The following is a 72089-nucleotide window of genomic DNA, read 5'->3' as shown; positions in this document are numbered from 1 at the left end:
TTTCATCGCTTTCAATATGTCCTGCCACTCCCTTCTGGCTTGCAGAGTTTCTACTGAAAGATCAGCTGTTAACCTTATGGGGATTCCCTTGTATGTTATTTGTTGCTTTTCCCTTGCTGCTTTTAATATATTTTCTTTGTATTTAATTTTTGATAGTTTGATTAATATGTGTCTTGGCATGTTTTGCTGTGGGTTTATCCTGTATGGTACTCTCTGTGCTTCCTGGACTTGATTGACTATTTCCTTTCTCATATTAGGTAAGTTTTCGACTATTATCTCTTCACATATTTTCTCAGACACTTTCTTTTTCTCTTCTTCTGGGACCCCTATAATTCGAATGTTGGTGCATTTAGTGTTGCCCCAGAGGTCTCTGAGACTGTCCTCAATTCTTTTCATTCTTTTTTCTTTATTCTGCTCCTTGGCAGTTATTTCCACCATTTTATCTTCCAGCTCACTTATCCATTCTTCTGCCTCAGTTATTCTGCTATTGATTCCTTCTAGAGTATTTGTAATTTCAGTAATTGTGTTGTTCATCGCTGTTTGTTTGCCCTTTAGTTCTTCTAGATCCTTGTTAAATGTTTCTTGTATTTTCTCCATTCTGTTTCTGAGATTTTGGATCATCTTTATCATTACTCTGAATTCTTTTTCAGGTAGGTTGCCTATTTCGTCTATATTTATTTGGTCTTGTAGGTTTTTACCTTGCTCCTTCATCTGTAACATATTTTTTTGTCATTTCATTTTTTTTTTTGCTGGGTGGTGATGTACTCCTGTCTTACTGGTTGTTTGGCCTGAGACGTCCAGCACTGGAGTTTCCAGGCAGTTGGACAGAGCTGGGTCTTGGTCCTGAGATGAGGACCAACCGGAGGCCTCTGTCCGATTGATATTCCCTGGGGTCTGAGGTTCTCTGTTGCTCCAGCAGTTTGGACTCGGAGCTCCCACGACGGGAGCTCCGGCCTGACCCCTGGCCTGGGAACCAAGATCCCACAAGCTGGCAATTTTCAAGCACATTGAAGAAGAGAAAACATGTGGCAGGCGAAGTAATGGTCCCCCAAAGACGTGGACATCCAAATCCCTGGAACCGCCTGGCTGGTGCACGGCAATGGGGACCCGGAGCCGCCGGAGGGGCAGGGCGGTGGCCTGAGGTGCACAGGGCGGCCTGGTGTCCTCGGGGTCAGAGCCGGGCCATCTGCACCACCCGTGCCGCCCGCGTGCCAGGGACTCCCCCTGGGCTTGACAGGCATCTGCACCCCGGAGTCACATCCAAGGCGCCGGATTTATGTCATTGACCCTGGTTTTATGTCTGAGGCCCCAAACTTACATCTGAGGCTCTGGTTTTATGTCAGTGGCCCAGTTTTATTTCTCCCTCTTTGAATTTTTAAGTCTTCCTATCATTCTGATCATTTCCTTCTGAACTTCCTCCATCTCTCTAAAAGAATTCAGTGCAACGTCTAGGGGAGTAAAGCTGGAAGCTAGTGCAGAGGAATCCAGTCTTTCCTCCCACAGCACACATCCACATTGTCCAGTTATTGTGCTGCCCTAGACACACACCACCAGCACCTGCTGGAAAGACTCTCTATAATGGTAATATATTTAAAAGCCATGAAATTATGGGAAGACACCAAGAGGAATTTACATCCAAGAATTTCCAGGCTCTCTAGCCCAGCTTCTAATTTGTACACAATTATTTTATCCTTAAACAAAGGTCATTTAAAAGTTCTTAATTTTAGTCATTTTGTAAAGAATGGTACTATGCGCTGAGGAAGATATTTGGGATAAATTGTTCCAAAATTGATTGAATCATGCAACTGAACTCACCATATAGTTTTTCAAGTATTTGAAATGCAACTTCAAAATTCCAACACATTTCTCATTAGCAAAAATGAACACTTTTCTGAGAGCTTCAGATTGTTGTAAAATCACTACTAATTAAAATATACATACAGGGCTTCCCTGGTGGCGCAGTGGTTGAGAGTCCGCCTGCCGATACAGGGAACACGGGTTCGTGCCCCGGTCTGGGAGGATCCCACATGCCGCGGAGCGGCTGGGCCCGTGAGCCATGGCCGCTGAGCCTGCGCGTCCAGAGCCTGTGCTCCGCAACGGGAGAGACCAATAGTGAGAGGTCCGCGTACCGCAAAAAAAAAAACAAAAAACTATATATATATATATATATATATACATATATAAACTTAAAAATCAATAAAAAGAAGATAAATACAAGCTTTGTACCAGTTTAAAACGTCACAGCTATGGTGACACCCCTTTTTAGCAGACAGAGTTTTAAAATTTAAATAAAACATTGTCTGACAAAATTACATGGTACAGTTCTCAGCTAACAAAAATATTTTTTTGAATGTGTACCTTCCTTGGAATATTGCCTGCCCCCAGTTCCTTGAAGAACACATTTTAAAACTATAAAAGAAAATAAGTTTTCCAAGTTTATTAATATATCTGAAAAATGTATTAATCTGATGAATTGAAAGACCAAAGCATTTTACAGGAATTTTATAGAAGTTTTCAAAATCTATTTGTTTGTTTGTTTGTTTAAGAGAGTTATTTAGGAAACTACTATGTGCTAGGTATTAGCAGTTCAACAATATACCAGAAAGATCTGCAGTCTCTATTTTCATGGAGTCTATCTCTTCAAAGTTATTAAATTTATTTTCATATTCAAATTTATCAAATTTATTAAAGTGCCTTTTCTTCTACAACTTTGCTTAAGGAAGATGGAATCAGATGTAAATGAAGTGATGCCACCAGCCTCTAGAAAGCAAGAATCTTTTCCATTCTTTGGTATCTTTTCCATTCTCTGGGCCAAATGGACTATGTCAGTAACATTTGTGGAATGTTGACTATGAGGAATCAGAGCTGAAAAGTTGGCAGGAAGCTAAGAAGTCATCTCAGGAAAAATTTATTATCCCCCACTTGCTTCCTCTGATCAATCAATATTTACTTTCTTCAGTCAGTGGGAATTTGGGGAAGGTATTCCAGTTTCTACAGGTGTGTGGCAGCACCTGGCATTACCTGGCACTGATGGCCCTGTGGGATCCCCCATATTTACAGCTGGCTTGCCAACAACTTCATAAAACACACGCTGTGCTCTTGGCCTGGACAGCTACTTTTAGTTCCCTGTGTACACCATGCTCTCCCATACTTCCTTTCCTTTGCCCGAAATGCCCTTCCTCTCCTCCTTCACCTGGAGTCCTCCTACTTAGGTTTTGGCGTGCAGGTCAAACACTGCTTCCTCTGGGAAGTCTTCACTGGCCCCCAGGCTGGCTCGTCTGCTTAGTGGCGTTGTAGAACAACTGTGAGAAAAGATAGACCAGGAAATGGATCTGGGTTCTAGCTTTTACCAGGTGTGGAGTTGTGTAAACTTTCTAAACATTCGTTTTCCCCATCGATAAAATACAAAGGCATTCCAGGGCTGTTTTGAGGATAAAATACAATGGTGACAGTAAAGACCCCAAACAGAGATCTTGGCACACAGACAGCACTCAGTAAATACTGCCTTCTATACTCTCCTCTCCTGTCACACCTGGGAATGGCATGAACTCAGAATCTCATGCTAGATCAACCGTAGTCCTTATTTTGAAAATCACTAGGATTATAATAATATAAAGTTGCAAATTAAGAACAGTGTTTTTAATCAAAGCTCATTAAAGAGTTTCCAGTTACTCACAAAGATCCTTTGGGTGAAGAATGACTATAAAATAATTAGCATGATCTTTTACTTGAAGTGCATGCGTGCAATAGTTTCAAAGATCCTGATCAAAAGCCTCAGCACTGTGTGTTCCAGGCCTATAAATTTTACATAGAGGTCATTGCTATATTCTTAGCAATCACATCTGCTCTTGTACCTATTTTACAAACTCAGAGCTAGGCCAAGAATGCAGTACATCGATAGCAAAGATGTCCAAAAGACTATGACATTATACGAGCAATAATTATAATTATTATATGCAATAAGAATTTGCTTTTTTTTTTTCCAAGTCTTTCACCCATTTCTTAAGCATATTACAAACATTCAGTCTTCCTCATGGCATCTTCTGTGGCAAGTCAGCGGTGCTGGGATGACTGTTGTCCCAATTTCCAGGGCTGTGTGCAGAAGTCCTCCCACATCAGTGTAGCAGAGCAAAGCTGGGTGTGTTTTTTGAATAGGAGGAGCCAGATGAGGAATATGAGTCCTCCTAAAGAGGCCAGAAAGTTTCATTTTTCCCGTCTAATTTTCACTCTGTTTTGAGATATTTGGGAATCCTTAATGCCTTACTCAGCCACTCACTCAGCAACTATTGGTTAGAAGCACAGAATCTGGGCTCAGATTCCTGCTATACCACTTACAGCTGTGAGGCCTCAGGTGAGTTACTTCCTGTATGGTTTAGCTTCTCCATCTGTAAAATTGGAATACCGATAGCACCTACATCATAACACTATGGGGAGCAGTGCCCAGCACATAATTAACGTTACTCATTATTGGGAACTATTAGCGTTGACTTTTATTCCTATCCTAGACACTGAGATGCAATGGTAAACAAAGGCACTCAATAAATACTTACTGGATGAATAATGCAAAACCATAATAGAATGAAGCTATAAATATCATTTTGGATACCCAGGTGGCTTCCATCAATGGCTGATGTCAGAGAACAAAAATTTAAACATTCATATGGTTAAGTCTCAGCAACATGCTCATTCGCCCAAGAGCAGAAACAGAAAGATATAATGAAACTATCCACCTGACGTCACAAAAGACAGACCAATGAGAATAAGCCAAGTAGCTCTGTGCACAAGTATTCTGTTTTTAACTTGGCTGTAGTATGATGTTGTAAATAAGCTTATAAATCTTGTTTAATTTTTAGCCACATACATTGACTCTCCAATGAGGTCATGTTTGGAAATATATGTATCAACATTTAAACAACTCAAAACCATAAGAAAATCTTAAGTACTTCAGCCAAACTCTGTCTCAATATTGAAATAAGTGAGATGTGAAAATTAGGGGAAGGCGTATGCTCAGTTGGATCATTGTTTTATGCTACCCTTTATATATGAGTACAGAGTAACGGCATTTCAGGATATTATCATTAAAACTGTTTGCAGTTATAAAACAGTTCTAACCATGGCCAAACTTCCAGCACTGCTTAAAATTACTCAATTTTAAATTACTTAAAATTACTCAATATTTATATCTGCCTACAAGCACATAATCATCTTCAGTCTCGATTTTAAATACTGATATTTTCTTTTAAAGTTCTCCAAAATGTATGTTCTGTGAGAAGGAGAATTCTAAAAACATTATCTAAAGCTGCAGAAGAGCTAGAGGTCTTAAGGAAGGTGTGGAAAGAGTGACTGCAAGCAATTGATACAAATCAAAAATGGTGCAGTGGGCCGAAGAACAGAGATGGCTGGAAGAAGACAACATACTCCTTCCAATTATTGAGAGCAGGAGAATGTGTATCCCCGTGACCAGGAGTGCTTGCTTTTTTTAAATTTCCCCAGAGATGATGAAATATTAGGAACCAGGCATACTTAGAAAGTTGGCCTTTTGGAGATCACCATAGTTGTAAGGGTTGTTGTTGTTTTTAAACAACTAATGAAAACAGATTATTACTGACAAGAGGGAATAGAAAGCCAGAAAGAATGGGGAAGCCATCCTTCAAAATCCAGTAATGGGAAGCTGTCTTCAGTAGCTGTGCACCCTGAAACCACAACTGGTCCCTGAGGAATCACACACACACTCTCAAAAGTAACGATCGATAAAGGACAGAATTAACTGTTATTCAAAAGTACCTATTCAAAAGGCAGGTATTATGTTTCCTTAAAATTTGCCCTATTTATGGGAGATTGGGATTGACATATATACACCAATATGTATAAAAAAGATAACTAATGAGAACCTGCTGTATAAAAAAATAAAATAAAATACAAAAAAAATTTTTGCCCTATTTAAATAGTGAATTACATTTAAATAGAGAATCCTTTAATATTTTTGCTTATTGTGAGTTTTAGTTTTGGCAAAGCAGGTAAACTGGAAGAGCAGTGTTTATACTCCTTGGTTCCACTTACCGGTTCTGTCTTGAACCCAAACAAGCAGCAGTTTATTTGGGTTCAAGATAGAATACACTTTGTCATTTTATTGTTCTCCACATCAGGTTTTTTTCCAGGAGGAAATGAATCCCAAATATACATGTATATCCAAAATATAATTTTAAAAGTATTAATAGATATTATGTCTTAACATACTTATACTGATCTTCTCTAGGTGTTGCAACAAATTACTGTAAACTTCATGGCTTAAAACAACGCAAATTTATGATCTTACAGTTCTGGAGATTAAAAGTTTGACCCGAATATCACTGAGCTAAAATCAAAGTGTCAGCAGGACTGCATTACTTTCTGGAAACTCTAGGACAGAATGCATGTCTTTGCCTTTTCCAGCTTCTAGAGGCTGCCTGCATTCCTTGGCTTGTGGCTCCCTTCCTCCATCTTTAAAGCTGGAGGAGATTCTTCTTTATATCTCTCTAAACTAATAAACAATAATTTTATCTTCCTCTGACTCTCTTCTTCTGCCTCTCTCCATTTTTAAGGACCCTTTTGATTATATTGGGCCTACCTGGATAATCCACAGTAATCTCCCCATCTCAAGATCAACTGATTAACAACCTTAATTCCATCTACAACTTTAATCCTCCTTTCTCATGTGTATAGTCTGCTCTGGCTGCCATAACAGAACACCACAGACAGGGTGGCTTAAACAACAAAAATTTATTTTTCTCACAGTTCTGGAGGTTTAAGGCTAGGAAGTCCAAGATCAAGGTGCCGGCAGGATTAGTGTCTAGTGAGGCCTCTCTCCTTGGTTTGCAGACAGGTGCCTTCTCCCTGAGTCTTCACATGACCTTTCCTCCATGTGTGCAGAGAGAGAGAGAGAAAGCTCTGTTATCTCTTTCTCTTCTTATAAGTACACTATTCCCATGGGACTAGGGTCATACCCTCATGGCCTCACTTAATCCTCATTACCTTCTCAAAGGCTCGATCTCCAATGATGTCACACTGACAGTTAGGGCTTACCAAAGAAAACTGTTCCTCTACTTCCAGTACTACTTCTACCAAAAGGATGGGGTTTTTCCCTTATGAACAACCAATTCTTCAACTCTCCAGACACTAACTAGGTGTCTGCAACTGAATTCAATTCTGACACTAGCTCCTGGAGGCAGTGCAGACTCCATAGGTTAAGAGCTCAGTCCCACAAGACAGCTCCCACTTTAGACACCAGTCATAAGTCCCAAGCTGTCACCTGTACTTCGGACCAACCTGCTATAAGTTGGGGGTTCCTACCACACCCTCCCCAGGTTCAATTTGCTATAAAGGCTCACAGAATTCAGGGAGACACTTAAGTTTGCCAGTTCATTATAAAGGATAGTATAAAAGATACAGATGATCAGCCAGATGAAAAGGCAATAGGGTGAGGTCTAGAAGGGTCCCAAGCACAGAAGCTTCTGTTCTTTGGAGGTTAGGGTGCACCAACCTCCCTGCATATGGATGCATTCACCGACCCAGAAGCTCTCCAAAGCCTATAGTTGGGCGATTTTTACAGAGGCTTTGTCACATATAGGCATCATAATTTATTAACTCACTCTCCAGCCACTCTCCCCTCCGCTGAGGTCAGGGGGCAGCCTGAAAGTTCACACCTTGGTCTTGCCAGTGACCAGCCCTTATGCTGACACCATCTAGGGGCCCCTAGTCACCAGTCATCTCATTAGCATAAAAAAGACATTCTTATCACGATGGGGATTCCCAGGGTCTTAGAAGCTCTTGTGTCAGAAACTGGGGACTAAGACCAAGGACATATTTCTTATTTTATCACAATATCACAAGTTCCAACATATGAATTTTAGGGGGAGGGAGACACAGTTCAGTCCATAACATCATGTCATCTAACATATTCACAGGCTCTGGGAATTAGGACGTGGACATATCTGGTAGAGCCATTATTCTGCCTGCCACAGGGCTGTGCTTTGAATCGCAGCCCCCCATAATATGCTCTTGAGGGCAAATAAGGGGGCAATGGTGGGTGATCACAGATAGGACTGGGAAGAGGAATGACGCTGTGTGGGACAGTGGCTCTTTGGCCTTTTTCCCCAAAGTGGTTGTCATTGATGCTTGCGCCGCTTCCAAACAGAGGACCGACTTCCCTTCCTCTCTGGCACTGGTTCAGGGGAAGATCAACGCGAGCACTTAGAGTAAAAGGTGGAGGCGGCAGTGTTGTCGGGCCCTCTAGACCTTGGGGCTGTGATGGTTGCAACACTGAGATGACTCGTGGGCACCCAGGGGTTAATCTGAATACTGTTAAATGGTGTGTGCTGAGCAGATCCTGGGGAAGGGCCTGGGGGTCAAGCACTCTGTACTGGGTTTTAAAATCCAAGTTTGGAGAGCCCACGATGCATGAAAAAGACAAGAAATGAGCGCAGTACACTCTTTGTTATAAAGGAGTGTGCATCTGAAAAGTCCAGGGAGAAGCTGATTCCCAGAGCAGGCAAAACCTCCCATGTGCATATTTCCCTTTTATCGTTCAGGAAGGTCACTGGGTTAATCAGGCTCATTATTCATCATTTGTGTGTCAGGACACACAAGGATGTGGCCATCTTGATAAAAGGCCTTACTGTTCTCGAGAGGAAATAATTAGCTCAGGGAGTAAGAAATTTGCGGATCCCAAGCCTAAGAGCAGACAGCAAGTATCTGAAAAACGAAAATATGCAGCTTCCTCCATGTCAGCTCTACTAGACCACCTCTTACTGCTGGCCAGAGGCTTGGCAGTAAATTTTTACCCAGAATTAGCCACCATTCTCATATCACCCGAAAGATCCAACAATGAGAGTCTAAAAGAAAGGAGATTATGACAACAAGGAAATACTTTCTTGTCCTTCTCCTATCCCACTGAACACACACACACACATACAAATGTCTTATTAAAGAACAAATTAGTAAGCTGTACTGATATAAAAGCATTTATGCTCTTCCTGTTATGTTGGTTCCTAAAGGAAAAGAGAAAACCAAACACCTATACATTAACTAAGATCTAGTCTTGGCCATGTCCTGAGCACAACATCCATGCATCAAGATAAGAATTGAGGCAATGCCCACTGGAATACAAAAAAGTCTATTCGACTCTGAAACCTTTCCTATGGCCATGGCAGACATTGCTAATCAATCATAGCATTATTTCCTATGAACCCAGAGGAAACTTTACAGTCTTAGGGCAAGATTCTAGGTAGCCACTATCAAGCATTCAGGGTTGGCGTCAAAAATGATATCTATTTGCCTTCTTGACCTGTAATATTTCTCATTTCTCCCTCTCTACCATCTTCTTCCTCACTTCCTCAAAACATACATAGACCTTAGTCTCAATAGCAAATATTTATGGAGGACCTATTTTGTGCCAAGCACCATTTAAGGCAATAGGAAATACAGAGAGAGCAAGAACTAGTATGATTTTTAGTCTAATGTAAGTGAGTTGCACTTAATGAGGGAGACAATAAACGATCATTAAACACACAAACAAGATAATTCCAGGTACTGATACATGCTTTATAGAAAATAAAACAGGGTAGTACGATGGAGAGGGACTGGGGGTGGGGGAATGGACATTGGTAGGGTAGTCAGGGAAGTGCTATCTGAGCAGTAGAGTCAGAGCTAATGAATGGTTAGATGTGTCAAGCATCCCACAAAGAGGGGAGAAGTATTTCAGCAGAGGAAGCAGGAAGTACAATGTCCTGAGGCAGGAATGAGATTGAGACATCCAGGGAGCACAAGAAGACAGGTGGGGCTGCAGCATACTGAGCCGGGGAGAATGGAATCAAATAAGGTTGGAAAGAGACAGATGGTGGAGGGCTTCGAAGTAATGACAAGGAAATTGCCCATTTTACCAGTATGATGAGAGGATATTGGAGAATTTAAGTAGAAGAAGTTGCCATAGTCTGAGTTACTTTTGCCTACTTGGAAAAAGATTCTCATTTGATCCACCTTTGCCAATCGTCTTTCTCTGCGTCTACCCACATTCACCACCGTCCTTTGGGAGTGGATCTGCGCCCACCACACCATTTCCTCTCGCAGGCTTCCTCCTTAGCCACTTGATAGAACACTCCATTTCCTGCACTCTCCTGAAACCCTGTGCACACATCTCTCTTTGACCCTCTCCAAGCACTTTTACTTACTCAAGAATTTGTACTGAGGCACCATTTTGCCCCAAACTCTATACTTGTCCCTGGGGATACCGTGGTAAGCAAGATAGGCAGTCCCTGCCCTCATGGGACATAAAGGCTAATAGTCAAACCAGTGCTAATGAGGAAGTTGAAGGTCTATGAGAGCAGGGCTTGTGGGTGATGCAGCGGGGGCAGCCCAGCCAGCCTGGGGAGGCCTGAGTGAGGTAGCGAACAGGGTGGGTAGGGGAAGCATGGCCACCTGAGACCGAAAGACAGCAGGAGTTAGCCAGGCCGAGAAAAGGAGGAGAACTACATTCCAGGTGGTGGAAACTGGAGGTGAGAAAGAGCACAGCAAGGGGTATGAGCTGAAATGGTCCCGGGATGGGTCAGTGAGACCAGAAGTGAACTTCCTCCCCATGATTAAAGTGCTCACTGGGTCCATAGCCAACTTCCTCTTCTTCTTCTTTTATTTCTTCTTCCTTTACAACTTTTTTTCTTAATAACATATTGGGTTTAAAAAATAAATAAATAAAATGTGAATGCTCATTGTGAAAATTGATAAAAAATATCTAAAGGAAATTAAAACTAAAATCAGCTCCCTGTTAAAACATGCGTCTACTTCCCTTCGTTTTTCCTATGCCATCTCTCTGCCTCTGCCTCTTTTGGAGGAAAGGGCATTCAGTTTTGTGTCCTATTTTATTTTTGGAGGGGGGAGTTTTTGCCTTAATATGTCAATGTGAACTTTTTGTCCATGAAAACACAAATTTCTCATACTTTATTAAGCAATCCTCTGTTGATGGATGCAAGTTTTTTTCCTTAGTTTGTAGTGCTAGATATAATTATGATTATCCTTGTGCATAAATCTTTGTTTACATCATGGATTATTCTGAGATATACTCCTGGAAGTAGAATTCCAGGAGGTAAAAGCAAGTAGGTAAAAGCAAGTGAGATTTTCTAAAGCTCTTCATGCAGGTCACCAAGTTGCCCTCCAGAAAGGTTCTGCTAATTACACTCCAGCAGAAACAAATGAATGTTTTGTGCCATCCCACACCCTTGCTAGCATGGAGGATTGTTGTTTTATTAATTATTGAAACTTCATGGGTTCAAGAAAAATAATTCATTGCTTTAATTTACATTAGTTTGAGTCACAATTTTAAATTTTGGGGGGGAGGGTCTACTTATATTTCTCACATAAAATTTTCAAACATGTCATTTGTCCACTTATTTCACTGGTTTATTAGTGTGTTTTCCTTAGTGATTTAAAAAGTCCTTAATTAAATTGAATCTGTGCACCTTTAGATTTTATAGTCAAATAGTCCTCTCTCAAAGTTGTCAGCGAAAAACCTTTGACTTGTCTGTAATTTTTATATAGTCATATTTTTAAACACACATTTTTTTTCAGTCTATGCTACTCTAATTATAAAAATAACAACACAAATGGTACCTTCAGAAACCTGCATGGTCTTCTAACCCTCTAGAAGCTAGGGAGTCACTTCACTCCCTAAACAGAACCCACGGGTGTCAGGCCATTATTAATCCTATCACTCTCTCAGGCAGTTAGGGCTCCACTGTCTCATGAAGTCTCACCATTTCCACTTGGCTCCCCTCCAGTGTTTTTCCACAGGAAATCTGAATGACTGTTTAAAAATCTGCTTTAAATGCTTCAATGGCTTCCTGGGGCAAATCAGAACAAATTCCCAATTCCTCAACGTGGTCTACGCTGCCTTCTCCCAGGCTGGCCTAAGTTTTCTGGCTTAGCTGACCTCCATAATCCCCTCTTCCCATCTTTTTTTTTTTTTTTTTTCTTTTTTACAAACTCTTTTTTAAACATAAAATTCCTGAAAAAAATTTAATTGAATTAATAAATGAAATTTGACTCAAAGGCCTCAAGTTTCAGCAAGAGCAACAGCTACATTTTATGCACCAAGAAACCCCACCATTATTTCTACCTGAATATTTCTGCATCCCAAAAGCCCTCCAATCCATCCTCTTTCTAAATCTGCATTCCTGCCCTTTGGTCTAATCTGCCGTCTCTTGCGAACACTTCACATTGGTCTTCCTTCATCTACTCTGACCCTTCTCAGCACATTCTGCTAAAGACAGCCAGGGAGCATTTTCCTCAATATCCCGTGGTTGCTTGCACATAGGATAAAGACCAAAACCTTTGACAGCACCTACAAGGCTTGGCATGGCCTGGGGCCCGACTAGCTCCCTTCACGTCCCACCAAGTTCTCTCATTCTTATGGTTCTTGCGAGTGCCAGCTGCAAGGACCTACCTCTAACTGCTCACACACACCTTACTTCCTTAGCCCAGCGTTTCTGTCCATGATCTCCTTCCTCAGCTCAAAAGCTCTTTGTTCACTAGGGAAGCCATTCTTGATCCATACAAGACAATGCAACCTCCCCCCTTCCATTATCCACACGCGCAGCACCACGTGCTTTCCCTTCACAGCTCTTATTACATTTGCAAATATGTAGTTTTTTCATATATACTTGTATAATGCCTTCCCAACCAGTCTAAAAACTGTAAAGATAGTACTATGTCTGTTTTGTTCCCTAATATATATCATTAGTGCCTAAATAATACCTGGCATGTAGTAGGCATTTAATAAATATTTGACAAATGAATGGAATCTCCAACAGAGATTAATAAGATGGATGCTACAGGTGTTTTGGTTTTGTTTTTTTAAATTTAAGCCTACTCAAGCCAAAATTTCCAAAGAATTGAATTCTAGGGAAAGGGGAAATTAGGTTGGGTTTCCCTCTTCAGATAAAAGGATAAAAAATCAGCCCAAACTTACCCATACACTTATTTCCTGTACATCTTGTACACTAATCACATTGTACACAAATTGCTTGTACACTAATCACATTTCCCCCCAGACAACTGAAAGCAATTCAATAAGCTCTTACTTTAAATGACCTAAGCCTGCTCATGCGTTTTTGTTTTGCAAATAACACAATTTTTACAAGAAATAGTCTAGATACTTAAAACTCCTCAAACTTAGGAGGGGAAATAATTTGGGATAAAAAGCAAGGAAAGACACAATATTTCTGTTTGTAAAATTGATTTATTCACAATTTGGTATTTTAAAATTGTATTTGGAATTTTAATTTTTATGTATTTCCCTGGCCGGCATTCTATTTTTCTTAAAGAGGGAGGCAAAGGAGAGGAAGCCTGAGTAAGTTTGAATTTAAGAGATTTACCTGCTGCTACAGTCAGTAAAATTTAACTTTTAATCCCTGAGATTTAGTAACAAGTCAGAAATATTTTCATATATTCAAATGTAAAAAGCATATTTTAAGAACAAAAAACTAAAGAATAAAACCACTGCAGTTAATTAATCTCCCCACATATGGCAATATAAGTCCCTCTGTCTTAAATTAACTGAGGGGTGTGTACAAAATGCATTTTAGTTATTAAATAAGCCAAAAGAGACTAAGATGCTCTAGTTCTCAGTTTTTTTGTAGTTTCTCTCCCCTTTTAAAAAATATTCCTGGAAACCGATACAATTTATTCAAATAATAGAAATGCCCACTGCTAGCTCAAATTTTCTCCCCTTTCTAAATTTTTGGCTGTGATGTACAATTAGGGATTTTCTTTTACTGTCCAAGACCAAAGTTCTTTATCTGATTGCAACCTGAGGCCCAAACTGCTTTTGCAAGGTCACTTTGGAGCAAGTCACTTCAGTTTCCTCAAATATCAAATGAGGGTAATTATAGCTCACAGGGATGTAGAAGGCCGGACTGATGTTCATACAACACCATGAGATCTGGGAAGCTTTCTTCATAAGGAGCAATGCCCTGGAACACGTGAGAGTTATTATATATCCTGCTGCTCCCTATTATAGATGGCTGCTTAATACTCCTAAAATGTCAGCTTTCCTCGGAGGAATGAATATTAATTCATTAGTTTGCTCATTAAACTTCCTCGAGATGCAAAGGAATGGCAATTATGTCCCTTCCCCCCCATATACATGAAATGTAGCGCAGATATTAAGGATATGACCACAGTAAAACACTAAGAGAAAGTCAAAACAAATAAACCAAATCCTTTGCAGTAAGATGCAGTTTTCTTATGTATGTGTAACACACTGGCAAGTCATTTTTCATTTTGGAAGGTGTTAAGCATCACTAATGACAAGGGTTTATTTGCCTAATGGCCCAAAGGAAACGCAGTGTAATTCAAGCTTTTTTAAAACAACAATGAAAAGTCACAAATACCCTTTCTTCAAATCTCTCTCTCAACGCTCTCTTTCCAAAACAGAAAATAAACTGATTTCCCTTTTCTCTAAAAGACCAATACCAATGCCAGCTAGGAACATCTGCCAGTGCTCGTTTGAAGGCAACTTTGAGGTTCCAAGAATATTTATTTGTGTAGTTATTTATTCCAAAAGGGAAGAGCACAGAAATTCAAATAGAATGTAACATACATCAATTTAAGAAAGAGCTTTGAGACGATCTGGTGATAGAGAATGAGTGGGGAACTCTCATCTGCTCTGCCAGATCTGGACGATATTTTAAATTTAAATTGCTGCTTTAGCATCAACTTTCAACTTATACATAATGTACATCTCTTAAAAATTTATATCTAAATATATTGGGTTTCTCGGTTGGTTGGTATTTTTTCACCGGGTAAGAACTCTGAGAAGCGAGAGAAGCAATTATGAAAGTCTATGACCTGGGCTATGATAAAACCAAGTCTGGGATTGGGAACCCCTACAGTACGCCCTTGTTTTAGCAAATCCCACTTCTGCTGCAGGAAGCCACAATAAGTAATTCCTTGACTGTTGGTGGCAGGAGGGGTGTAAATAAAAACGTGAGGTAGTTCTTTCCACAAGTGGGAAATATTTGTCGACATAATATCCCTGCACATGTCTGACAAATTTCCAGAGCATCTGCTTGTTGTCATCTGTGAGTAAACTCTTAGCTTGGTATTAACTGAACTTGACAAATCATGAGCTAGTTGCAGTTCACAGGCCTTATTTTCTGATCCAGCCATGACTAGAGGAGCCACTAAAACTCCCAAAAATGTGAACCAAAGAGACCACCAAGTAGGAGAACTGCAAAAGCATAAGCATTAAAAAGCCTATGGGGGAGGTGGTGAGAGCACAGAAGAGTAATTTACCAGGACTTGGGTACAGGAAAGAATGAAGACTGGTGGGAAATAATTTAGACTCTGCTCCAACAGCTTAACTATCAACTTGGTTAAAAAAAGTGTTTTTTTGAAGTTCTAGCAAGATACTAGATCTATACGATAGAGAACATAGCAGAGGCTCTAAAAAGGAAAATTAACACAGAAATACTAAAGGTAGAAGAACAGAATATCCTGAGAAAAGAAAGAGTTACCTATTAAAACTTTAGTCTTTCTGACTTGGAATTTGTACATTTATATTGAACTAATAAAAGAAAATCAGTGATTGCTGAAAAATGTTTGTATTCTAAACTCTCTCCAGGCTACCAGACCAAGACTAATACCAGAAATAGATCAGGAGTAAAATTATAGTTAGAAAAGGGGAGAAAAGTAAGGTAGGACATTAAAATTTTATTCTGAAATTATCTCTGGCCACGACAATAAAATTTAACAAATATTCACTGAACAGTCTTACTCCTGTCATCAGCTGTACAATACATACAGTATCATAGAACTGGCCACTAGGATTAAAATCCACTAGAACATATTTCATGTTAAGTGGCGAGAGCAGCATCCCACAGAAATTTTTACATACATATATACACAGTCCACATTCAACCATTTTCACATATTTTCAGTACACACAGTTGCAGCATATTACAGTCACGTGTCTAAGTTGTTGCTCGATAGAAACCCAAGCCACTGCCTAGACATAACTGTAGCAGTTGAGCTGAGTATAGTTACAATTCATTTTATCTATGTCCATAGCAGAGAGATGTACAAGCCCCTAAGAAACAGAGTTCACAAATACTATTTTTTTTTAATGCTACCACAGCATTATGTTGGGCAATATTAAAACCTTTACCAACCTAATCAGTTTTTTGTTTAAAGTCTTCTGCTTACCAGAATATTCTTGATGAAAAAAATTACAAAAATGAATGCTCTCTTGAAAATAATTCACACTTTGAAGATTCCAATATGGCCCAATGCTACTGATGCCTAAAGTGTTTCCTAACATTCTGATGGAGTCCTTCCACATGACTCCAAACCACCTAGTAAGTTTAAAAGTGGCTTAAGTGCCTTGCACCCAAATTGTAAAAATCCCTGGCCATCCTTACTAGAGCCAGGCACATATAAAAGGAATGCACTTTGGTTCATACCAAATGCCCTGGGATTAATCACACTATAAAATTAAATGGTTTGAGGTAAATTTTTACAAATACAGTTGATTTTTGTCTAGTGTTAGCATAACAAAAAAAAATATCGTTTAAAAAATCAGTCTGATGTTAAGATACAACAAAGACCATCTTTAACCCCTTAAACATAGGAATTCCCTGTGTAACTAACCAGTGGTTACCTTTCTCGGTGCCTGACGATGACGCGCGCCTTATGGTTTCTATTAAGGCCTGTAAGTAACTGGATGTTTAAGACAGATGTATCTTTGCAGAGGTGGGTTCCATCTAGTATTCAAAGAGTTAAAGAGGCCAAAAAATGCATGCCCTACAACATGGCATTCAGAACAAAAGGCACATTGTTATCACTAAGGGCACAATTTCTCCTCTACTGTTAATCTACACTGTCTTCCATCACTGTTGTTCCACTGTTGTAGCAATACACTTAAGTGGTAATGCACGCTCTGGGGGTGCAAGAAACGGAGCCAGATGAGACCGCAACCGAAGACAAGACCACACTGTGCTCTTCCTAAATCTGAAAACAGCTCAGACATCCCTAGACAATGGTAACCTGTGAGACCAAGGACTGTTTCCAAGCCAACTCCTAGTAGCCTATCGGAGCCCTTCATTTGTGTTTTAAAATCACAAGGATGCAACAGTTTTGTTGGGTTTTTTTGACATTATAGCTAAGCTAGAATTAAAAAGCAGCTCTATCACTAAACACTGAACATGGCGGCTCTTGTGAATAAGGGAAATTTCCCTGTATTTAGGGGGTGTGGTGTTGGGGGAGCCCCAATAGTGCTGCACATTATAGTTTGGCTTAAAAGTTTCCGGTTACATTTGTGAATAGAGATAGTCACAAATGCACTGTTGGCATCTTAAGGACCAGTTTTGTGTGGTGAGGGAGAAGACAAGCAGTATTAGCCCATTTATAAATTTTCACACGGATAATCATTTTATAGGGATATTCATATTAATGGCAGGCTCAGGTTCATATATTTAAAACTAAAAGTGAAAATCTCTCAAGAGTGGATACGATGGAAGAGGAACACTGGAAGGGGAAAACAGCCTTAATGTTTTGTTTATTTTAATGACTTAAAGACGCTAACCATCTTAGGAGGCTTGTGGTTTTACAAAGCCGCTTCTTATGCCTTTAAGCCAGAATTTTAATAATAAATACACAATCTTTAAATTCTATAAGCCACTGATTGGGGGGTATCATCACATGAGCATCATTTAAAATGCAACTTACTAACATTATTGCACTTCCACAGATTACACAGAAATGTGTACAACAGGCTAAAGAATTTGACTAGGGGAAAGAAGCTATAATTTCTAGAAACAGAAGTATAAATTAATTTATCAGTGACACCCTTAAATAGTAAAGCAAATATCAACACCACTATCTTATTAATAAGCTAATCTTATTACTGATTTTTTTGGCAAATATCTGTAATAGTTCCTGAGCATTTTTCTCCACCATCAACTGACAAAGCCTCAAGATAAGTGAAGTGTTTTGTTCAAAACTACCTTTTTTTTCTTAAAAGAGAAACTGTAGGATTAATATTAAAAGAACTTAACCGGAAACTTTCTTGGCCTCGCTGGGGACCATGCTTTAAGTACTCGTAAATCAATTTACAGGCAATCAATACAATAATATCTGTGCATATAAAAGAGTATTTATCCTAATTTATACTACCCAAAACCTATTGTCCAAACAGGCAGAAATCTTTCTATATTAAATTGCACATACTAAAAAATTTTTTCCACGTGCCTTGAAATTGATATATACCACTGCTCATACATTAGTGATAAAATACTGAAATTTTCACTGTGAAAATAATTATTATTCAGAGGAGAAAATATTCTTTTACCTAACTCTCAGTTACTTTTCCAGGTAAAGTGTCATTCCCACAAAAACAATCAGTGCAATCTAAACGAAAGTAAAATAAAACAGAGGAATGTAATGTCTGTGGTTCTTCTAATGATGCATAGAGCAAATCAAACCATTTCACTTGAGGCTGAACTTTTCCTCCTTCGAATCTGTTGTTAAAATTGGCCTTGCTGAACAAGCACAATGACGTCTGTTCACGAAGAGGATTTTCAACTCTCTCTTTTTAAAGAGTTGATGCTCTCCCAGGCTAAGAGAACCTTACTGTGGCACGTGAAAAGTGTGAACTCAGTCTAATCTGCTAAACCGTCTTTGGAACTATGGAAATCCCCACCTTAAGTAGCTAGGCTGTTCTTTTTTAAAGTGGAATATGAAAAGATGGTCATAATCACAGCTAAAATGTCTCTCTTCTGTATCAGGAGTCTGGGATATATATTTGAAGGAAGAAAAAGGAATTAAATGCAAGCAACAGATGTGTGGTGAAAGAAGAACAGCAGGGAGAAGAGCAAAGAGAGGGGAGGAACAGTTCATGTAATACATTTCTAAATTTAGGTGCAAAACCAATTTTGTTAAACAAGGCTTCTTTGCAAAACAGCTCGCTGATCACATTGGAGAATCTGGAGGAACACACGTTTCCATTCATCCACCAGGTCTGCTTGGCCGGCCGTTAGAATGTCAGAATGCTAACTGGGCATTTCAACTGTGGGGATTTTATTTTGTCTCTGAGCACTATTTTAGGGAAAAATCTCTAAGGTGCAGTTTTTCTTAGAATATCATTTTCATCCTGACCATTCTCCTCCCACCATCACTACCACCTGGGTAACTTATGGAAAACGGAAGCAGGACAGGTTGCACCTGTGCATGAACCTGAAGCGTGGAGAGAGAAGGGGGGGCCTTCAGAGGCAATCACCTTGGGGAGAATATACTATGAACCATGAACACATAGTGAACGTCTTTGACACCAATCTGTAGATGCGCGGCAGTCATGACGTAATCAATGGCCTGCCACTGATGTTTATTACTCTGCCACACTAAATACAGTAAGGCTCATCGTACTTTTAGAACACAAAAAGTTTCAGAAAGTATAAAAACTTAAAGCATTGTCCCCATGTATTTTATAAAAACAAAACAAACAACCTTCTTACATTAAAATAAGTGCCAAAAAGATACAAATGAGTCGAGTTATTGAGCAAATAAAAACAGGTCTGAGCTACTCCTTTTCAACCCAGTAAGGCTCAGCAATGTCGTATCTTTCAGAATTACCAGCATCGGGGGACTGAGCTCAGCTAACAAGTTTTGGCAACACTGTCCTCTGCTGAATATTCCCATTGGCATCTGTCATCTGTGCCAAATTAGTCCTCAGTTTGGAGGCTGAGCTGGAAGGTGGAGGTAACTTGGAAATGGATGTGATAGCACCAGTGCTCTCTGTGATCCTTTTCACTGACGTCTTCTCCCCCGTCGGAGGCTTTGGCAGCCGCCTCCTCAGCCAGGGATGCCGCAAAGCCTGGCCAGGGGTCATGCGAACCGCAGGATCCCATTCTAAACACTGTTTTAAGAAGTCAAGGAAAAGGGGATCGTCACACCCCTTCAGTGCATTCCCCCACTCTCTGCTCTCTGGTGGGCCCCTCAGTTTCCCTCTCCGGGAACGGCCTCCGTTGAGAACCACGGAGCCGTCTGAGAGAGTCGTGACAGTGCAGTAACGGGGATAACCCTTGGAGCTCACAAAATTTTTGGCTCGCTTGGACGCATCCAGCAGTTTCTGGGAGGGCATGCCCAGCAGTTCAATCATACAGGCCAGCTGGTCCCCTTCATCCTCCCCAGGCAACAGGGGGTAACCAGTCAGGAGCTCTGCTAGGATGCAGCCCAGGCTCCACATGTCGATGGGCATGCCGTACCTGGCGCCGAGGATCACTTCCGGGGCCCGGTAAAAACGGGACTGGATGTACGTGTAGACCCGCTGATGCTCGTAACAACTGGAGCCAAAATCAATCACTTTAATCCCGCTTCTACCCTGCTGCTTCAGTAAAATGTTCTCGGGCTTCAAGTCACAGTGAATTATCCTGTTTTTGTGCAAAGCATCCAGGCACTGCAGGATGGAGTGGGCGAACTTGCGAACCAAAGGCAGGCTGAAGCCCTGGAACTTGTTCTTCTTGATGAGCTCGTAGAGGTTCATGCTGAGCAGCTCGAACGTCATGCAGATGTGGTTGCGGAAGGTGAAGTTCTCCAGCATGTGGATGACGTTCATGGTGTTGTCCTTGTCCTGCTTCCGCAGGTGCTCCAGGATGCGGATCTCCTCGGCCGCCTGCCGGTGGAAACGCTTCTCGTTCCTCACCATCTTCAGGGCCACGTGCTGGTGGACTTTGTGGTCATAGGCCTTGACCACCTGCCCAAAGCTCCCCTTCCCAATGACCTTGAGGACCTCGTACCTGTAAGCCACGTGATCGTGAGGCACCTGCACGTAGGATCCCTGGTCATCGTCGTAGCCACCGTTGTTCGGCCCGCCTGTCACGCCCTGGCGCTTCTTTGCGTTTGGACCCAAGAAGTATATTTCAGGGTAGCTGAAAATCTCATGGTGTTCGAAGCTGCTTAGTTTTTGCATGTATTGCTTCATCGCTTGCTCGGGTGTCATGGGGATGGCTTTCACCTTCCCCACGCCTTCCAGAGACTTCAGAGAGGTGGAGCTCCCCTGCCGCCTGTGGATGCTCTCCAGCTGCCGCTCCGGCACCACCGGCAACCCCGTTTTGCCCACCGTTGTAAGCCCATTTGGTTGTGTTGTGAGCACTGTCCGCTTGTTACTGTTATCCTCAAACAGCTGCTGAACCTGGATCTGTCCATGGCTGTGGCTGCCGACGTGTAGGTGGTCATTCATTGTGTGCTTACTGCCGCCAATCTGTAATTCAGAAAGGGAACATCAAGAGAATGGAAGAGGTCTGGCTGTTCAAAAGGGATATTTTATAAATCGGCGCCCACCCTCACCTTTACAAAATCCAATTTGGTTTGAATTTACAGCCAGAATCAGGTTTCTTAAATGGAAAGAGTTGTGCACGCAGGAGGGACCTCACGAACACCCCGGCAGGGAGAGCGGACGTGACGTGGACAGCCTCAGACAGAAGTAAAGGCAGAAGAGGTTGGGGGGCTGGGGAAGGCGATCAAAGTTGGGATCCGGAAGAAAAAGACCCCCACAGCTGCTACACGTAACAAAGAGTTTGCTGTACGTGTTTTCAGGGTTCTTAGAGTAAGTCCTCAGTGGAGGCAGAGACCATGCTTCTTGCTCGTCATTCTCTACCTAAGATTCAGCACAGGGCCTGGGATATCACAGAGGTGCAATGCAGCCCATACTTGATATCAAGATGAAAGAGGACACAGAAAAAGCATGAACACGTCGGCACTCTACTGGCTCTCCCGCCCCCAGACCATAACATTTTTCACACTTCACTTAGTAGCTTCTCTATTATCGTGAGGGCAGGGACCAGGCCGGTCTTGTTTACTACTCCTTCTCCAGTGTTTAGCTCTATTCTGAGAACACTACTGTCTTCATTCTCGGCCTTCTCCACTACCTGAAAATCGAACTAATTACACCTAGGAAAGTGCATGATCCAGAAGCAAAGAAAACTGTACTTTTAGGCTGGAAAGATTCCCATGTAGACATGCACTCTGTAGCATCTTGTAAACCCCAAACCTATTTTTAAGTTTCTGGGCTTCACTGGCTGTGATGACCATTTAAGGCCATTCAGCCCCACAAGCCAACCGCCACCCTCTTTTGGGCCTTCCTTTGGTCAATGGCTTGGCTCTCTCAAGACATGTGTTTCTCCAGGCTGCTGGGATACTCAGCTTTCTGACAAGGAATACAAAGTAGCAATTTCTATTTCGGGCACACATGCCATCCACAAACATTCCTGTCTGAACAAAACTGACGGCATAGGCCAAGGGGCCCCAGCCTTCCTACTGAGAATCTACTGGGGATTTCTTACAAGCATTGTTATGGCCAAGAGGTGAGGGGTAGAAGAGGACTTGCAGCCAGGATCCCCTCCCAGTGAGGAAGTCTTGCCAGCCTCAGACAATCACTCACAAGTCTTAAAAGCATCCCACTAGATGATTTTTACATGAAAGCTTAAAGATCAACTTGCCTCTCACAATCCAACTCATTCCTTCAGCCAGTGTCAGCTGAGGTCTAACCACACATGTGGCAGAGTCCCTGCCCTTCAGGAGCTTACAATCAACTAGCTGAAGTCCTCTACTATCAGTACTTTTCCCATCAACTCCTCCGAAATCCTACCTCTCGGGCTTTACGTGTCACTAAATGGCGTAGAAGTGCTCTGTGTATGTAATATAATTCAGGAAGTGGTTTGGGACTACCTAGATTATAAAATGAAATTCCAAGTCCTTCTTACTAGGAGACCAAGACCTTCAAATTTTCCTTAACTGACACACAGCAGGCACAGGGACTATCTGAGGCCTGCACTTTCTCTCTGCAATCTTCTAAAACAAAGTAGAATATAGTATAGTACCTGGGCCTTTCTGAAGTATGACTTCATTGAGAGATTTTATTTCTCAGATTTCTGGAAGACTTCTAGTTGAACCCTTTTATTAAACTCACAGGTGATATTCCACGCTAAGTGAACTTATCTTCTGTCAGGTAGCTGGACAGGTTATTTTATCCTCGTTCTATGCCCAAAGCAAAGCAGTTCATATAAAGGCATTAGGAAGCCCTGGGTATATACAAAGTAGTACAGGCTTGTCCATGGATTTTTGTTCCCAAGCCTCAGTCTCTGAACCTCTCCTCCTCTCCACTACGGTCTTTCAAGCACCCGGGCATAAAAGGACCTGAAATTAGCAATATATGTCTCCTAGAGAACCATTCTCTTCAGGGCAGCTTGGAGAGATTTCAGAAGAAAAACCGACATTACCAGCATACATGCTACAAAAAGCATGAGGCTTCACTGGGGACAAAATTAACGTTGGGGCTTTAGGAACTCCTAAAAAGAGGACAAAGTAAAACGTTCTGAGCTTCAGAAACCAACTTATTTTTGCAAGAGCAATTTTAATGTTCTGCATAATTCAAAATATCATCAAAAAAAAGCTGAGTGACTAGAACTAAAGAGAGTTTGCCAATTAACTGGATCACCTCCTGTCTTTCCAACTACCTTCTCTTGGTCTCCTCCACAACAGCAACGAAGAAGGCTTCCAGAGTTCCCCAGGGTTCAAGCCTCAAGTGGCTGGAGGCTTCTCACTCCCATGACTCTCCCTGGTCGACTATGACCACAGCCAGGGCTCCAGCAACCCCCCAGGGGCTGACATCCGCCCCATGTACACCTCTAGCTAAAAGGAGCCCGATCTATGTCTCCCGAGCTCAAGACCCCCTGTATCCAACTCCAGATCAGCTACCTTTCCCACAAGCAACTCAAACTCAACTCACGCTTTTTCTACCAAAACCATTTCCTCCTCCCACAACCCTCAATTTCTGGTCAACAAAAGGCTTCACCCCCGAATAATCACTCTGTCTCCACGTCTCCCACACCTTCCCAAGTCACCGCGGAGCCCCGTCATTCCTATCTACCCCACTCCCCTCCATCCACGCTGCCTCACCTCACACTCCTGCTGTCTCTCACTGCGACAACCGAAGCAGCCTCTTAACATGTCCCCTTGCTTCTAAGTCTAGAATTCCTCAAGTCTCTTCTCTCCACGGTGCTTCTGGAGTTACCACTGAAAAGTGTCACTCTGACACTGCCCTTGCTTTTGCTTAAGGCCCACACAGGCACCCCATTTCCACAGATAATATGAGACCTCACAGGCAAGAACATGAGGTTCTCAAATGCAGAGCCTATATGACCCGAGTCCTTCCAGTGTCACCCACCACTGTCATATTCTCTCCGAGAATAAGCTGGATTCCCCAAGACCCATGGAGACACCACGCTCTTTTACACTCTGTTTTTGGGGAGGTTATGTTTCATAATGGTTAGGCGTCCAGGGACTTTCAATTAGATGCATGGGAAATGAATCCCAGCTCCACCACTTACTAACTGTGTCACCTTGGTCAATTTACTTAATCTCTCTAAACCTCAGTGTCCTTATCTGTAAAAAGAAGGTAACAAAGCGACCTCATTAGGGCCATTAGGAGGATTAAATAAGGTAAAAGATATAGAGTGCTTAGTATAGTATTGAGTAAAGGAGAGCTAAAGTTATTGCCCTTTCCAAATGCTGCTTGGAATCTCCTTCCTAACCAGGACTACATGGTAAACTCATACTCACCCTTCAATGCACAGTTCAACTCTCACCTCTTCTGTGAAATGGTCCCTTTCCCTTCCAGGGTGCTCATAGAGCACTGATATATTAAAACACTTATTTCGTTTTACATACCTGTTTTCACACCTGATGTACCCACCTGGCTGTGAACAATTCCAGGGTGGGGTCACCTCTTATCTTTTTAAGTCCTTATTGACATAAACCCAACATACAGGAAGTACTCAGTCAATTTCTGTTGAGTGGAAGAACTAATTCTCACATCTCTGAGTTATTCTTAAGAACTACCTTTGTACCTTCATAAGAAAACATGAAGTTAACACCCAGGGAATTGGGACTTGTCTCCAGTGACCCAAGTCACAAGATGTTAGGCTTGCATTGCATCGGCAGAGACTTGGAAGCAAATGACAGCCCATTAAAGAGTACTTGCAGAAGAGATCAACTAAACACCTAAAAGTGACATGTGGAATCTTAAAAACTTTCCAGGTGTTAGGGAGATTCATTTTAGAGGCTCTAGTAAAGGAGGATTTTGAGTCTTAAACACTGTGGGACTCTACAATCACAACCCAGGTCGGAAGCGCAATTGACTGATCTATAAAAAGGGAGGAAGAAAGCCCTAGAAATGCCAAAACATTTCCACAAGACATATGCCAGGACAACACCATAAACTTAAGAATGTTTAAAACCTCTCACTCACTTTTACCTATTTGCCAATGCCTACCCAGCACAGTGCCTCTCAAATTTAAAAATACTGAATGAATGTAATTGTTAGATACCTACAACGTATGGGTTGAAGCAGAGAGACCTCCAAAAGCCCTCCTTGACCATGACACATTTTAGCATTAAAAATTATGTAAGAACAATAGTCTAGTCAATTTAGTAGTTTTAATCTCTTCCAGAAATAAAAGGGAAAACAGCACATACTTCACTGTGCTAACATTTCTGGGAGTTTTAAAACTTTGCTGAAGTCATCTTAGAAATGCTGTATAGTGTTATGGGAATAGAACTGAGTCCAAAAAGATCGGAATTCTAGCTCCTCCTCAAACACACTGACGGTCTGTGTGGCCCTGAATCAAATGTCTTTTTCTTCTATCAAACATTACTGTTTTTTAAATGGGAATATTCATTCTTCTTTGACTCCTATTATCTTATAAAGGTAAAACCGGTAATTGGAGAGTGCTTTAAATGTTAAACAGTTATGAAAGTGATACAATACTAATATTTCACAATTTAAAAAATAAGCACATTAATATCTCCCATACAACATTAAAAAGAAAAAAAAACTAATAGGAATCAAAATAGTTATTGGGTACACTTTTAGGACAGAGATAAAATGACTAAGTATAATATATCCATGGAGATAGGGTTCAAAAGGGCAATGCACTAGATAAATTCCGAAGTTTATAATCCCTATAGTCATATGTTTATCTACCTACTGCATCATTTACAAGAGAAAATATGGGCAAACACAACGAGATTATTTTCCTCTCCGTAATGCCCTTCCCCCCACCCATTCAAAAATAGCTATTCCTAGTTGTAACTGCTGTGAAATTAAAAACTAAAAGCTTACAAAAACCTGAAAGACATATGGACACATGGATCTGCTAAGGTTCTTGCATTTATAACAAAACTAATACAATTTCCTAGAATTAGCAGTCAAGCAGTGTGTTAAAGCTGGACTCAGGAGGGCCTGGGCTTTAGCTCCAGCCTTGATAGGAGTTGGCTCAGGAGTCTTGACCAAACCAGTTCACTTGTCTGACTCTTTCCTCATCTGTAAAATGAAGGAGTAGAACCAGATAAACTCTGTGGTCCTTTTACTTGCCTGTTTGAGGAAGTCTGCAATGCTGTGCAAATAAAATCAAAACTAAAGAACAACCAAAACCCAAATTCACACTTTCAAAACCAAGCTTCTAATGATCAACAGTTTACTGAAGTTTAGGTAAGTTAAACACAGGTAAATCTGGTAGATACCACAGCAAAATACAAGCACCATCATTAGGAGTCCCGAGAAGCACCCACACATCTTCTCATTTCTGCTCCACCACAGGCTATTCCTCTAGTATCATTTTCTGTCATCTCATTACATATTTCAGTTGCAAAGAGGCTCTGATCAAGCAAAGCCCACCCTTATATAACTGGAAGCCGGATGCAAACCAAGTAGTATTTCTTTTCCAGGTCATACCAATTCATGTGATTACATTCACACATGGAAAAAAACTGGATGTTATATTTTCCAAATTGTCAGATGATTCCAAACCAAACTGAAACACCTAAACCCAATGGCAATTTCTCAACTAAAACATCACTGTGACAAGAACATTCAACTCTAACACACAGAATCAACAGCCTACTGATGCTCTTCCATTAACCACAGCGCAACAGATTGGTTAACTTCTGTGCAGTGAATTCTTAGCCCCTGGGTCTAGATGTGTCACGAGAGACAGAAAGAGGAGGAGAGAGAGAAAGAAAATATAAGAAGAAAACATGTTCCTGGGGAACTGTGCACAGATGTCCAGGTCTAAGAGAAAATATTCCACTCTAGCCATCCGCTTATAAATTCTCCCCATAAACAAGTTTCCCCATAACACATGACCCTCAGAGCTGCTCCTCTGAAGGCTAGAAATGGCCTTTTCTGCAAGAACTTAACTTTCACTTGGCAACCAAAGCCATATCCTTAGCAAGCACCCCTCATACAGAACCATCTTAGGCAGTTCCTCTGGAAGATCGGATCGTAAACAAGACATTGGAAGCCATCAACTCCTCCAGGGCACATCTCCCCTAGGCTGTCAGCCACCATCCAAGGGCTATCTCTGGGAGGCGAGAAAACGTACGTACTGAAATCAAGCCCAGCTTGCTGATCTCTGCAGCCACCAGTCCCGCGCCGAGCTCCCAGTTCCCTCTTGGCCCTCTGAGGGACCACGGCACCTGTCAGGTGCCCATCCCTTCCCACCTCCTTCCGAGGCAAAGCTGGCCCTTTTCTTTTCAATAATATCCAACTGCAGAATCCTACAGGGGTGCCGCGTTGTTTTGACTGCCGCTGCGGCTCTTATTTTTGTTAATGTTAATTACAATTTCTGCTGTGCTCAAACCTGTAGCACTCGTAAAACATGCTTCCACACGCGGAGGACAACTGTCGGTGCTCCCTGCTGGGTAGAGCCAGGCCCGGGATGCTCTTTGGGGCATCGATTTTCCGGGCAGGACGGCCTGGCTGTCCCCTAACACATATCTGTTTCTATAAATACCCACTACCCAACGTGGTGGTGGAGGGGCAGGGATGTTTATCGGGTCAGGGAAAAGGAGCTCGAGGAAGCAAGGACGGAATAAAAAGGGGGGGGTGGTGGGGAGCGAAGAGAGAAGGAAAGCGACCAGGAGGAAGTTCCGAGGAAGAGGAGCGCAGGGGTGGGCGGGCTCCGGAGGGGAAGTGAGGGGCCCACGCCACGAATCCTCCTTTGTGGCTGCAGCTTTGGGCTCGCTCAAGTTCCAGAGGGCGGCGTCCCGGAGAGGCCACTGGCGTGGAGACACTCGCACTTCGATCTCTCTACCCTCTCCCGGCCGCATTATCCCCCAAGTCCGGGTGCCTGTGCCCCGGACCCCTCCCGCCCCTCTCCCCCCGCCGCCCGCGGCCTGGGTCTTACCGTGTGGGCTGCGGTGGCAGCGTTGCTGGCCCGGAGCGGCGGCAGGGCGATGGGGGAGGGCGGGCCGGTCCCCACTCCGCTCCGGGGAGCCCCCGCACCGAGCCCCGGGGAAGCCTGAAGCTGGCGAACGGCGCTGTCCCCTCCTCGGCCTGGCAGCCACGCGCGGGAGGAGACAAAAGAGGGTCAAGGGGGAGAAAGTCACCCGGACCCGGTGGCCCCGCCCCACCCCTCCAGGCTGCCGAGCCCGCTCTCCCCGGGGCAGAGCCGGGGACCGTGAACGCGGGCGTCCCGGAGCGGCAGGAGGCCGGGGACGCAGACACCCGGCACTCCCGCGGGGCGGGGCTCAGGCGGCTGCAAAGTTAAGTCGGGCCCCTGGCGCGCAAGCGAGTTCGCGACCCGTTGGTGGAGCCGGGCCGGGCGCGGGCCGGCGGCTCACGTTGCGGGAGGCCGCAGGCCTGGAGTTGGGCTGGAATGCCGACCCGGGCGCCGCCGCCTCGCCAAGTCCCGGGCGGCGGAGGCCCGGGACGGCCCCCGGCCGGCTCGGAGGAGCCTCGGAGCTCGCGTGTAACAATGAGCGGAGCCGAGGCGAGGGCGCGCCGTCCGCCCGGGGGACCCCGCGCCGCCCCGCCGCGGCGCAGACTTTGTTCGAGGTCCCGCTGGTAGCGGGAGCCCGCGCCACGAGGGCTGGCCCGGGGGCCGCGGGGCTGCGCGCCCGGGGCGGCGCGAGGCCCGGGCCTCCTTACCGGTCGGGTAGGCGGCGGGAGCGGCGGCCGAAGGTTTCCTGGTTAACATGGCCGCTGGAGAGGAAAATGCATCTCAGGGCTGCCGTCTCCGTCTCCGTCTCCGCCGCCGCCGCCGCCGCCCGTCCTGCTGCTACTTCTCGCGGCCGCCACCGCCGCGCCTCCTGGTCGCCCCTCTCGCGGATCTCCGGCGCCTCCTCGCCGCCTCCCGTCAGCTACAGCCAGACACACACAGTCCGCTGCATCCCCTCGGCCCGGGCCCGCCGCCGCGAGCCCCCCGCTCTCCTCGCCGCCGCCGCCGTCCTCCTCTTCCTCGGGCGGCCGCAGCACCCTCCGGCCCGTGCACATGCCTCGCCCTCCCCGGCGCGCCGCGGGCCTCCCCGATTCCCTCACATAGGGCGCGGGGGAGCTGGCTGCGCCGCCTCGGCCGACTGGTTCGGGAGCCTCCTCCCGGGCCCGCGCACGCGCGCCCCCGCGCACACTCGCCAGGCGCCCGCGCACCGCGCGGCCGGGAAGGGCAGCCCCGCCCCCGCTCCCTCTGCCGCCGGGCAGGCCCCGCCCCCGGACTCCCCACCCCACCCCAGGCCCGGCCACAGACTCCCGCGCACACCCTCCCCGACCCAGCCGCCCACCGGAGTCCCTCCCACCCACTCCTCCCCAGCACGCACCCCAGTCGTCGGCATAGCCACCCCTCCACTCCCCCGAAAACTCTGCAGCCTCCGCTCGCCCTTGGTCTCCCCCTCCGGCCTTCTGCACGGTTGCCCCTGCTAACGGCCTTCTCCCCTCCCCGGCCTCGCCCGCCCCTGCAGCACCCCACCCCTTCCCTGCAGCGCAACCTACCATTGCTTCCCTCCCACCGAAATCGCTGCAGAGACCCCCCTCCCCTTCCGAGCACACCCCCAACCATATATGCATTTTCAGCTTTCCGAACCTGATGGCTGCTCACAGACAATACTGCCCCCCCACCGCCTTCCGGGTCCCAGTGGCTTAAGCACCTCCTCTCCCAAATTGATCAGGTAAATAACTTAGTTGTGCCGGGGGTCACCTCGGTAAGGAAAGTCCAGCCCGTTGGAGGGCCGCGCCTTAGCTTGGGGACCCCGAGTGTGGGCCAAGGAGGGGGCTGCCCTCCCACCTCCACCTCCACCACACACAGCCCCTCCCTGATTTACTGACACCAAGTGACCGCTCTCCAGTCTCTAGGACAAGGGGATGCAGAGAGGCGCGTGTGGATGGTTGCCGGGGAAGCAGTTGGCTGTGGGTTGCTAGGCAAAAATAAACATCACAGACGCCTCCCATTTCCTTACAACTCCGAGCCTTTCCCCTGCGCGGCCACTGGGAGAGGTACACCTTCCCGAGCGACACCTTTAATTCCTCTCCTCCCCAGACACAAGTCTCTTTCCCCTTCCCATCCAAGACACGGAGAATTTCCCTGTCCTTTGAATTTGCCATATACAGCCTCTCTTTCCCTTGCAGACTGAAGAACTACTGCCCATCTCACACCCGCGTCCTGTCGTCTGTGGCACATGTCTTTGTCCAAAGGTCACAGGTTTTGTGACTTCAACGGGAGTGGGGCGAGGGGAAGCCCGGCAATTCCGGATGACAGAACCGAAAGTTTGCCTTGCACTTTCTTCTCCAGACGTGCCTGGTTTCTGAAGTTCTCCTGCGAACCTGGGTCCATTATGATCTGTCCTGTGTATCTGCCGCCCCTGGCTGGACCAAGTGTGCAGGCCTGAGCTAGTGCAGACTCAAATCAGAATGGGGACCGTCGCCTCTACCGTTTGCAAATTGTCATAGCAACCTCCCAGCAAGATCACCTTCAGCTAAATACAAATGCCCCAAAATGAGTGTTTCAGAGTTACAGTGTGGCCCTCTCAAGAGTCTCCAGGGCTCCTACAGGGGCATCAAGGACTGAGGGTGTTGGCAGAGGGAACAGGTGGCAAAGAGTAGAACTGTGCATAGTAATATGTCCCTCTAAAAAATCCTTCTCCCAATAAAGTAGAAACACAGTGAAACAATCAATCCAATAATAAACCTTTACAAAGAAGAGTGATGACCTGATCTGGTCCCAGCAAGAGATACTCCCCCTTGCTTGTCATCAGAGACGATCACATTCAAATTCACGTGGGGAAACACATTCAGTGTTCAGAATTAACTAAAAGAAAAGGGATTACTTAGCAGCAGAGTTGAAGCTAGAACTCATTTTCTGACTCAGTTTAATCTCACTCTGCTCTGTGTTACCTTGGCTTTTAAGAAACATCACACCTCTTTTCCTTCCTTCCCTTTCAAACAATTATTTTCATACTGTCTTCCTTTTCTTAATGAGTGTTCCATACAACTGATGTTTAGATGAAAAATGTGAAGCCAAAAATTCAATTTTAATATAACGGGACCCAGCTTTCGCTCAAATTATTCTTACCTTACTTCAACAGAAGCTAAATACTCTCCTGCTTTTTCATGAATAAGAAAAATGCTAACTACTGGAAGTCATAGTGTGTGAAATCCAAATTAGAAATATTAATTTCCACATTAAATATGAGGAAAAGGAACACTGACTTTTTTGTAAACAAAGGGACACAATGAATCATTAACTTTAATCAAAGAAAAACTGCTTGTTTAGAGAACTTATCCTAATATGTTGTTTTATGACACGATAAGTACAATTTCAATTTTTTATCTTTTGGTTTCTTACCTTGAGGAAAATTTGCATTTAGTCTAATATCTTTAGCTATTTTAATTATAAATGGTACACCTTTCAAAATTATATTCTTGCTGACCTCTAAATTAGTATTTACAATTGCTCGGATTTCTCTCATTTTATTAAATATTGATGGCCTCAACCTGTATTAATGTCAAATAGAAAAATGTACAAATGCACTCCCTGAACTTTCAAGGAGAATAAACTGGGTGAATTCTAGTAGCTATTACCCTCAAACTCTATTATTCTAATGCATCATTATCAATTATACTACATTAATCTCTGTATAAAACCCTTTCACTAATACTATCATGTTTAATCGTCATGACTCATAACCAGATCAGAGTTGTGTTGCTGTTAACAGTAACCTCAGGGGGCTCCATTCAGTTAGTAAGAGTCTGGTCTTTGGTTCTTGCCCATTGTAAAAACTCCATCTGTTCTGAATATTTATAAAATCCAGCTTCAAATGACAAGTAGGCAGGATGTAGCAGGATGAGAAAGAAAGAAACTTTGGGGAATTCAGAATGGAGTCTTGTGGAAGGAAGTCGATTCTTCACTGAGAAAAGTACTGATCACAGAGAAAATTGGAAATGAACAAGAAAATTGCTGGTTTCAAAACATATTCACTCATTTAATCTCTTTATCCCAGGAACATTTACAAAGAATTCAGTGTGTGCTGGGCCTAGGGGAGAGGATGAATCATCAGATGTCGTGGGTGAGGCTTCAGCTGGGTAATCTGTTAGGACCTCATTCTTTTATTCAATGAAGCAATAAACTGTAAGCACCTAACATATTTTTGACACTATTCGTACGGGGGCTGCACATTTAAATAAATAATCCCTGGCTCTGGTAATGGTTATTAAGAATCACAATCCAGTGGGAGAGGCAAGACCCTTAATGATGTGATGGGGCAGAAATCAAGGCATGCAGGAGGCACGATGGTGGCACACAGGAGGGAGTGATGAGCTCTACTTAAGTGGTGACTGGCCTCAAAAGAGCTGTGATGTTAAAGAGACTTGGGAGTTTGCCAGTCAGACAAGCCAGGCTAGGACGTTCTAGGCAGAAGGATAGGATGTGCAGAGGCACCAAGGAGAAGAAAGCCTAGTGTACTCTGGGAGAAGTGTAAGCAATTCAGAATAGAGGAAGCTCGAAGTGGCAGGGGGAGGGTTGGTACTGCAATCTTTATAAGGTTAGGGATACGGATGATATTTGGGATAAGAATTATCTGAAACTTCACCAGCTGTGGAAATGTGAAAACAAAGTACAAAGTCTTTTAAAACAACTAAGGTAAATTACTAAGGAACTGCCTCATTTTGGGTAACAGACTTGTAAGTTGGGCCTAATGCCCCTTAGAAGGATCCCATTTACTGATGGTATCTTCCATGTATCCATCACCAAGGTCCAGAACCACCTAGAGAAGAACATCAAGACCATATGGCCTGAAGTCTAGGAATGTAACTCCTCAGATGTAGGGGGCATGGATGCCATACCCAAATGGCCACTGGTATTTGCCTTTGCCTCTGTGGCCACTGCTGGTATGGAAATCAGGAAGAAATGTCTGTCAGATCACCACTAGAGAGCTGGTGATCACAAGTGTCAGAGTAGGTTGGTGGTGTTCTGGTCAGGGTACTTACAGAGCCAGTTTCCTTAATCCTGGGGGCGGTGGGTAGGGAAGAGATGCATTTGTCCCCTAGGTGAGCTAGGTATCTGGAAAGGCTGGGGATACTGTCCAGCATTTCTTGGGGGTAGTTCATCTGCTTTTTCCAGCTGCATGCTAAGGACAGAAAAGTAGTAAGCAGAGAAAAGAGAAGGCTATATCCTGGATGTGGGGAGTACTGTGTTGAAGAGCCCAGTGGGACCTGTGCCTCTGACACCACCAGGACAAACGCCAGCAGAGCAGTGCCTGGTGTGTCCAGGAGCTTCAAAGGGATAAGGAGGGCCATCACTAGGTAGGGCCCCCAGCAGCAGGCTCCCAGGCCAAGGCCTGCCACACCACTGGCTCAAATCACACAGTCAGCCCCCGGGAGACAGGCCCACCAGGCTGCACTGTGAGCAACCAGCCAGGAGCGAGCTGATTCCAGGGCACCGGCCATCATACTGGACCCTGAACCTGCCGGGGAGTGAATGAGTAAAAATAGTACAGCAACTCTAAGAGCAACTCTATTAGGAAGTTTGCTGTAAGAGAAACAATGTGCGATTTTGCAAACCAGATAACAGCAGGGGACAGGACCTGTGGTTCCAGGTCTTGGGATCTTTGGTGACACTCTAACCAAAAGTAATGCCATCTAGAAGCTAGGAAGGGGCCAGTGGGAAGGAGAGGTCTGTTCTATGAGCATCATGAGAGCTGCACTGGCCATTGCTTCTGGCTTACCTAAGCACAGACTCAATAAAAAACATACGAAATGGAACATTATTTTAGCCAAAGATGGGCTAAGAGCAAACATCCACATTCAAACTTATAAACAATGAAAATGCTTATAAACAGTGAAAAGGGACTCCACTTCTACAAAAGACCTACAAGAGGACCTGTTTTCCTTAACCGAAAGAAATCCGAAGAGGATTTTCATTTTTACAAAAAAGGCGAAAAGCAAAAATAGCATTCAGCCTTTGTTTTGCAGTGAGTCCCATATAGAGGCATCACACACACACACACACACACACACACACACACACACACACACACACACACACACACACACACACACACACACACACACACACACACACACACACACACACACGAGCAGTGAGAGTGGCGCCACCAAGCCCTTTCCCCTGGAACTGCAGCTCCGCATCAAGCCACCTTAGCTTTGAACTTGTCTGTGAGTGTCTGTGAGTTATCTCCATTTATTCTGTGCATTTGTTAGCAAGATGAGTCCTAAGGTAATTGCTTCTTTACTTGACACCATTCCAGCTTATGAAAGGTTTCAAAGGAATGCTGTACTTTCAAATAGTGGGGGAAAACTATACATGTACGTATATAATCAATTATCAAGCTCTTACTACATGTCAGGCATTGATCTTGGTATTTGGAACAAAGCAAATAAAGTCCTTGCTCCATGGATCTTGTCTTCTAGCGCAAGGAGAATGACAAGTGATGAACAATACATATATCACAGGTCAGAGGGTGATAAGTAAGTACTATATGGAAAATGACATGATGTAAGAGGATAGGGAGAGATGGGAGATGGTACTATGTTACTTAGGGTCATCAGTGAAGGCCTCTCTGATAAGGTAACATTTTAGCAGACTCGAAAGAAGTAAAAAGCACGCGGAAATCTCCAGGCAAAGGGCCCAGCAGATGCAAAGGCTCTGAAGTGGAAACATTTGGGGCACAGCAAGAGGGCAGGTGGCTGCAGCAGTGACGTGGGCAAGAGCTGGGAAGTCACAGGGATAAGGTCAGAGGGACAGCTAAGACCACGTTAAGGAATTTGAATTTTACTCTGAGTGAGTTGGGAAACCAAGGCTTAGATGCTTCAAAAGGTACCAAACCAAGAGTGGAAGGTTACAACCAACCCTGCACACCCTTTATTTTTTTTACAATCTCAATGTATATGCATTTTTACACCTTTCCTAATTCGCATTGAGCTAAGCACTGTGGAAGGCAAAGCTGACCAAATACAAGCCATGGTCTCTATTCTGTGAGTCTCATTTGGGAGAAAACTCACACTCCAGGAAACCTTTCAAACCCACAGTAAAGAGCATGTGTTGCATGTTTTCCTTTTGCCCCTCAGATCCACCCTTCCCCACCCTGCTCTGGGCTACACGGGACTTTATAGATGGCATCAATGGGCTCCCAGGCCCACGGGCTTCCAAGTGGATTTAGCTAATGGAAGTTTCCGGTAAGAGACCCAAGGCTCCAGGACAATGAGATCAAGCTCTTGATTTCCCTGGCTTTCCCCATGCCAGCCTGCCACAGACCAGCCAGGTCCCTTGACCTCAGCTCTTATCAGACAGTCTTTTCCTACAGCTACAGCTTGGAGTTCTGGACACCATTCAGTCCCCTTGCCCCTTCAAGCCTACAGGTGGTAAGGGTTTCCTGCAGTTGCAAGCTCCATGGCCCTTCATTTTCCCTTGCTGATTTCTCTTCTCCCCACCCATACTCTTGTACGTAGTCTATTAAACTCTGATTGTGCCATGTTTGTTTTGCCGGATCCTAACCAATACAGAGGATAACATATATATATATATATAAGTCCTATATAGTGTAGGTTATGGGATCTAGATACTATATAACTCTAGAGGGCTAGGAGAATCTGTGTTTGTTGGAAGAGTCAGAATGGGATTCCTAGAGAAGATAGAATTTGATCTGGGCCCCAGAAAATGGGCGGGCTTCTCTTAGGCAGAAGAAAAAGCACTCCCAGGCCAAGGGAACGATTCGAGAGAAGGCAGAGAAGCGGGAATCAGTACTTCAGAAGCAGCAGCCCCAAGAGTAGAGACTGGAACTGAGGAGGACAGAAAACAAGAGGCGGGCGGCAGAGTAGGTGCACCCACCCGGGTCGCGGATTACAGTGGAAGCCGGACAGGAGAGTTTCCACTTGGTGTGGATGGAAACACCGGACCACTGGAGCTCTCCGAGCAGTGAGTGACCTGAGAAAAGTGCTAAGCAAGGAATGTAGATCAATTTGGCTGCAGAATGTTAGAGAGACTGGAGTGGGGGAAGAAACAGAAACTGAAACAACCAGTTTGGAGGTGGTTTCCAGAAGTAGCTGAGGGGGGTGCCACGGAGAGGCAGGGGCAGATACTGTTTATTTTGATGCCCTATCTAGAGCCCAAGAGAGGGGTCTTTGAAATGACGAGAAGCCAGAAGTAATGGAAGGGCCAGATGTTTGCCTTGCTACCTCTGGGTTTCAAAAGCATACACAATTCTTAAAGCTGCTTATCTAAGGATTTTGCAATAAAGCTCATTAAAATGACCTGCTAAAAGTGAGACATAGTTAAGAAATAACAGGTCAGGAAAGCCTGGAATTCCAAAAGATTCCCCCATCACGTCCTTTCTTAGTGGTCTGTAGACAGGATTTATCAATCACTCAAGGAGAAAATAAGGTATAATAAATAAGGAATAAATAGTGTGCTCTGGAGGCCAGCTTTATTAACCGTTGTCTCATCTATGGAGAGGATTGGTACACTGGCTTCTGTCTGATGTTGCGTACAGATTGCTGAAATTCCAACTAAGGAGCACATGTCATTAAAATAAAATGCAAAATTCTGAAGACAACCCTCCTCCTCCCACCCCTTTCGCTTTATTATCTTGCTTTTAAAGAGATATTATAAAGAGATGAAGGCGAGGGACACTCAGGTGCACCAACAAGATATGGAATGATCCATGCCCCAGTTCACTAAGTAGCCCTGGACATTAAGGTCCCATACACCTTGGAGGTATGGGCTGTTCCTGCATCTTTGGACCCTGTAACTCCAGGTCTCCATAAACCAAGTCCTGAGAAACAACTTTTGGTCCCCTTTGGATATATCAATAGGTCTGAGACAGGGAGAGTTCAGAGGAGTCTGGTTCATTATATAATGTTCATTATAGCCCTGCTATAATCAGGGAAACCCAAAGATGCTAGACTAACTCTGGTTCTGAGGGTTTCCTAGACCTGAGTTAGACCTGGGGTCCAAGTCTGAGGCACCCTCTCAGAGAATAGTGGTAACACCTCAGCTACCTGAGAACCCTCAAAATAATAGCTAATACCTACATATAAGCAGTATGTCGAGGCAGTATTCTAAGAACTTTAACCCTGTGAACTAATGTAATTCTAACAACCATCTTGCATGGTAGATACTGTTACTAGTCCCATTTTAGAGATGAAGAAACTTAAGCATAGAAATGAAACTGTGGGTAATTATTAGTCAAATCCATTTCACCTGCCTTCACTAATCAAGGTTGTTTTTAAGACTTGCATGTCCTCCAAGCAGCAGCAGCCTAAACAATAAGACGTTTGCCTGAATTGTTTTAGGGAACTTGGGAGTCAGCTGTGTCTAGCTGGAGCTCAGCTGGTTAGGACCAGGTAGGCCCACAGACCCTCCAACAGCGCATGCGCGAGTGTTTGCTGGGTGACCTTTTGACCTCAGAGGGCCAAAAACTCCACCCTCAGGTGGTGCTAAGCACCTCCGTGTTTGAACCTGTAGAGGCCTGGAACTTAGTTGTGCCTGAGCAGAACCACAATTACCGCCCCTTTTTCTAATCATCTTCCCCTACGTTCCCCATGCCTTAGGACCGACCTGCAACTTCACTCCTTATCCCATAAATACCCCGAGCCCCTGGCCTGTGAGGCGGGAGTTGGAACTTTCTCCTTGCTTGGCTGCTGACCTCTGTGACTCAGTGTTTTGGCTTGCTGTGCATCAGGTAAAACAAATCTGGTTCAGTAACAGAGAGGTTAATTAACTTGCCCAAGGTCACACAGCTAAGACATGACAAGGTAAGTACTCTGGCTCTAGCGTCTGTGTGGGTGCTGCTTTCAGCACTGGGTAGAGATTTGACCAGATCACCTCCATGATGACCTCAATCTCATTATTACCATCAATAATATTTCATGCACTAAATGAACTTTTTGGGGAAGCCTCATGTTTATATGGTCATCCAGCTCTCTGGTTATCCACAGTAACCAATAACTCAAGGCAAGCTTATGTGATAGGTGAGAACAGTGCGATGAAAAGAGCAAAGTGGCGTGCCCAGAGCCACAGGTAAGGGTAGAGGAGGCACTAGTGTTAGAACCCAAGTTTGTCAACTGCTAACACATTTTTTTCCCAAACTATTATAAAATTTCCTCCACTTCAGAGATGAAGGGATAGATACTCCTAAAAGCACATGCCACATAACTGGAAAGTGTTGATACATTGGGACTTTGGGGACAAATTTTTATTGTGGCTTCCCCAAGAATGATTTGAGTCTGGTCTTCATTAAAGACCAGAATTAAAGACTTAACTTTGCCAAATTCACAAAATGTCCAAAGACAAGTAAATTATTTCTTCTTTATCCTATTGTAGCAAGTCAGCCCTTCTGCCTCAAGCAAATGGAAAAGAGGAGGAATCTATAGCAATAGAAGTGGGTTCTCTCCACCAATATGGCCTTCCCATGGTGGAATCTAGACCACCCTAGGTTTCTGGGGAATTGCTTTCCATTAAATCATATATTTACGCATATCTACACACATTCAGGTTAAAGTCTGCCTTGACAATGCTCTAGCTCATTAAGATAGTATAAACAATCAGTGGATCATCTAAGGCAGAAACCCACTTTTGTCTTCAGTTACCTTGGCAAAAGCAAGAGAAATCATTTTTGGTGATTGGATAATTTGGGTAGTTGTTAAATAGTCCTGGACAATTTTTATCACTTTTATATTCCAAAATATCTTGGTTTGAAGAAAAGCCACTTTAAATATCATTACAGACAATACATTGGGCTCGCTAGTTATCTCTCACTACGTAATAATGGACAGGCCCATTGTTCACACAGCAACGTTCTCTAATGAAGGTTTTGAAATACAGAAAACCTAAAGTCCAGTAAGCAAACACTTGCATTTAGCACATGTGCAGGTGAATGGTCCTTGATCAGCATCTCCAGCTGGCATAAATACTAAAAATTAGCCAAGAAATAATGAACGACTGGTGGGCAGATAATAACAGATACAGAGAAGAGATTAAAAGGGAGTTTAAGTGGTCAGTAAAAAGAAGATTGCTTTGTGGAGAAAGAAAATACAGTTTTCTCATGATCTGGAAGGGACAAAAAAGAAGGTAGCTGGCAGGCTAGAGAGAGTAATGTTTTTAAAGAACAGCAAAAGAGAAGTAAATCGTAATGCAAGTACCAGTAAGAATGAAGAGGAAAGAAGTGGGTGTGAGCAAGAGAGAGAGAGGAGAAGGGGGAGAAACCTTACAGAAATTTTTATAAGGAAGAAGGGGGACATGATGAAATGTATGAGGTGAGGCTGAGTGTGAGATAAAAGTGAGAAAACAAAACATAACCCTGCAGTAGAACCAGAATGCTCGAATCAAATGATTTTCTTCTAATACACACAGTTGGGCCTGGGGCTTACCTTAGCTAAGGGTTCTTTCTGCTGCTTTGTCTGCCTCTTTCCATTTAGAGCTATCTGTGGTCCCCCTCTCACTGGGGTTGCTCCATTCCAGTTCTCTGATTTCCCTTCTCTCTCCTCTCCCAACAATGCTTTATTATCTTTGAACCTGCCAAATGTTTCATGTAATACATACTTTAGAGAAAAGAATTCCTCGATTGCCTTCTCCTGGAGCTATGTGTCAAGCTCTGTGCTAATGTTTTGCCTGAACCATCTCTTTAAGTCCTGACACAACCCAGTGAAGCAGCTATATTATTATCCTGAGTTAAGAGACCAGGAAAGGGAGGCTTCAGAGATTTGCTAATAATGGACAGTGAACAGATTTCGATTCAGGGAAATCCAACGCTCACTCTCATCCACCTAGAACGGATGAAGAGGGAGATGGCATACATTTCTCAGACTGCATATTGCTGTGGGGCATGGAGGAGGCCCACACAGCTCCTTCTGACCTGACAGTGTCATCTTCACTTCCCTGCTGAAACTTCTGTACTCCCCTCCACAGTTGGGCAGTGGAAAAGCAGAGAAATCCCCTCTACAGAAGTCCTGCCATCAGCGTGCTCAACCCAAGCAGAATCCAGGGCCTCTTCCTCTTTTGCTGTAGGTCTGTTTCCATGGTGCTGTTTCCCGGCTTGGCCCAGATTTTGCCTTCCCTTGTGTGCCTATCTCAGTGGAACAGAATTGCCTCCTTTAACTACTGAGCGATTAAAACAGCACTTGGGAAATGATGAAGCAAGACCCAGGGGATTTATGCAAAGAAATGCTGTATCAGGTCTTCCCTGGCAGTCTAGTGGTTAAGACTCTTCAACTAAGGTCCCACATGCTGCACTGCGTGGCCAAAAAAACAAAAACAAAAACAAAACGTTGTATCAACTATGTGAAACGCTGTATCAACTATGTGAACTGGTAGAGAATTACCCGTTTCTGATGTGATTCAGTCAAGTATCATCTTGTTTGTAAATGAAAATGTTAACTAATAATCTAACTTAGTAGAGAAAGATTATCCAACACCAAGAACCTATTATCTTTTTCAGATCTTTGAAACAAACAAAAAAGTGTCTACCACATGGTATTTGAGTTTTTCCTCCTTGAGAAATAAAACGTCAACGTAATCTTTTGCTGTAAGCACACCTTTATCTAAAGCTGTTGTGGATTGAGAACACAGGTCTCATTAGATGACTAGACATCCATAACCCAGTTATTTAGCAAGAATAAAATATACAATGACCCTGTAAAAAGAAATAATCTATAACCTGATAAGGCAAGGGAAAAGAGAAAGACACCTCCCTTTCTCCCCTTTTTTCAATAAAAGGAGATTGACATGAAGCTGACTGGTAGTAAAGGGTATCTAAACGCACCGTTTACAAAGAGTAAATCGGGGGAAGCACTAATATCCTGAAATCCTACAGGGTTTTACAAAGTGCCAAAGAAATCACTGAGCAAACACATGGCTAGCAGGCATCTGCGCCACAGCCCACGGCAGAGAACTTCCTTATTTGTGAGAAGGGTTACATTTTCAGCAGCAGCTTCTGACCTCAGGTTTACCCCTTCTTAGCCCTATGTCAGCAAATCTCTCCAAAGTTTGCAAAGTAAGACCTGTTCCATATACAGGTAAGTGACCAAGACACATTTGTCAGCTTCCCCTTGAGCCAAGCTCTTCCACTTCACTTTTTCCTCCATAGTTTTCCACACATCTTTTCCCTAGTCATGAAACGTTCTCCTGAAGGCATCTGGGATTATCTACAAAATAGGGGTGTGGGTGAAATTAACTAAAATGATCCTTCCTCTCTCTAAATTCTAAGTCATTTTCTATTTTCATCTGGAGCAAGATACTTTTTTTAAATCCCCACCAAAAACCTGAGAACATTTTGATTTGTCACTGGTGGTACCACATAGAAAGTGATTTGAAGTCTCCATCTGCACCCTCCCTCTCCTGGGAACCAGAGCTAGCACTAGGTAGAATTAAGTGACACCTCACACCTCCAGTTCATCTCCTTTCCAGACTTCTAGAGCCTCTGTTCTTTCTTCTTGCTCTTGCTGTCTCAGCTCCCTGCCCCTGTTGGGGGAAAAAGAAAATTTTTTTTTAAAGTCAGTCTCTTGCACCAGGTGTTAGCTGGTAAGTGTTTTAAGACATTACCCCACTCTGGGGATATCTGCTTTCTCAATTATTTTACCAAAAAAAAAAAAAAAAAATGAAGACACCCCCACACACAATCTATCTGTGTGAGTAGAAATGAAGCCACCATAGGGCAAGAGTCTCTAAGGAAAGTTTCCTGGAAGATAAAACTCTTCCCAGATCTTTCTCAAATCACAGCACCTGAACACTGGTCCAGCTGTCTGCTTAGGTTAACACCAGGATCCGAACAGAAGGATTTTAAGCATTCCCCTAAAACTGTTCACTCATCCAGTGTGCTTGCTTTTTAATGGAAATTTCTATATTGAATGATGGAGAAAATGAGTTATAGGAACGACTATGAAGACTGGCCTTTAATCATAATGAAAATTTCTCTCTCTACTTGTTCGTTCCCATTAGAACCAGTCCTTTCCCATCAGCCTATATAATTTCTGAAGCTGAACATCCTTAGAAAAATATTTCAGGAGAATCTTTCAAAATGTCAACCTATTTTAGAAGCAGCAGGGCATGACTGTCTTATTCTGCATCATACTTAATTTAATGTAGACTTCAGTTTGAGAAGATTTATGCAAGGATAGTAACAAAAGTCAATAACTTTCATTATTAAAAAAACCGAAAAGGAATTATTTTTATTATATTATTACCTTGTATTTACTCTTGTATTTGAATATGAGGACTTCATATTGAAACAGAAACTCCAGATCACACACAAAAAAGAATGGTTTATCCTGTGGAGGAGAAATAATTGTCATAACTATGTTGGAATTTAATGGCTTGGTTTAGTCAATAATTAAAACTATTTGTATGTAAATGGCAGTGTTAGAAGTTGTGAAGTGGGGGCCTAAAGACCAAAAGCAACTTGCACATACATTTTGTTTGGCTTACATAGTGCTGTTTGAAAAAGTGAATTAAATGCCAACATTTAAAAATCAGAGATTTCAGGGCTTCCCTGGTGGCGCAGTGGTTAAGAATCCGCCTGCCAATGCAGGGACATGGGTTCAAGCCCTGGTCCGGGAAGATCCCACATGCCATGGAGCAACTAAGCTCGTGCGCCACAACTACTGAGCCCACGTGCCACAGCTACTGAAGCCTACGCACCACAACTACTGAAGCCCATGTGCCTAGAGCCCATGCTCTGCAACAAGAGAAACCACCACAATGAGAAACCCGCGCACCGCAACAAAGTGTAGCCCCCGCTCGCCGCAGCTAGAGAAAGCCTGCGCACAGCAACGAAGACCCAACACAGCCAAAAATAAAAATAAATAAATAAAAAATTTTGAAAAATCAGGAGGTTTCACGTAAATATCTAGATTTCTGGCAATCAGACAAGATCTTACTGCTCTGTGCTCCCAGTCTTGTATGGCAACGAAGAACACCCCAACTCCCTTTTGGAGGAAACCTATGCCCAGCTGATGGATCACCACAGTCCCTACCACTTCCTGTTATTGTGCATGTGTGTGCGCACAAGGCTGACTTTACCATTGACACTACCTGCCTTTCTCCAACAGGCATCTGGGTTTTTAACCTCTACTTTACGTTTTGTAATTCCTGAAATTTCCTCACCGCCATTCCCTGTTGTTCCAAATTTATCTCTTCATTTCTTTTTCATTTCTTATGCTCCATTTCTTGGTGCTGTTGCCATCCCTGACACAGGTCAATTGCAATTTGAGTATTCATGCTGAGGCCTTTCAAACTAGTTTTGTGCAAAAATACATATCTGGCACAGGAAACATTGTTTCCCCGTGTGCTTGAAAACCAAACGAATTTATACAGTACCAAAGAGTGTGGAAACCCTCAAGACCACAGCCTGTTTGAAATCAAACTGCAGTTAAATCTGCTCTCGTTTGCCCTTTGGTGCCTGCTGCAGCTGCTGTAGGAGAGTTAGCTCTGTTTGGGACTCTTTCTACTCGTCATAAGCATACAAATTATATTCTTCCTGTTAGTGTTCTACTTTCTCTGAAAGCAGCGTTGAGGTTCAGAATTTCTTATAGAAGTTCATAAACATGTTTTATATCAAGCAGCAATTCAAATATGTCTCAGTACTATAGAAGCACTTCGCTGGAAGGACTATATTCAGAACGCAGAGGAATCGGAAAGCCATCTGCTTATTCCACGTTGCTGCTTAGATGGCTAATAAATAGGTATCTCGAACTTAACGTGTCTGATATCACATGTCTAATTCCATCTCTCTAAACCTGTTTATCCCAGCAGGTTCCCTATTTAGCAAATGGCAACTCCAGCCTTTCAGTTGCTCAGGCTGAAAACCTTGGAGTCATTCTTGATTTCTCTCTTGCTCTTACACCTCACATTCCATCCATTTGCAAATCCTGTTGGTTATACATCCAAAAATGTCCAGAATCCATCCATTTCTCACTACTGTCATTAATATCAGCATAACCAAAGGCACCATTATCTCTCACCTGAATTATAGAAATAGCCTGCTCTCCCTTGTCACCTTTAGTTTATCCTCTACACAATAGCCATACTGCTCTCTTTAAACGGTAAGATTGTGTCACTCTTCTTCTCAGAACTCCCCAAGTTTCCCATTATCCAGACTAAAAGCAAAACCCTTAGAGTAGCCCAAATTCCTATATGATTTACATGCTCTCCCCTCACGTCCTTATGTCTCTAAACTCACATCCTGTTACACCCTACCTTGCTCACTTTGCTCCAGCCAGACTGTCTGTCCCTCAAACACGCCACACATGCCCCACCTCAGAGCTTTTGTGTCTCTGGGTCCTTTACCTAGAATGCTCTTCCCCTAGAAAACCCCATCTCCTTGAGGTCTTTGCTAAATGTCCTCATGGTGGGCTTCGCTGGTGGTGCAGTGGTTGAGAGTCCACCTGCCGATGCAGGGGACACGGGTTCGTGCCCTGGTCCGGGAAGATCCCACATGCCGCAGAGCGGCTGGGCCCGTGAGTCATGGCCACTGAGCCTGCACGTCCGGAGCCTGCGCTCCGCAACGGGAGAGGCCACAACAGTGAGAGGCCCGCGTACCGCAAAAAAAAAAAAAAAAAAAAAAAAAAAGTAATAAATGTCCTCATGGTGAAGTCTTCCCTGATGAGTTTTCTTTTTGTCACATAGTGTATTGTCCTCACTTGTTTTCTCTTAGTCTCCCTCCACAATGTATACACTCCATTCTGTAAACACTGTGCAAGATATACACTCCACAATGAATCATTTATGAGGGCAGGGACTTTTCCATTGCTCTTTTCAGTACCCAGGACAGTGCCTGAGACATATAGCTCCTCAATAAATATTTGATGAATGAATTAGGTAGAATGCCATCAATCTAAAGTTTTCTACTAAAGTCTGCAAAGAAGAATGCATGCTTCCAATCATGAGCATATTTGTGAGATCTTTAAAAGAACAGAAACCAAACTGAAAAGCTTTATTTCTTACATTTCTGAACATGAGCAGCTATTCCTGGTTTGTCAAAGTTAATCCCTCCTGCTGAATTCCAAACATGTGGAGATTTAATACCTTAAAGGAAAATTCACCATTTCAAGTTAAGCCATACAAAGGGGTCAAGGATTCCGTTTTGATATTACAGTGACTCTGCTTGCTCTTGTCAACTGCACCAAGGAGTCCAATGCTTCTTAAGTAAGACACTTTGGGGAGGCGTGCTTAGGCTGTTAGGACTGTGGGCCATCTTTCTGGGTCTGAGTTCCACTCTGTTAATTCAGTGGCATCATTGACTTCTGCATTTGTTTTGTTCAATTAGTTAAACAAGGAGGCCATTGCACTGAGGTGGCTCTAATGCCTTAGTAGCACACGTACATTAGGAAACCAAAATCTTAGCCTACCCATCCCTCAAGCTTAAGATGTTGAAACCTAAGGACAACGTACCACAAGCAGGAAACTAGGCTTTTCCAAATAAGGCAAATGCATAAGCTATAGCCAATCAAATAACGTCCTTGCTTTGCTTCTGCATCTTCTCTCTAAAAGTCTTGCCCCCAGCTCCTGTTGGTGGAGTGCTCCTAGCCATGCCTAACTGGGCACTGCCTGATTCAAATTGATTTTTGCTCAAATCAGCTCTTAAAATTTTTCATTCCAATTGTCTTTTAATAGTTCTAACGTCTTAATGTGCTGTTCAGACGTTAAAACTGTTAGGCCTAAATTATTTAAATGCAACATGCTTCTTCTGAATTTGAAAAAAATATCCCTGCAGGAAAAAGACAAAAACAAAACACAGCAGAGAAGTAGAAACAATTAGAAAACAAAACAAAATGGACACAGATTGAACATCTTAAAGTTTCTAACTTGATTTGTCAGAGTTAATTTCAACATGGATGTGAACCTTGTTCATTTCATATGCCATTAAATAAATTAAAACAGGATGTGACCAATTGTCCAATGTGATTATTAATCTGGAGTTGGTATTCACCTATTTCAGGGAATTTTTCAATGCTGACTTTTCTTCAAAGCACTGTGAGACAATGTAAGACTTGCTAGATAATCATAGATAATATTTACAAAGCTCTCACCCGGTATGCGCACTGTTCCCAGGGCTTACATATATTAACTAATTGCAATGCTATCAAGTGGAGACTGTCGTACAGGAGGAAAAACTTGTTCTTGAACCTCTTAGAGTCCCTGGCTGGGTCAGAAAATTTAACTGACAAAGACAGATTAATAGGAGTAAAACATATAAGTTTGATTATATTTTTACACTATACGTGGGAGCCTTCACAAGACCTGAAGAAGTGACCAGAGCAGGAAGCTTTAATACATTTTAGACAAAGAAACAATAAATTTGTGAAGAATTGACAAGACAAAGGGCTTGGGCTAGGAGTTATAAGTGGTGAAGAAGTAATTAGGAAGAATAGGTCGAGTTTAACAAGGTTTGTTTGTACAGATTTCTTGGCCCCCAATTCCCTGTCTCTGGTGATAAGAATGTCTTCCTTCCCCCTGGTACAGGGAGGGCATCTCACGTGGGAGTTTTACAACCTGTTTCAGGGAAGAAGGGCAAGGGCGGGGAGGTCAGAGTGACCTTCCTGCTTCTGCTGTGTTTTAAATTCCTTCCGTTTAACATACTTAACATGTCAAGGTGCCATATTTTGCATAGCATGTCCTAAACACTATCACTGTTGTTATATCCATTTTACAGATGAGGGGACTGAGGCAAAAAGAGGTTAAGGAACTTTGCCTAAGGTCACAGAGCTAGGTAGTTGTAGCACCTGGTTTGGACCCGGGTAGTCTGGCTCTAGAGCTCATGCTTTTATCCACTGCTACAAAAAAAGAGAATGATACCATAGTATAATAAGAAATATATTTGGTCTTTGTCCCTGGTTTCTGGCAGATCTCCTAAAATCCTTGAAATTTCCTGAGAGATAAGAGTTGTCTTTTGCTATTCATAAGGAGCTCCTTTGGAGCACACCTGAGTTTATGTTAATGAAGTGGCTTAGATTTGGTCTTCTAGATAGTCGCAAAAAAGGGCTGGTCACCAGAAACACCAAGTGATTGGAGGGTTGGAACTTCAGCACCACCCACCGACCTCTGAGAATTGGGGGAGAGAGGGCTGAATATTAAACTCTTACCCTGTGGGATCTGACACTGTCTCCAGGTAGATAGTGTTAGAACTGAGTTAAATTTGTAGGATGCCCAGTAAGTGTCTGCTGAGAACTGGAGAATTACTTGGTGGTATTGGAAAACACACCAGAATCACAAAAACAGAGCTCAAATAATTATTTATAAAGTCTTATTAAAGGTCTTATTTCTTATTCATAAGAAATTTCTATAAATTCTAACCTTACACCTAAAGCAATTAGAAAAGAAGAACAACAACAAAAAAAACCCCCAAAAACCCCAAAGTTAGCAGAAGGAAAGAAATCATAAAGATCAGATCAGAAATAAATAAAAAAGAAATAAAGGAAACAATGGCAAAGATCAATAAAACTAAAAGCTGGTTCTTTGAGAAGATAAACAAAATTGATAAACCATTAGCCAGACTCATCAAGAAAAAAAGGGAGGACTCAAAAAAGTCGAATTAGAAATGAAAAAGGAGAAGTAACAACTGACACTGCAGAAATACAAAAGATCATGAGAGATTACTACAAGCAACTCTATGCCAATAAAATGGACAACCTGGAAGAAATGGACAAATTCTTAGAAATGCACAACCTGCGAAGACTGAATCAGGAAGAAATAGAAAATATGAACAGACCAATCACAAGCACTGAAATTGAAACTGTGATTTAAAATATTCCAACAAACAAAAGCCCAGGACCAGATGGCTTCACAGGCGAATTCTATCAAACTTTTAGAGAAGAGCTAACACCTGTCCTTCTCAAACTCTTCCAAAATACAGCAAAGGGAGGAACACTCCCAAACTCATTCTACAATACCACCATCACCCTGATACCAAAACCAGACAAAGATGTCACAAAAAAAGAAAACTACAGGCCAATATCACTGATGAACTTAGATGTAAAAATCTCCAACAAAATACTAGCAAACAGAATCAAACAGCCCATTAAAAGGATCATACCCCATGATCAAGTGGGGGTTATCTCAGGAATGCAAGGATTCTTCAATATATGCAAATCAATCAATGTGATACACCATATTAACAACTTGAAGGATAAAAACCATATGATAATCTCAATCGATGCAGAAAAAGCTTTTGACAAAATTCAACACCCATTTATGATAAAAACTCTCCAGAAAGTGGGCATAGAGGGAACCTACCTCAACATAATAAAGGCCATATATGACAAACCCACAGCCAACACCGTTTTCAATGGTGAAAAAATGAAACCATTTCCTCTAAGATCAGGTACAAGACAAGCTTGCCCACTCTCACCACTATTATTCAACATAGTTTTGGAGGTTTTAGCCACAGCAATCAGAGAAGAAAAAGAAATAAAGGAATCCAAATTGGAAAAGAAGAAGTAAAGCTGTCACTGTTTGCAGATGACATGAAAGTATACTTAGAGACTCCTAAAGACCCTACCAGAAAACTGCTAGAGCTAATCAATGAATTTGGTAAAGTAGAAGGATACAAAATTAATGCACAGAAATCTCTTGCATTCCTATACACTGATGATGAAAAATCTGAAAGAGAAATTAAGGAAACACTCCCATTTACCAATGCAACAAAAAGAATAAAATATGTAGGAGTAAACATACCTAAGGAGACAAAAGACCTGTATGCAGAAAACTATAAGACACTGATGAAAGGAATTAAAGATGACATAAACAGATGGAGAGATATATCAAATTCTTGGATTGGAAGAATCAATATTGTGAAAATGACTATACTACCGAAAGCAATCTACAGATTCAATGCAATCCCTATCAAACTACCACTGGCATTTTTCACAGAACTAGAACAAAAAATTTCACAATTTGTATGGAAACACAAATGACCCCAAATAGCCAAAGCAATCTTGAGAAAGAAAAATGGAGCTGGAGGAATCAGGCTCCCTGACTTCAGGCTATACTACAAAGCTTCAGTAATCAAGACAGTATGGTACTGGCACAAAAACAGAAATATAGATCAATGGAACAGGGTAGAAAGCCCAGAGATAAACCCATACACATATAGTCACCTTATCTTTGATAAAGGAGGCAAGAATATACAATGGAGAAAAGACAGCCTCTTCAATAAGTGGTGCTGGGAAAACTGGACAGCTACATGTAAAAGAATGAAATTAGAATACTTCCTAACACCATACACAAAAATAAACTCAAAATGGGTTAAAGACCTAAATGTAAGGCCAGACACTATAAAACCCTTAGAGGAAAACATAGGCAGAACACTCTATGACATAAATCACAGCAAGATCCTTTTTGACCCACCTCCTAGAGAAATGGAAATAAAAACAAAAATAAACAAATGGGACCTAATAAAACTTAAAAGCTTTTGCACAGCAAAGGAAACCATAAACAAGATGAAAAGACAACCTGCAGAATGGGAGAAAATAGTTGCAAACAAAGCAACTGACAAAGGATTAATCTCCAAAATTTACAAGCAGCTCATGCAGCTCAATATCTAAAAAACAAACAACCCAATCCAAAAATGGGCAGAAGACACAAATAGGCATTTCTTCAAAGAAGACATACAGATTGCTGTATGAAAGGATGAAACACATGAAAGGATGCTCAACATCACTAATTATTAGAGAAATGCAAATCAAAACCACAATGAGGTATCACTTCACATCAGTCAGAATGACCATCATCAAAAAGCTACAAACAATAAATGCTGGAGAGGATGTGGAGAGAAGGGAACCCTCTTGCACTGATGATGGGAATGTAAATTGTTACAGCCACTATGGAGAACAGTATGGAGGTTCCTTAAAAACTAAAAATAGAATTACCATATGACTCAGCAATCCCACTACTGAGCATATACCCAGAGAAAACCATAATTCAAAAAGATACATGCACACCAATGTTCACTGCAGCACTATTTGCAATAGCCAGGACACTGAAGCAACCTAAGTGTCCAGCGACAGATGAATGCATAAAGAAGATGTGGCACATATATACAGTGGAATGTTACTCAGCCATAAAAAAAAATGAAATTGAGTTATTTGTAGTGAGGTGGTTGGACCTAGAGTCTGTCATACAGAGTGAAGTTAGAAAAACAAATATCTTATGCTAACGCATACATATGGAATGTAAAAAAAAAAAAGGTTCTGATGAAGCTAGGGACAGGACAGGAATAAAGATGCAGACGTACAGAATGGACTTGAGAACATGAGGAGGGGGAAGGGTAAGCTGGGACGAAGTGAGAGAGTGGCATGGACTTATATACACTACCAAATGTAAAATAGCTAGTGAGAAGCAGCTGCATAGCACAGGGAGATCAATTCGGTGCTTTGTGACCACCTAGAGGGGTGGGATAGGGAGGGTGGGAGGGAGACGCAAGAGGGAGGGGACATGGGGATATATGTATACATATAGCTGATTCACTTTGTTCTACAGCAGAAACTAACAACATTGTTAAGCAATTACACTCCAATAAAGATGTTAAAAAATAATAAAAATAAAATGCAGTCAAACAACCACAAAAAAATACAGATTATCATCTACGAATAGATGTAAAAGATTCTCTCAATAAAAAATTGTCTTGATTTCACTGCAAAAAAAATGCTCCTATGGAGGTACATGGTAAACTCTCTCTCTTGCAGAATCATTAGCACTGTTATGAATTTGACAAACTTTGAACAGATACATTCAATCCAGAATGTAAAAATCCAACCTCAAGCAACATAAACTCTTCTGGAAATGCTTTTCACCTCCCCACAATCCCCAGCTCTCTGATATGAAATCCTGAAAGTGACTAGAGGTCATTTAACATCAGAAAGGTGGAATAAGGTCATAGAAGGATATTCTGCCCCAGCAATTTTTTTATTGAGGCCTCTACCAGGTGTCTTAGGACACCATTGGTTATAGGGAGATGGTTGCCTGGGGCAGCTCTTTACACCTCAGTTACACACCTGGCAGGATTTGACACCAGCAGAAAAGCCCAGGAGCTTGTAAAGAACATAACTTTGCCTCTTTGTAAATTCTAGTCCCATGTATCAAATGTGCTTTCAGAGTGCCTGTCATCTTGCTTCTGCTGCACATTTCTGAAGTAACAACAGTTTTCTGACATTGAAAGTTGTAAATGTATTCCTTCTCAGTCAGCTTTTTGAACATGTTTTTTCAGTTTTTAATTTTAGGAACTAAATAAAACTGAATTTCTTTAACTTATTTAATAATTTAGAGAAAATAACTAAAAGGAAAATCAATAATTCATTTCACTTCAAAAGATTTTTATATCTTTTCCATATTGTAATTAACTTTGGAAAAACAAAACTTTCGCAATACCTCTTATTCTTATGCTTAAGACATAGTTTACCAATATAGTTTAAAATTTCTTCCCTAGACATACCATTCTAATTTCCCCCATAGCACAAAGAAAGAGCATTTTGATTATTGTAAGCATTTGTTAAAAGGCTTGTTTAACATACCTTGAGAATCAGAGGACAGAGTATTCTTTCTAAGATGAAAATCTGGCCATGTTAAACTCTATTTCAGGGTTTCCATGATTCCCTACTGCTCTGAGTATAAAGTCCAAATTCTGTAGCTGAGGGTAGAACTCAGGGTAAGCAGGAACCACATCATGCCCGACCTTTGAACGTCCTGCCTCCTTCGTTTGAAATGCCTTCTGCACACTCTTCGTACCCTTTCTCCAGCCTCTTCCTGCCTCAGATCTCAGTCTGATGATCTGTTTTTCCTGAACACCCCCTAGTAGGACTAGGTTGAGTGCACCCCCACGTGCTTCTAGTCTACACATTCACTGAAGATAGAGATTATATTTTCTCTCCCTTGGGTCCCTGGGGTCTAGCACAGTGCTGATACATAGTCTATGTCTGATAAATGTTTGTCCAATCAATGAATCAACAACATTGATCTACATTATCAAAAAGTTGACATGAGACTAAGTTAGGTCATATACTTCTTCTAGATACCCAGACAAATGCCATCCATGGCACACTCTCCAATAGTATTTTCCTTTAAAAGTATTTGTGATTCATTCCACAAATATTGTTTGAATTTGCCAGGTACTATTCTATGTTCCTTGGGATACATGTTGGTGAACAAAACAAGGATCCCTGCCCTGCTGGAACTTATACTCTAACAAGGAGAGAGAAAATAGACATAAGCAGTAAGTAATTATATGTGATGTTAGCTGAGAATTATTATGGGGGAAAAAAGTAGAGCAGGGCAAGTGGATTCAGATATGGTAGGACAGGGTGTGGGTTGCAACCTTAATTAAGGGAGTTAGGTAGACCTCACTGAGAGGGTGACATTTGAGCAAGTATTAGAAAGAGTAAGCAAGTGTTCACCCCATGGATGTCGAGGGGAAGAAAACCCAGGCAGAGAACAGCTGATAAAAAGACCAGATCCAAGGTAGGTGTTTGCTCAGCTTATTCCAGGAACAGTCCAGAGGCCAGAAGTGTTGGAGCAGAATGAATGAAAGGAATGGGGGAGAAGGGTGAGGCAGAGAGGAAGTGGCAGAAGTAGGCACTGGATGTGTAGGACCTAAGTTCTACTCCAAGTGAAATGGAGAGCCAGTGCAGGACCCTGGTCAGAGGAGTGGCATACTTTGGCTTACATTTTGAGTATATAAGCCCTATTTGGGAAATGAGCTCTATTTTAGTAAATTAAAAAATGGTCTGTCTTAATTGATGGTTTCCTCTTTCATTTTCTTGTGCAGCCAATTCTGCACCAAAGAAGAGTCTCCTCCTATATGTCTGAGTCTCTCCAGTATTTCTCAGCCAACTTATCTTGGCACACAGGAACGTTATGACCTGTGGCTAGGGTTTTTCCAAAATTCACAGCCAAGTTGAGTTTTAGGACGCCATCTTAAAATGAGATATAGAAAAATGTAATTTTAATTCTGATTTTTAAATGTTATTTCAAAATAAGTAGTGATAAGAGTTCTTATAAGAAGTGGCACAAGATTAATGATGCGGTATAAGAATTGATAATTATAGCTATATAATTGTCCTGCAGAATGTTACAGCATCATTGAATCAAGTGCTCTGTGTGGACCTCGGGAACAAAGGCAACATTAGAGAAATCCTCACTTTCAGATTCTAGTCAGTTTTTACCATAACAAAAGAGAATGCATACATTTATTGGAGCCGGTCCTAGAAATGTTTTGACGTCAGTCCAAAGGAAAAGCCACATAAAGGGTGTTTCCAAAGTGTACTAGAGAAAATATTTTACAGAAGATGATTATAAATGGATAATAAATCTGACAAAAAATGTTTAACTGCAAAAAAGAATGCAAAGCAATCATGAAGAACTTAAAATGAATTTCAAGGAGAAAAAAAAGAGAATATTAGAATATTCAGGTGAGAATATAGGAATTTAGTGAAACAGACTCTCAAACTGCTTGGGAGTAAGAACAGAGATGTTCTCACACTGTTGGTGAACAGAAAGCAATGTGATACTGTGGATTATAAATCCGAAAAAGTATCACATATATTGGCCTTGTACTTTTACTCCTGGGAACGTTTGTTTAGGAAATAATGCAAAAAAAAGTTAAGTTGCAGTATTATTTTAGAGAGAAATTCTATATATATATTCCAGTGAAAGTAGGGTTAAATAAAATATTTTAAATCCATATTAAGAAGTGTTTACAACTTTAAATACTTTATGAAAAATTAATGATATAGGAAAATATTTATGATAAGGTTGATGCAGGATGAAACAAGGTTCAGATACATGGTCTTGGCACCTACAAAAATATGTTAGAAATAAAAACTTAGTGGAAAAACACTAAACTGTTAATAGTGGTTATCTTTAAAAGGTGATATCATGGGGGACTATTTTTTCTTGTATTTTTGTACACAGCATTTATAATAATAACCATGTATAATATTTCTAAAGCTTTTCTATTTTAATATATAAATCTATTTAATATTTTTCACAAGTAAACTTTTAAGATTATTTTAATATAAAAGTAAGATATATTCAGGGTATAGCTAAGCAATAAAAAAATTAAAATCTCTTTTTTTTTGCGGTACACGGGCCTCTCACTGTTGTGGCCTCTTCCATTGCAGAGCACAGGCTCCGGACACGCAGGCTAAGCGGCCATGGCTCACGGGCCCAGCCGCTCCGCGGCATGTGGAATCTTCCCGGACCGGGGCACGAACCCATGACCCCTGCATCGGCAGGCGGACTCTCAACCCCTGCGCCACCAGGGAAGCCCCTAAAAAAATTAAAATCTTTTGATCTAGTCAATGGTATAAAATGAATACAGGCATATAGGATAGACCAGAACACCTTAATTGAAGACTCTTACGAATTTTCTAGATGTCAAACCATTAGCTTGCAATCAGTCTGAGCAAAATGAGTTAATGACAGTCTATTTGGTGCTAACTGTAGGGTTTTTAACATTTACCAAATTATTAATGAAACCGGCTTTATAGAGATTCTTAAGATACGCCAAACCTTAAAAGTACTGCCATAGATGCACAGGATAAATATTTCATGTAAATATTTCATGTAAAAATAACAGGATAAGAAATATTTGTGTAAGAATCTAAACTCTATATGCCTATAAGTGTCCTTGTACTAGGAAGTGTGGAAAAAAACTGATGCAAATTTGCAACTCTTGATGAACATGTTCAAAATCCTCTACATAGACTTTACAGGTAGAACACTACTGTTTGCTAGTTTGGTATTTCACTCTTCTGCTAGTTTTGTGCAGTGATAGCCCACCTTAGTGTCAGGTTTGATAAAGGAATCACGGCCTCTCTTTTTGATGAAGGATGTTTGTTAGTTTTTCAAAGGCAAGCCATTTAATTTTGTTACTAGTAAAAACGGGTATTGATTCTTTTAAGAGCATACGCTCTTTGTTTTTTGGGTGTTTTTTTTTTTCTGTACGTGGGCCTCTCACTGTTGCGGCCTCTCCCGTTGCGGAGCACAGGCTCCGGACGCACAGGCTCAGCGGCCATGGCTCACAGGCCTAGCCGCTCCGCGGCATGTGGGATCTTCCCGGACCGGGGCACGAACCCGTGTCCCCTGCATCGGCAGGCGGATTCTCAACCACTGCACCACCAGGGAAGCCCCTTTGTTTGTTTTCTTTTAAATTAAATCTTCACTCTTGAAAGTCTGGAAAATCAGCATTTTTAGAATGCCGTTCCATTGTAAGGCAGTTGTGTTTAATGAGTTCAGACCTTGAGAGGTTTTCCTTCTTCTGGGAGTCCTGTTGGCATAGTTGGTTCAATTGTCCCAAGCCTTCCTCAAAAACAAGTTAAGTGTTTCAGTGTTCAAATCACTTTTCTGACAAAGTGTATTTTCCCTCCAGATTCAAAGTCTGGTGATTACAATGGTGGGAATTCTGAACATTCTCCTGAAATAAAGCCACCCTAACATTTCTGGGACTTAACATTCAGCTCCCCAGAAAGGCAGTTTCCTAGAAGTGCTCACCAAGTTCCTCCATGTGAGCAGTTCTTTCCTCCAAAGCTTGGTGCTCACCGTGCTTCACCCTTTTGGTGCTTTTAAATAATTTGAACTCGCTCTCCTAAGAGTTGGAACCCTTGATCCTAACTAGTTATTGTATACCCCAGTTTTCAGTTTAGTTGGGGTGGACATTAGGTTTTCTTAAATATTTAGACTCCTTCATTCGAGCAATGAAGGCCATGGTACGAACCCCACACCAGCTCTAGCAAGACACTCGGCATTTCAGAGCACTCCTTAGTCACAAAAAGACGCAGCGCTATCACAATTTAACACCCAAAATAGGGGCAGGATGGGAGGTGGGAGAATCCTTTTTCTGTTAAATTCCTTACTTAGCCTGGCAATCACTTACTTTCCTAGATTTCTTTTGAGCCAGTCCATAATCAACTTAGTGGAATATGAGCCAGCTGCCCTGTGGGTGAGTTTGGAAGCGGATCCTTCAGCCCCAGTTAAGCCTCAGATCTGCAGCCCCCGCTGACATGGAGACTGCAGCTGCTTAGTTACGTGCTGACATTCTAAACTGCCTTTTAGAATTGCCAGGTTTGCATTCAAGGGGGCCACTTCATGTCATTGTGACCACCTTGATCTCCCATGGAGAGCAGCTTGCCATGAGAAACGGTTATGGAAATATTCCAGAAAAATTTACTTCTCCATTTAGTCACGGGGAAGAGGTGGGGAGAAGATTTGAGCTTTAAACCTTAAACATTTAGGATTGGAAGAGCTAGTCTCAATATTACTTCTAATTTTATCAAATACTGAGTGTTCTGTGCCAGGAAAGTGTCTACCATTCAGAAGATCATCTTGCAGCATGTCTCTTTCGGTGATCTCCTCTGTTTTCGTCCATTTTTTATTTGGTTAGGAATCAAGATACTCAGTGGAATTGAGTTACTCAGCCTACTGAAACGAATGGTTTTGATTTCTCGTCACGGGTGTTCTGCTTGTGTTTACCTGATGTTCCCTCCAGCTAATCCGGAGATAGAGTCATATTAAAATTATTTATATGTAAGTGACACACATACTTTAGAGACTGTCTGTCATACCGAGAATGTAAGCCTTTAAATTTTTTAATCTTGTAATCTGTGGCAGTTTTATAGAAATCTGACAGTTAAAGCTGGATAAAGAACCACTATGGTGTGGGTGAGTAAAGAAGATATATTTAGGGGGAAGAGATGGCCTTGAGCAAGATTGTGAGATAGACCCAGGGATTCTTCGAAGGATTGACAATCTACCTCCCCCTTCCTGACCTCTTCCTCTGGGTACCTGTGATGAATCATTACCCCAAATAAACTGGACTAGCTATTTCATCTGAAAGCTCTGGGTGTTAGGTTATTAACATTCTCTCTTTTTTTTTTTTTTTTAATAATAGATAAGGACTGGAGCTTAAAGTAAGATGCCTAGCTTAAAGTTACACAACTCATTAATGACAAACACAGAACTTGAAAACAGGTTTTCTGGTTTAAAATTCCATACTTTTCCATATGCTCGTGATGCCTAAGCTAACACTGGTTTTTATTTTTGTCTGTAAAATGATCTGTGATTAAGGAATAATTGGCTTTTGCATCTTTTAAAAATTGAGGATGTTTATGGCTATTATTAGTAACATCTGCATACAGGGTCTACTAACCTCTCTTTCAGAGTCACTGTGAAGGTAGAATGTGATGAGGTCTGTAAGCCTCCAGGTGTCTGGGCGGTATGAGCTCCTTGCATGCAGGTCTTCTGAGCTTAACTGCATGAGCTGGTACCCAGTGACCCCTCCCTGGCGTTCCAGGACAAAATTTCATTACGCTGTTATTTCAATGTAAGGCTAAGCAAAAACTAAATGGTTTTTTCTAGAAGTGTGAAAACCTTTGCCAATGAACATACAATTTCTGTTTTAATATCAGAACTAATTTACTAACCTCTTGTCAGTAACTAATTTCCTAGGTGCCTTGCAATCCCAGTTGTGAACCCACAGAGCATATGCTTCCTTTTCTCGTAATCTGGAATACCCTGGTTCTTTCTGAGAAGGGAAAGGGTATGTAATTAAGTGACTACTAAGACTTCAGTCTTAATCATTAATATGCCATCCCTTTCTTGGGTATATTTTCCTTTTAAAAAGAAGAACCAAGAGAAAGAAATATTTAATACAAAGGATTGAATAGGTACTGGTGGAATTTCCAATGTACGTGAATAGCACTTGTATAGACAGGCTATTTTAGTCCTGGAGAGGATGTCCCTCACATTACCCTAAGAAGAGCTGACTTCTTTGTTTTATATACAGATGATCTTTTACATAATAATTTGAATGGCTTCAGAAAATGAGATAAGAACCTCACGTTTCTTTTCTGTTTGAAGTGTTGCCCTAGAGTCTACAGACTGAAACTAAAAAACATCATGATGGGAAGCCAAGGCTTTGGGGGTCAGACAAATCTAGATTCACATTCTTAGCCACGTACAAGCCATGTGTCCTTAGGCACATTGACAGCTGACCCTCGGTTTCTTCCTCTAAAAATACAGGTAGCTCCTTGCAGAAGTGGCTGCAGGATTAAATGAACCGATACAGGGAAAGCATCAACCCTAGCTAGCACTTTGCGTGCTGTACATGGTTGCTACTCCATCCCTGTAGTATGAAAATGTGCTCACAAATTCCTTTCTTTCTCCTCTCCAGATAAAAAGCTGTAGTCTCTTAGATTTATTTCTTAAAACCAGGGAAATTTCTAGGAATTGGCAGCAGTTAGGAACATGGGGAATGATTTAGAAACTCCCCTAAGAAGTCAGAAAAAGCAATTAAGCAATAGAGATACTCTTCTGCATCCTCAAAAGTTTATTTACTATTCAAAGGACTACACAAGTTAAAGAAAGAAAGATTCATTAGATCCAAATCCTCACTCTCTTTTCCAGGTTCTAAATGAAAAGTCCTCACAGATACCTGTGTGCTGCCCAAGCTGCCAACACTTGAAACTTACAACCCTCTTGACTTTGTGTTTCAAGAAATTTGATTTTGAGATCTAATTTTAGAATAACAAGTAGTTCTCCACAGAGAGTCTCAAATGTTCCTGGTTCCCAAGGGGTTATAATTTCTGAGCTTCTCTATGAAAATCTAAATATACAATCTTTTATTTCTTCTTTTGGGGGGGGCAAATCACTTATTATATCAATTCTGTGGGAATCAACGTTAGAATCTTATGCAGAACCATCATTTAATCTCCAATAAGGCAAAATATAATATAAGTACTCTGTAAGGTCTCAAAGATATTTACAAAGGCCAAAATAAATCTATAAAACATATATGCACATAGACATTTTAATTTTAAACTGGTCTAAAACTGGGAATTCCCTGGCCATCCAGTGGTTAGGACTCTGCGCTTCCATTGCAGGAGGCACGGGTTCAATCCCTAGGGGGGAACTAAGATCCCGCAAGCCATGCCTCACGGCCAAATAAATAAACTGGTCTAAAACAAAACTGCCTCCCTATCTGAACTCTTCACAGAGGCCACACTAATAGTCTAAGGCCAGCAACCACCTGAATGATCATTTCATCAATAACTCAGTGCTTGGCACTGCGCTCTGCTCAGAAAACAGCATCCAGCCCCCCTTTGGGCACCGTTCAGCCTGTAAGCATGCTTTTGTATATACAGTTTCATCTTTTCCTTGCGCCCAATTCAAGAGTGAGATCTTGCTCCCTGGTTTCAGCATCATCTGTCCTTTACTTTGGAATTTAAAAAACAAACAAAACAAAACAAAAAACAGGTTGAACAGAATGTGACTTCCTGTGCCACAAAGGCAGTCAAAAACCCCTATATTTTTCCTGGTAGAACTCCTGACATTCAGATGTTTAGAAACCTTCAGATTTATTGATAGAACTTTTATTCAGTTTTCTCCAGGTTTCTCAGGGAACTTACATTCTGTGCCGGGGATTTAACTTCTCTACTGTGTTGTTTTCTGGTGTGACTCACTCATTTCACAAGTAGTCCTCTTGCCTCTGCAACAAGATTTCAACTTCCTGAAGGAGGAATCCACCATGTCTTAAAGTGTTCTTGAACCTCCCACTAGGTCTACCACTAAGTTTGATGATTAAAAGACCATCAATAAAGTTTAGATGAATTAAAGTGAATACCTGATAATTGGAGCTGTTGATTAAGAAATTCAGTTTGAGACTCACAGACATAGAGAACAGACTTGTGGTTACCAAGGAGGAAGAGGGTGGGGAAGGTTGGATTGGGAGTTTGGGGTTAGTAGATGCAAACTATTATAGATAGAATGGATAAACAACAAGGTCCTACTGTACAGCACAGGGAACTATATTCAATATTCTGTAAGAAAACTTAATGGAAAGGAATATGAAAAAGAATATGTACAGATGTATAACTGAATCACTTTTCTATACAGCAGAAATTAACACAACATTTTAAATCAACTATACTTGAATAAAATAAATTTAAAAAAAGAAATTCAGTTTGAACAAATATGTTTTTTAAAACTTTATCATGATGGAAAGTTTAGAGAGAAGATGTATGATGAACCCCATGCTCCCATCACCAGCTTCAACAATTCTCAACTCATGAACAAACCTGCTTCATGCAAGTAGGTTTCTCTTTTTAACTAATAGACTACTTTTGGAGCAGTTTCAGGTTTACAGACAAAGTTAAGTGGAAAGTATAGAATTCTCATATATTCTTTTCCCTCATCTCCCAGTTTCCCCTATTATTAACTTCTTGCATCAGTGTGGTACATTTGTTACAACTGATAAGCCAATATTGATACGTTATTATGAACTAAAGTCCACAGTTCACCTTAGGGTTCACTCTTTAGGTTGTACATTTTATGGTTTTAACAGATACATAATGACATCCACCTACCATTACTGTATCATACAGAATAGTTTTACCAAATAATTTCTAATATTTAAGAATAGCTATAACTAACTCTTAATCACCACAGAGGGAATTATATTCACACTATTGAAGATGTTTCTATTCAGATTCAATTCACATTGTATGCCTATTATGAATTCATATATATTGTGTCATTTAATTCACAGCAGTCTCCTTTGGTAGGCATTTTTATCCCCATCTCCTAGATAAAGATATTGGAGCTCTGAAAGATTAAATAACTTTCCAAAGGTCAAAGAGCTAGTAAGGGGCAGAGCAAGGATTCTAATCTAGAGTAAGTGGGATTAATTCATGCTGCAAAATTTATGACTTGGTAAATGACAGAAATGCTAAAATTAGTCCTTTCTACCATTTGCGGAGCAGTTAAGCATGCAGTTGAAAGCAGATCCAGATGGCAGGAGGCTTCCGAGGAGTCAGGTTTCCTCTGCTATGGCAGAGGAGTAACGATCTGGAAGTGATGCTGGGGGAGTACTTGGTGCCCCGGCGCACCTCCCCTGGGCTCGTGCATCATGTGTAAGAACGAACAATTGCAAGAGACGTGTTGGGTCCAGGGAGACTGCCAGGTTTCAATCAGGTGATGGGGTGGGCAGTAGCAAGTGTATTTGCCATGGTATAGACGTTCCATACGGTACAGAGGGGCAACTGGTGAGGGCAAAGGGAGCAGTGGGAGGATGTGCAGGGGAACAGAAGCAGTAAGCACGGTGGGGTTGAGCACAGAAGCCAGGGAGGCTTCTATCTCAGCTAGGAATTGAGGGAAGAAGAATGCCAGGCATGATGGGTTTAACTGACCACAAGGTTTTCAGAAGCATCCCCCTTTGAAGCCCTGGGTGTGTTGGAGTTGGCAATCCCCACTCTGAGTCCAGTGCAGTCAAAACTCTGCTTTCCAGTTGCTAAGAACCACGCTGCTCGAGAGGGAGTCTCACGCCCAGCAGCCTGGCCCCTGCACACAGGGTGGTCCCGCCAGGTCCTAGTGGGTGGTGGTCTAGTGCCAAGCATGGCCCAAGTTGACACACAGGTAGGATATCTCATAGAATATTGAGCTGTGGGCTTGGTTTTGATGGAGAGATTACTGGAGATCAAAAGGCAAGTGAGCAGGGTAATGACAGTGAAAATGGCTTGAGAAGTATTCTGCCCTTTCCAAGTGAGAATTTTCCAGTTCTCTGAAAAATTGTTTCACAAGGGAAGTATACTCTCAAGTTTATAAACCGCCCTCTTTCTTCCACTTTGGTGCCTTCGTCTCTATTCTCTCCCATGGTTCCATTATCCATGCTGCCATGGCCTACCTCTAGAGTTTCTCCTGGGCATATTTTCATGCAAACTTGTTGTCTCTCTGTACTCCATAAGAATATACCTGTTTTATGTCTAATCCTATATTAATAGGTCCAACCATTCTTATAATCATGAAATATGCATGTTATAAATCTATTCCAACTACTCGTCCTCTGATTAAATGCCTCCATAATACCTCCACCAAAGGGTCATGTCATCTTGAACACATTCAGGGACAGAAAACTCACTACCTTAAAAAGTAGCCTAGGTTTGGATAGACCCGAGTGAAAAAGTTCTTCTTATTGGGTTAAAATCCTCATATGCCTCTCAGAGTATAATTCTTCTTCTACAGGCCATCTCTTCAAATATCTGCCCCTTCAAATATCTGTCTCTTCAAATATCTTCAAATTATTTTATTAGTGCAGCTGTTGAGTCCTAGGTCCCTCAGACATTGAACGCCAGTGTCAAAGGGTGAGAGCACAGTTCAAAGATAAGGAATCTGCCTCTTACCTTTTTTTTAAAGCCACATTACACATTTACTCCATGCCAGACTCTGTGCTAATTGTGAAGATTTTAATTTGATTGATCCAATAATCCCAGAAGGGAAGTATTGTTTTCTTTCTGCAAATGAATAAAAATGGCTTAGAGAAAAACATGATTTACCTAAGGTCATGCTGTTCTTTAGGGACAGAGCCAGAGCTGAAGCTCAGGTCCTCCAAGGTCAAAGCTCATTCTCCTGCCATCACATGACTGACAGTGACCCTCTTCAGACAATGACCAGCCCAGTGTTGGGAAGTCTAGGCAGAATTCCTGAAGCATAATGTATAAGTAGATAACTATCTTTGTTACTCTCAAGGCCAAGGTTAGTGTGATGGGATGGTGTCTTAGTTATGGTAAGACACAGTAGCTACTGTGACAGCAAACCCTAAATCTTGGTGGCTTAACACAAAAGTGTCTTACACAACGCCTAATGAAGACATCCTTCTTTGGCAGGTGGCCTTCTTTGTGGCCTGTTATGGGTTGAAAAACTTGATATGTTAAAGTCCTAAGCCCCAGTACCTCAGAACATGATGTTATTTGGAAACAGAGCTGTTGCAAACATAATTATTTAAGATGAGTAAGGTGGGCCTCTAATCCAATTGGTCTGGTGTCTTTATAAAATGAGACATAGGTGCCCGTACAGGGAGAATGCCATGGGAACATGAAGACAAACGGCCACTTACAAGCCAAGAGAGAGTCATACATAGGGCAGAGCCTTCCCTCACAGCCCTCAGAAGTTACCCACTCTGCCAACACCTTGAACAGAGGCTTCTAGGCTTTCAAACTGCGAGACAAATGTCTGTTGTTTAACCCACCCAGTTTGTGGTATTTTGTTATGGCAGCTCTAGCACATTAATACGTGGCCCTATACGGCCATTTTTCCATCCTCTAGAGCCTCACTGTTCTTTACTGGAGTCTGTGTTTGGCCAGTGGAAGGAGGAGAGCATGTGGAGGGGTACACAGGAATTCTGTGGGGCGGGTATGGAAGGAGCATAGACGTCTTCTGCCCGCATTTCACTGGTGAGAAATGAGCCACCTGGCCAAACCTAACTGCGAAAGAGGCCAAAAAATGTAGGTTGGCTGTATGGAACCGCTATGGGCTGGAGGAAACAGACGCCAGTAAATACATAGTAGTCCTGGCCCCAGATAATTCTGAGTAGAAAGATACTGGAAGAAAGAGGCCACGTCTAGGAGGCTGAACAGGAATCATCTGTGTCCCGCTCACTCCCTCGCCCATTCACCAAGAATTTTTTCGATTGCCCAGTACTTGCCAGCATTGAACTTGGTAACTAGGGGTACAGGAGGAAACAAAAGAGAAAGACTTTCTGCTTCAAAGAACTTGCACTGTGATAGTCTATGAAAAAGAAAAGGGAAGGTTGCCCTGGGGAGCTTTTTAAATGTAGTCCTAACCTACTATACTTGGTCAGAGAAAGCTTCCTTAGAGGATAAGGTATTTAATAAGAAATAAGAATGAGCTACTGGTCTGCAGTTCCTTCTCTGCAATTCCAAAATCCAATAAGGCCTGAAAACCAAGTTTTTTGGGGGAAAATTATTTGGTAATAAAATTTGACTTTATCTTGACACATTTGGTGGAAAAGCCTGATCTGAAGGAAGTTACTTATAATCTTTATCTATCATATTTGGAGTGAATATTTACAGGTCTTGCTGAGGAAATGTTCTATGCTTGATTGCCAAATAGATCAAGGAATAGTATTGCTAGGGTACCAGACAGAATCACTGGGGATTTGAAACACAAAGATGAATTTTAATGAGAACAAAAGATTCCGCAGATCTTCTTCAGAATATATTCCGGTCACCCAGGTTTATGGGCATCATTAATATTCATTCTCCCAGTGGTTCTAATAATTGGATTATTTCCATATCTCTGACATCAAAGAGGAATCATCAATGGTTCATCCAATACCTGGAGCTGTAGAAACAGGTGAGTGATGCTGGGAGCAGCATCAAGAGTGGTACCTTTAGTGACCATCAGGCTGGGCCTGTGAGCCACCTTGACACAGAGTGGACTTGGGATCTAGGGTTTCTATTGACTGGGGACTTGGAGAGAAAGGTCATTTTTGGGGCCATTGCGATATAAGAATGTCTTCTCCTCAATAACTATAGCATGGAGGAAATAATGACAGCATTAGTGCTTCTGGAGATGTTCTGCTTGCTCACTTTTCCATAACACCAGGAACACATGATAAAGTGAAACATTCGTCCTATGAGACTCTCATACACACAAATGAGCAATGAGGAGGCCAGAGTCACCTTGTTCTTCAGGAAATCTGGGAAGTGACTGATGTAAAGCACATTGTCCAACAGAGCTCTCTCTGTGATAGTGGCAATGTACTAGAATCTGTGCTCTCCAGTATGGTAGCCATGAGCCCCATGTGGCCATTGAACACTTGACATATGGATAATGTGATGGAGGAACTGAATTTTTTATATTATTTAATTTTAAATTTGAAATTAAATGGTCACATATGGCTAGTGGCTACAATATGGGAAAGCTCAAGTGTAAAGAGTTACATTTTTTCATGCGAACATCACAACATGGTTGGAACACAGGGCTGGGAATCCTGTTTCCTAGCTTTCGTTTCCTTGTAAATCAAACACACCAACTGCGGCATATTTCTGGAGGCACGTTGACACTAAGTTTTAGTTATCACTTCTAGGAGAGTGTTCTAACCTGGCGCCTATTAGGGACTGAAGGAAAGACTCTCCTTACTCTAAATTCTCTGCTCTCAACGTCTTACCTCTATACCTTTAGTCTTCCTTCTCCTCTTGGCCAACTAGAAACAAACAAACAAACAAACAAGCAAGTAGAGAGCAACCTGAGTACAGTGGTATGTAACCCTCAGGTTTGGCTAAAATGTTGTCATTCCACTGTTATTGGTGAGATTCACTTACTTCAGGCTTTAACCTTTTCCCTGGTGGCCAATAGAGGTGTTCTCTGAAAGGTCAGGGACACACTTAATTTATCTTTGTGTGCCAGTGTCTGGGACTTAGCAGGCATTTGATGAACGTATGTTGGATCAAATAGCTTATCATAGTCATACAATGCTTAAATTTACTTAGTAAACTTACTATAGTTCTCCAGGTACTTTGAAACTTCTCCTGATGCCACCTAACTTAAGCCAGAGAGTAAGACCAAGTTTATGGAGACACAGCTAAAAATTTTACACTGAATGGAGTAAAGTGAAGCTTATAAATAGAGATGGAAAGTGGTTTCTTCACAGCTATGAAAGGGTGACGTGAGATCTCCCACTTCACAGATATTTAAGGATAGTGTCAACGACAATCTCTCTTAAGTGTTTTACACTTGAACTTAGAAAGAAGGGCGAGACAAAGAAGTCTCAGTCTTTTCCAGCCCCAAGTTCTTAGGTGTGAAAGCTTAATAAATTTTGCCTTATACATCCCTAAAACCTTTCCCCATCAAAAGGAAAGACCTAAAGGATTTCTCAAACAAATATTCAGTAATTAGACCACTGTAGATTTTTTTTTATTTGAGTATTGCACTGAAAACCTATAGTATCTTTTTTTAGAAAAACTATTAAAATCCCTATCCCTGGAATAAGTACCTAAATCAAAAACAATCCTACAACTATAAACAGCCTTACAGAAATATTCATGCCAAATGGTAGATATAATAGTAATGGCAGACAAACAGAATTCTGATTTCATTTTCTTTATTATGTGAATGCCTAATGTGGTAGATTTCTTTTTCCTCAGTTAGCATAGCTTTAATGGCAATCCTTCACAGAGGTGCAGGATGCTTATTGCGATGCTTCTGCTAATATCCTCTGGATATCCTCTGGGGGTACCCAAAGACCAGATGGATTTATTCAACTGGGGGCAAAAGTCGAGCTGTATTTATCCCCTTTTGTTCTCCACTATCAAATTTGTATTTTCAGAAAGGAGGAGGGAACCTGGAGAGGCTGCCGGCACCCTGGAAAATCTGTCATACAATGCTTGAATTTGCTTGGTTCGTTGCAGTCATTTAATGGGACATTAGGACCTCAAAACTTTTTCTGTAGGCCCTTTTAGCCAAGGCTGATCTCATCTATTCACACTTCCTGGTTACATGCTTAGGTATTTCTCTATACATGAACAAGGTCTTTGCATAGGTTGTGCGAAGAGAGTGTCAGCAAGAGATAAATGGCATCATTTAACGGACACTTTTTATAGTTAACTATTATTAACCCAAAACAGTCATAAATGATAGACATAATGCCAAGGTTTACTATCTCATAAAAGAAGGAGAAAGGAAGGTTTTGTGAAATGTCTTAAGCTACCTTGGCCATTCACAATCTCACTGTTCGTAGCCTCAATCCGAAGAAGGTGGGGAAGTAACCCACATGCTCATCATCAGATGATTGGCTTAAGAAGATGTGGTTTATACATACAATGCAATATTATTCAGCCATAAAAAGAATGAAATATTGCCTTTTGCAGCAACATGGATGGACCTAGAGATTATTATGTTTAGTGAAATAAGTGAGACAGAGAAAGCAAATACTATATGATATCACTTTTATGTGGAATCTAAAAAATAACACAAATGAATGTATATACAAAACAGAAACACAGAAAACAAACTTATGGTCACCAAAATGAATAGTGGGAGGCAGTGAGAGATAAATTAGGAGTTTGGGATTAACATATACACACTACTATATATAAAAAAGGTAAACAACAAAGACCTACTGTACAGCACAGGGAGCTATACCCAATATCTTGTAATAACCTATAATGGAAAAGAATCTGAAAAGGAATATATATATATATATATATATATATACACACACACACACATATATGTAACTGAATCACTCTGTTGTACACTTGAAACTAACACAACATTGTAAATTAACCATACTTCAATTAAAAAAAAAAAAACATTTTCTCTTAAAAAAAAAAAAGATCCTTCCAGGCTCAACTAACCACGCTTGGAGTATGGATTTCTTTTTTCTTTTTCTTTTTTAAAATAGATCTTTATTGGAGTATAATTGCTTCACAGTACTGTGAAAGTTTCTGTTGCACAACAAAGCGAATCAGCCATATGCATACACGTGAGCCTCCCTCCTACCCTCCCTATCCCACCCCTCTAGGTCATTGCAAAGCACCAAGTCGATCTCCCTGTGCTGTGGTGCTGCTTCCCACCAGCCAACTATTTTACTTTATTTTATTTATTTATTTTTTAAACATCTTTATTGGAGTATAATTAATTTACAATGGTGTGTTAGTTTCTGCTTTATAACAAAGTAAATCAGCTATACGTATACATATATCCCCATATCTCCTCCCTCTTGCGTCTCCCTCCCACCCTCCCTATCCCACCCCTCTAGGTGGTCACAAAGCACTGAGCTGATCTCCCTGTGCTATGCGGCTGCTTCCCACTAGCTACCTATTTTACATTTGGTAGTGTATATAAGTCCATGCCACTCTCTCACTTCGTCCCAGCTTACCCTTACCACTCCCCATATCCTCAAGTCCATTCTCTATGTCCATGTTTTTATTCCTGTCCTGCCCCTAGGTTCTCCAGAACCATTTTTTTTTTAAGATTCCTTTTATATGTGTTAGCATACAGTATTTATTTTTCTCTTTCTGACTTACTTGACTCTGTATGACAGTCTCTAGGTCAATCCACCTCACTACAAACAACTCAATTACGTTTCTTTTTATGGCTGAGTAATATTCCATTGTATATATGTGCCACATCTTATCTGTCCATGGACACTTAGGTTGCTTCCATTGTAAACAGAGCTGAAATGAACATTGTGGTACAAGACTCTTTTTGAATTATGGTTTTCTCAGGGTATATGCCCAGTAGTGGGATTGCTGGGTTGTAAGGTAGTTCTATTTTTCGTTTTCTAAGGAACCTCCGTACTGTTCTCCAAAGTGGCTGTATCAATTTACATTCCCACCAAGAGTGCAAGAGGGTTCCCTTTTCTCCACACCCTCTCCAGCATTTATTGTTTGTAGGTTTTTTGATGATGGCCATTCTGACTGGTGTGAGGTGATACCTCATTGCAGTTTTCATTTGCATTTCTCTAATGATTAGTGATGTTGAGCATCCTTTCAGGTGTTTCTATATCGTCTTTGAAGAAATGTCTAGTTAGGTCTTCTGCCCATTTTTGGATTGGGTTGTTTGGTTTTTTGATATTGAGCTGCATGAGCTGCTTGTATATTTTGGAGATGAATCCTTTGTCAGTTGCTTTGTTTTCAACTATCTTCTCCCATTCTGAGGGTTATTTTTTTGTCTTGTTTATGGTTTCCTTTGCTGTGCAAAAGCTTTTAAGTTTCATTATGTCCCATTTGTTTATTTTTGTTTTTATTTCCATTTCTCTAGGAGATGGGTCAAAAAAGATCTTGCTGTGATTTATGTCATAGTGTGTTCTGCCTATGTTTTCCTCTAAGGGTTTTATAGTGTCTGGCCTTATATTTAGGTCTTTAATCCATCTTGAGTTTATTTTTGTGTATGGATTAGGGAGTGTTCTAATTTCATTCTTTTACATGTAGCTGTCCAGTTTCCCCAGAACCACTTATTGAAGAGGCTGTCTTTTCTCCATTGTATATTCTTGCCTCCTTTATCAAAAATAAGGTGACCATAAGTGTGTGGGCTTATCTCTGGGCTGTCTATCCTGGTCCATTGATCTATATTTCTGTTTTTGTGCCAGTACCAAACTGTCTGGATTACTGTAGCTTTGTGGTATAGTTTGAAGTCAGGGAGCTTGATTCCTCCAACTTCGTTTTTCTTTCTCAAGACTGCTTTGGCTATTTGGGGTTTTTTGTGTTTACATACGATATGTAAAATTTTTTGTTCTAATTCTGTGAAGAATGCCATTGGTAGTTTGATAGGGATTTCATTGAATCTGTAGATTGCTTTGGGTAGTATAATTTTCACAATATTGATTCTTCCAATCCAAGAACATGGTATATTTCTCCATCTGTTTATGTCATCTTTGATTTCTTTCATCAGTGTTTTATAGTTTTCTGAGTACAAGTCTTTCACCTCCTTAGGCAGGTTTATTCCTAGGTATTTTATTCTTTTTGTTGCAATGGTAAATGGGAGTGTTTCCTTAATTTCTTTTTCAGATTTTTCATCATCAGTGTATAGGAATGCCAGAGATTTCTGTGCATTAATTTTGTATCCTGCAACCTTACCAAATTCATTGATTAGTTCTAGTAGTTTTCTGGTGGCATCTTTAGAATTTTCTATGTATAATATCATGTCATCAGCGAACAGTGACAATTTTTCTTCTTCTTTTCCAATTTGTATCCCTTTTATTTCTTTTTCTTCTCTGATTGCCATGGCTAGGACTTCCAAAACTATGTTGAGTATGAGTGGCGAGAGTGGACATCCTTGTGTTGTTTCTGATCTTAGTGGAAATGCTTGCAGTTTTCACCATTGTGTATGATGCTTGCTGCAGGTCTGTCATATATGACCTTTATGATGTTGAGCTAGATTCCCTCTATGTCCATTTTCTGGAGAGTTTTTATCATAAATTGGTGTTGAATTTTGTCAAAAGCTTTTTTTGCATCTATTGAGATGATCATCTGGTTTTTATTCCTTAATTTGTTAATGTGGTGTATCACATTGATTGATTTGCGTATATTGAAGAATCCTTGCATCCGTGAGATAAATCCCACTTGATCATGTTGTATGAACCTTTTAATGTGCTGTTGGATTCTGTTTGCTAGTATTTTGTTGAGGATTTTTGCATCTATGTTCATCAGTGATATTGGCCTGTAGTTTTCTTTTTTGTGACATCTTCATCTGGTTTCGGTATCAAGGTGGTGGTGGATTTGTAGAGTGAATTTGGGAGTGTTTCTCCCCCTGCAATTTTTTGGAAGAGTTTGAGAAGGATCGGTGTTAGTTCTTCTCTAAATGTTTGATAGAATTCGCCTGTGAAGTCATCTGGTTCCAGACTTTTCTTTGTTGGAAGATTTTTAATTACCGTTTCAATTTCATTACTTGTGATAGGTGTTTATATTTTCTAATTCTTCCTGGTTCAGTCTTGGAAAATTGCACCTTTCCAAGAATTTGTCCATTTCTTTGTGGTTATCCGTTGTATTGGCATATAGTTGTTTGTAATAGTCTCTTATACTTCTTTGTATTTCTGCAGTGTCAGTTGTGCTTTCTCCTTTTTCATTTCGATTTTATTGATTTGCACCCTCTCCCTTTTTTTCTTGATGAGTCTGGCTAAGGGTTTATCAATTTTGTTTATCTTCTCAAAGAACCAGCTTTTAGTTTTATTGATCTTTGCTATTGTTTTCTTTGTTTCTATTTCATTTATTTCTACTCTGTTCTTTATGATTTCTTTCCTTCTACTGACTGGGTTTTCTTTGCTCTTCTTTCTCTTGTTGTTTTAAGTGTAGGGATTTCTGAATGGTGCACTTCAGATCTTATTTAACAACCTTTAGAAAATACAGACATATTTCTAATAAATTACAGGAAATATAAGAGAGTGGTTGAGGGAGTGAAGAGTGGAGCTGTACAATCAACAACTTTCAAAGCTCTGGCTTACAGATTTGGGAAATTGTATTCTATTATCCACCTAAGTCTGTCTTTTCAGGGCCAAGTTCACCACTCTTCTCTCTCATCTGCCTTCACCCCCATATCATTCCTGTAAAGCAATATTGGCGAGAGTAGGAGCAGGACCTCTGAAGTCAGGCTGCATGGGTTTGAAGCCTGGCTCTGCCATGTCACGGTCGTGGTCTTTTTCCACAACTTCATTTCCTCACTCGAAAAATGAGAATGAGAATGATAATATACCTATGCCATTAGCTTATTCTGTGGATGTGAAGTAACTAAACTTGGCACTGTGCTTTACACCTAGCAAGTACCCAGTGGATATTTAAAGAAAAACAAATGCGTGCCAACAATGATGGGATTGTCTTAGGCAGAAGTATATGAGATAAAAACCACAGTTCCTGATATCAAGAAGCTCAAAACCCAGTGGGAGAGACAGACAAGGAAATGGTAACAACGTCGTTAATCAGTGATCAGTACTGCGGAAAATGTACGCAAAATGTAGAACCTGGAGTGAACTGCCAGTCTAATTATCAAACATATGTATTGATACATCAAAGCCCACCAGAAATTTCCAGTAACTAAGAGGAAAATAAGATACCTTATCATTCATGGTGCTATACTGAGTATATTTCAGCACAGAAAATATTTTAAAACAACTTATGTATTGGAAAAAAATGTTTCATTTGAAATGTTCCACATTAAAAATTTGTCTCTGTTGGACGCTGAAAACATTTTCCAGGGCCCTTTTCCAGTTAGAAATGAGACTAATGTAAACAGTCCAACAATTAACTACATGCAGTTGGCCTTTCTGAACTAAAACACAGTTATTGAGCCCAAATCTTTAACTACAAAACACTTTGCCAGCCACAAAAACAAGGCTGAATCATATCAGAAAACATATGGAGTTCAGAAAAGACAGAAAGTTTCACCTTTTTTGGATTCCTTTGCTTAATCGTTATTTTAATAGGTCAGCTACCTCTTCACAGCTAAGCTCAA

At 41.7% G+C, this 72089-nt stretch overlaps 1 protein-coding gene and 1 long non-coding RNA gene across 2 annotated transcripts; one reads left to right on the top strand and one right to left on the bottom strand.

Moving 5' to 3' along the window:
* Positions 1-15731: 15731 nt before the first annotated feature.
* On the bottom strand, positions 15732-29130 carry DYRK2 (dual specificity tyrosine phosphorylation regulated kinase 2). Its single transcript, XM_082665574.1, has 3 exons — positions 29009-29130; positions 28266-28414; positions 15732-21280 (listed from the first exon to the last, which is right to left on the bottom strand). Exons 1-3 carry the CDS (start codon positions 29055-29057, stop codon positions 19673-19675), a joined length of 1806 nt encoding a protein of 601 aa, XP_082521700.1. The 5' UTR covers positions 29058-29130; the 3' UTR covers positions 15732-19672.
* A 796-nt stretch (positions 29131-29926) lies between these two features.
* LOC309829585 lies at positions 29927-30766 on the top strand. Its single transcript, XR_014297417.1, has 3 exons — positions 29927-30021; positions 30479-30544; positions 30642-30766. It is a non-coding gene; the product is annotated as an uncharacterized lncRNA (long non-coding RNA).
* Positions 30767-72089: the final 41323 nt, after the last annotated feature.

Source organism: Grampus griseus (genome assembly GCF_964374135.1).
Source record: "Grampus griseus genome assembly, chromosome: 11".
In the NCBI taxonomy this organism is placed as follows: Eukaryota; Metazoa; Chordata; class Mammalia; order Artiodactyla; family Delphinidae; genus Grampus; species Grampus griseus.
Note: the sequence above shows the minus strand (reverse complement) of the source record. Positions and strands in the feature narration are given on the sequence as shown.

What these genes read in the sequence shown, in the direction of transcription:
- DYRK2 (XM_082665574.1), bottom strand. Translation starts at nt 29,057, where the DNA reads ATGTTAACCAGGAAACCTTCGGCCGCCGCTCCCGCCGCCTACCCGACC. An exon ending in TCCCGCCGCCTACCCGACCG is followed by an intron (nt 28,415 to 29,008) that starts GTAAGGAGGCCC and finishes CGTGGCTGCCAG; the next exon opens with GCCGAGGAGGGGACAGCGCC. An exon ending in CTGCCACCGCAGCCCACACG is followed by an intron (nt 21,281 to 28,265) that starts GTAAGACCCAGG and finishes TCTGAATTACAG; the next exon opens with ATTGGCGGCAGTAAGCACAC.